Below are 72089 nucleotides of genomic sequence, written 5' to 3'. Positions count from 1 at the left end.
AGCTTCAGACTAACACACTACATTAGACCAATAATGTCATATAGTAGTTCCAAAGTAACACTGAAGGTTGGTATACAGTTTGGGGAGTTGAAGGCATATACTAGTGAAGTAACCCTAAAACTACACAACATCGTGGTCTTTTTTTTTCTTTCTTTTCAATCATCATTGTAAATGCTAAAATAAGAATGTATCACTCAACCTTGGTCCCATTGACTTCTATGTGGAAAAGGTTAGCCTTCTTCATTTCAGTCAAAAGTGTATGACTTTGGAGGCTGATCTCTCCAGATTGCAACATCATAAAAAAGGAAAAGATCACATTAAAAAGCACAAGGAACTCTATTAAATGGCTCTATTGGCAAAAAAAGTATGTAAAAAATATATAAGTGCCCAGGACTGCACCTTTTATATTGTGGTTACAATGGAAAATAAGATTCAGTACCTTGGACAGTAAGTAGCTTGCTCTCTGTTATTTTTTAGCCTAGGCTAATTATTATAATTTGCTTTATTTATCAAATGTTTTACCAGGGGAGATCCCTCTTGTGTTCTGTTATGATGACAATACATGGTTACATTAAATGAACAGAGGTTACACGTTATATTTACAGACATTTCACGGACAGTTAGACAATATATGTTATGGACGTATGTAACAGTTCCAGACAAGATTAAAATGTGAGACACACCAAAAATAAAACAATATCACCCAATTAGAAAAAATTGTGCAGTAATGCTGTTTTTATAATTGTAACAACATGTTCTGAATTTGTTAGGAAATCTATTCATAATAATATACCTCAATATATATGTATGCGTGTAAATATATACAGAAAAAAAGAAGGCGTAAACAAGCGCTAAATAGTTAATCCTTAAATAAACAACTCTATAGTGAATAGGCCGCCTGGTAACAAAAAACTGATAGTACAAATCAGAAATGAACAATATACATAAAAAGAAAAAACCGGCGCCTTACAAGTCCATAAGTGAAATGGAAGTCCAAAAGTGAAGGAAAATGTCCCGATATATAGGCCCTTCCGATCCTCAAAGACCAGATGGTCTAATGTCGCTTCCACCGTAGAATTCGTGATATGTGAAAAAAACAAAAAGAACATTAGTGCAATATGCCAACAATGAGTCATTGCCCCCAGCTGTCATCATTTCTTCCTGCCGCATCACGTGGTTCCGCCCGATGCTCCCATCATACAGGGAGCATGCGCACTGTGGCGGTTGCGGCTGCGACCTAACATCACTGAACTTTTGATGACTGTTCTCAGTTGTGGACACTTATTTTTGCTGGACTCATGCTAAGTATTTTCTGCATCTTGCTTTGACTTTGTTGCTATTACTTGTCAACTAGTTAACATCTGTGTGTTCCAAATTACATTCATCTCTATTGCACATTTTTGCTGTTATGCACACACAGCTTCAATACAGGGGTTGCTATTTCAGTAATTACTGACCGGCCGGTCAGAGTTGTAAGAGGCAAACACAGTTTGCTTCTACACTCTTATTACCCCTTGGTGCAGTTATTTTCATGTACTAAGCACTCAGTACCACTTCTTCGTGTCTACATTATGTTTCAGTAGCATGCTCTCCTCTTAGACTGTATTGTAACTCCTTAACAGCTTATTTCAGCTTGTTATGGTTGTCTTTAAGGAGTTTCAGTACTATTCTACAGCTGGGAGGACACCACCGCTCCTTTTTAACCCATGTATGTTTATTTGTATTTGTGATTAATACATTTTGTTACCTTTGTATGCTAGAGTGCTATCAGGGGATTCTTGTTTTCTGTGCAGGTTTATATGTTATTACCATCCCCAGCACCGCCAGTGGTTTTATCACTTACACCTTATTGAACTGGTTTTAGCACAGTATATTGATATAGGTCTGTTGCAGGCTTCTCTGTGTATCATATATATATATATATATATATATATATATATATATATATATATATATATATATATATATATATATATATATATATTCAAACCTTCTACTATATGATTTATATCCAAAACTACAATGATATTTCTTTAAATACTGACAAAGTTTTACTAACCATAATTTGGTTGAGTACAGTAGCTTGTCTTGACCATTCCTTACTAGACGAGAATAATAGTGATATCATTGCCTTTATGGGAACAGGTGTGCCACATTTATTTTCTCTCTCTCTTCTTTACAATGCTGCCAAATTAAGCACCGCGGTATCTGTCTCTGAATAGAATGACATACTGACAGGTGTTGTCAGCAAGGTGCCTAATGACTGAAAGATGTGCTTGTCTTATAATGGAATTCAATAAAGCATAAAGGAGAGACAAAGCTGAGGTATTGTGCAGCTCTTGGCAGTGAATGGCAATTCCTTTTTGGAAGATGTGGATTCAGAGCATATTAGAAAAACTAAATAAAATGCACACAATGGATCATAACAGAAAGGTTTATACAACTTAAATATTCTCCCTTATTTGTGATATTATTTATAATATATAGTACAATAACAGTACCATGATTTTATTTGGACCAAAATAAAATGCAATGGTGGAATCATTAATGAGCATTTGAGGACATGTCTATTGTTACAGAACGACCCATAGAACCCTTATAACTTAGATTTAACCTCCATATAATATTCATGTTTTTCTTTTAAAGAGCCTACATGATACGTGACTTTACATTTTTGTCATGCCTGGTTTAATTTTTTAACTCTTTAATCTTACACGTGTAGTTCGGATTATGTATGGTGCATTTGAAAACTCTCTCTTAGGTTAAATTGCAAAGAGAGAAAAAAATACAAATCTTTGCATACAAAGCAGTTCTAAAAAGGTTGTTATCTCTCATTTTCTTCCGCTGGTAAGATGCTCTGCTCTAAGCATCCTCTCAGCAGTCTATATTCCGAGCATGCTGCGAGTCGTTTCACCAGCAGCATGACTTCCCCTCTCTTTCTCTCATTTCTATTCTGCTCTCCTTAGAAAATAGAGAGTTAAATGTGCATTTGCTCTGGCAATGATCATATGTTTAGCTGAGTGGATACTGACCAATTCTGCTCTTCAATTAATCAAGCTGTCACTTTAAATAAACCAAACTGTTCATTAGGGTTCTTCTACTCATCTACTTACATTTGTTGAAATCTAGATGGTTAAACCAGCCATCCGCTCAGAAGCCTCTGCGAGTGTAACTCATAATGTCAGTGTTTCAGGGCTGGCTTGATCGCGGTGCCATCAGTGCCACTGCTCCGAGCCTCACTGCTACAGAGCCCCCCACACTCTTCTTCACAACAATTAAACAGATTGCCGGGAGAGAGCGCGGGACATCTGTAACTCTATTACCTTCTCCAGAGCCGCAGCGTTGCCTTGTCATGGCGCTGTGATGTCACCTGGTGCCGCGTTGCCATGACAGTATGATGTCATATGAGGCCGCATCGTAGGAGATGGAGATGCCGCTCCGGAGAAGGTAAGAGGCCCAACCAAAAGTCTACTGCACTGAGCACCGCAAAGGTCCCAGCTGGTCCTGGTTTCTCCTGGCACGTCCTGCTCTTTAAAAAAAATAAACATTCTAGTGTTAAAAATAATGATTTTCTTCATCTCTAGCATATAAGGTTAGAAGGGTAACCTTTACACTGCCCTGGGCTCTAGGGAGAGCTGCATCTTTACCTCCCGTACACTTCATATTTCAAATCTCCTGAGTTTCAGATTTAAAAAATAAAAACAGCATTGGAAAATCTTTGAAAGAATGTAAATACAAATGCAATATAAATGGTGAACATACTGCTGCTTTATCGGACCACTATGAACATCATCATTACCACAACAGTCTTATTTACAATTTAAACAGGACCATGTCCCACATCAACAGAGCTTTGTTACTCCATGCTAATAATAAGATGGATGTTATTTTCCCTGAGGTCGACACATATCCACATATCCTAATTATATACAGAAACAACGGCACTGTATATCTCATTAACATAGACTAGGCGCCATAGTAAGTTTGCACTGTCTCACGTTGGCTTCCAATGGCATGACTCGCATTAGGTAGGTCTTAACTACAGTAAATGTGGAGTTTATCCCAGACCCTGAAATATGGGTCTTGCTAGAGAGAGAGAATAACATGCATCACCTCAGCTAATTACACCAACAACACCAACCACCACCATCAGAATGTATCTCATTAGCACAGGTTTCACGTTAAGTTAGCACCTCCCAAAACACTCCATTACACAACACAGGGAGAGATATCTGCACGCACACGTGAGATAGCTGAGATACCCAAGATACCCGGGAAATATGCTTGTTGAAAGAATTTGACTATAATGTTTAAGGTCCACAGTACAAAGTACATGAGTTCACCTAGATGTACTGGATGAGCATACCTGGTTATTAACATTTCAAGTAGTAACACTTCAAGGAGTGTGGCCAAACAATGGTAAACATATATCTCTCCATACATAGTGCCCTGGGACCAACCTCAGGATGCGTAAAGGGGGTTACAGAGGCCATGGTGCCACTTTTAGGGGTCACAGGTGTAATGGGGACCACATGTGATGACGATGGGTAAATGTAGATGGTGTAGGACTGTACTAACTTATGGCGTCCGCCCAGTAGGTCGAAACGGACTCTAAAATTAGCTGTATACCCGGATCCCCCTCCAATGCAGTATATTGATGAGTATATGTCCACCATGGTGATGTTATATTTTAAAGGAAGGATTTGTAAATAAACCCCTCACACCTCCCCTATATTTTGAGCAGCATATCAGGAGGGTTCCACTTAAGAACTAGATTTATTGCTACATACCTATCATTTAACCTCCTGTATACACCCATACCGGAGTTTTAGATGTTTTTACTACCTACTGATTTTGCGTCGTTATAGTCTGATTATATATGTTTAATAATAGTTTATTGTTTTGCCTATTAGGCCTTTTTAGGTAATTGTTCACTCCTAGTACTGGGTGCGGTTACCAGGGTCTCCCCTACAGCCTATTCTGATATATATCAAGGAGCACTATATCCTTGCTACTATTGCTATTAGCCTGTTTGTGCAGTGGTAAAAGGGATCTGTGGGAGACCTCTCTTTTGTCTTCCTATTTACTTGTTATGCCAGTACTATCCCTTTGCACCGGCTACTTTATTTGCTATCTGGTGAGCGGTATACTATCAGTTATTCTTAGAGAAAACCAAAACCCACCTTTCAGAAGAGCTGCCCTGGACAGGACAGAGAGACGCTGTCCATCCCCCTTGATGATGTAGATGACAAAATATGGCCATATAGCCTCTCCTTCATGATGTAGTGTCCCGTATAAGAACATCTACATCATCTAAAGGAAGGGAAACACAGCCCTGAATCTCTTACCTTCAGCGGGGGACATGGATCCAGATGATAGAGGCAACTGCAGAGAGGGACCGGACAGGGCTGTGCAGCTCATCTAAAATATGAGTATTGGTTTTCTCTCCCTGCAGAATGGCCCATCAAATGAAGTATTAAAACTGTGGTGTGCCATTCAAAAGCATGCAATATATTCATTTATATATATATATTTATTTATTTTTTAACAGTTGAGGCATGACATGAAGCCAGACTTGAATTTTCGATGCAGTTCATACTCACTGTTTATAAGTAATTACGGTATGAAGCCATAAATACCAAATACCCGAATAATTTCTGCTAAATAAAGTACTAAAAACAATTGGAAAAGGAATTCTTTTTTTTTAAATCAAATTTAGGAGAATGTATACAAACGAGAACTATAATTGTAGACTCGTCTTTGTGCCACAGGAGAGAGGGCCTTGTGTAAGTGTATGATGCCTTTGGGAGCTGGTCCTTGCTGACTGTGTGTCAACTGAAGAAGAGGACGCCAGTTGAGGGAGACCCACTCATAGACCCAGTAGGTATTCACCTGTGAACCTCTCCATGGGGTAGATCCGCAGAAGTCCATAAAATACTTAACGAGACGTTAACTTCAATTAACATATCGTTAAGTGCGAATGGGGATCTTCAAAGACCATTAACGATGCATTAAGCGCTGTTTTCAGATGTAACACCCTTGTGTTACTATAACGGACGTTAGTGCTAACAATATGCAAAAGAGGCGTTCCCTCTAACAGTGCATATCCACAGAGCTCCGGTATAGTCACCGCAGGGATTTAACGTTACGTTAGTTAGGTCAGAGCTAAAGGTGGTGTTACTTACATCCAGACCCTGAAATAGGTCATTTATAAGGTCTAGATACATGCAAGACGACAGTTAGGTATGATTTAACTATCATATTGTTATTTATTGTGTTCTTTTCCTCTCCTGTTTTCTCTTGTTTTCAATGAATTAAACAACTTAAATCCGATCCTGTTGGGTCTGACACTGGTACCCCCTTCATCACAGGGGCCCTTAAACTGATTTTAAGGATACATTTTAGGATGTGTAACTCATTTAAATATACGTTGTATATACATTAGCATATCTCCAAGGATACCTGAGATATGTTCCTTTTTTCTGCACAAATATCTCTCCCTAATTGGTTTGATGGGGGGTTTGAGAGGACATATATACACAACTGGAGATACTATAAAGTTAGGAAGTTGTCCTCCGCCCCCTGAATTGTTGAAAAGCAATTTAACCTTTTGCACTTTTCGGACTTACAGTGAGTTCGCAAAAAATGTGATTTTGGTCATTCCGCCTGAATGAAAATGCTAATTAAATAGCCTTTTTCGCATGATTTCGATATGTTGAAAGAGCTTACAGAATAGCAAAACATGCAAATTCGCTTCTAAAATTTAGTTAGTCTTAAACTTTATGGCAAATATTTAAGATTGTCAAATACTTTTATGGACTTCTGGATAGGTGATAAAAAATGAAACTATAAAAAAAGACTGTTAAAATGAAGTGTGAGAGATGAGTGCAGAGGTATAACCAGGGAGACATAGATTTTGGGGAAATAAACATTGGCTTTTATTTAGCCCGTAGCTTCAAAACAACAGAGCTTTAAGGCAGCATACAAATAAACAAACAGCTTAACCCTTTGTAAGGGCTAGCTCATACTTCCCAGTCCCTTCCTGCAGGGCTGGGAGGATAGGCCTCTTACCAACCTCTGACCCAAAGTCCAAAGAGGTACCTGTTATCAGGGGCTCTGTACATCAGTCCGGCTATGGGGTGGTGTCCATGGGGTACACCCTCTGGCGGGTTTCAGGGACCGCTGTGTCCTGGAATAGAGGGGCTGGTTCCTTGGGATCTCTCTCTGGCAGCACCCACTTGCTTGTACTAGAGAGATACTAGAGTGCTCCCCTGCTGTTTACGCAGGAGGCTTTTCTACCCGACTAATGAGCCAAGTGAAGACTGGCTAATTGTCTGTAGCTACAATTAACCAGCTGCCTGCTGGAGTCATCAGCCAGATACAGGCTTACTATTTGAAGCCCTTTTTAGACAGGGATCAAGGCCCTGTCACAGGTAGCAACTAGATTTATTTACACAGAGGGTCTCTTTTTCTTTTGAGGAGAAATTATTAAATTAACCATGAAAAGAAAGGCTAAAAGAATAAGTCCTGATTAACTTACCATTCAGACCATGATAGTTAATATAGAGCACTCAGTTCAGTAATTTTGCCCCTTTGTCTGAAGCAATTTAGCTGAATTATTTAGACAGGGAAAGACCTTAACTGTAACTGCCACTCAGCATGAAGAACACCATCAAGTATAATTTGTTCTAAATTATAATTCCTATATAAAAAGTCTGGTTATGTTTTTGCATTAGATTTAAATAAATTGGAGCAACAATGCCTTAATATGGCATATTGTATGAAGGGAAATCCAGATTTAATCTTCAGCTAAAAAGAATATATTTACATAATGTGATTTAGAAGCTGTTTTGAAACACATTTAAGGCAATAAAAAGCTGCAGTACAAGTACCTTGTGGTTATTAGCTGGTATAAAACTTTAAACAAAGCACAAGGACTATCCAAGGATATTCTGTGTAAACATTCCAAAATGACAAAAGAAGATAAAAAAAAATCTGAAAAGAATATATGCCGGGTAACTATACAGTACATGGGACTTCCCTTAATGCTGCCAATTCAGGCAAAAACATGGTCTAGTCTAAAACATGGTATCTACACTGTAGGGGTCCCTTAAAAAAAATCCTCAGTAAATCCAATATTGTTCACATTTTGGCATAGCAGAAGAAAACATTTAAAGCAAAGCAAATGTGGAAAGTGAAGTGTTGTTGAATGTGGTTTACAGGCGCACCCTGATTCTGGGTCACTGTGTAGACATACTTCAGACCCAATGGAAGCAAAAATGCTGACTGCGGGTGGCCAGGACAATTTGACTCATTTTGTCCTTCCAATTACTTTATTTCCTGTGATGTAAGTCTTGAAGTGTATGAGGACTCAGGCTACAATTAAAAGAGCCTAGCATTTGCCTTGGGAAAGGAAAAGGGCTCATAAGAAGAGATGGTCTGTCATATACCGAGGGAGACATCCACCTAACTAAATGAGACAGCTACACTGGCGACACACTTTATTCGAGCTCGGCTAGTCCCACGAATTCGGGTATACCCGGGTGTATTGAGGTTTGTGACTGTTTTCTGCCCGAGTGCATTGAGTTATTTTCCGGCAGGGATTGAAGCATTTTATTCCCGTTGGCTGCAATACTGCACACTACATATATATATACTGCATTATAATTCATGAATTTATGCCATCTGGTAGACACGCGAAGCATTGCAGCCTATTAAATCCTAATCATTATCATTTAACAGATCAGCCGCCCGTCAGCCAGGCATGAACCCAGGCTGGGAAGGCAAATGCAACGGGGCTTGTCAGAGGTGAGGAGCGGCGCATTCCAGGTATCTGCCAGGTACATACCGGGTATTTGCTCGAATAAAGTGTGTCGGTGCAGTATGGTGATACCCATTGCACGCCACCGTGCCCGCCTTGTTATCTTCTGGTTGTGTCAGTTACAGGATGTCTTGAAAGGTTGGTTAGATATACCATGGATTTAAATTTATATCAAATATATAAATTGGGGGCGGGGGAGTGAGGTTATGATCCTAAAGTCTATGAAGCAGTGTCTGTCTTTTTTTGATGATGTGAAGTCTGTCCACACAGACTTAGTGGACAGGCGCATTGAGGATGAAGCAAAATGGGGAGACGTTAGGGGGACACTTTAATTTAACATTATTTAATGTGTGTCTATTCACTAGGCTCTGAGATTATTAATACATCTTTAAGTAACGTAAACTCTTATGTAGAACAAGGGAAGTTGAGGAATAGCTGCACATCTGTCTCCCAGTCTGCAGTCGTCTCTTCGCTGCGCTGAAGGTAAGAGATGCAGGGCTATTTTTCCTTCCCCCCGGATCCCCGAATATGGGTCTCTACATCATGAGGGGGAGGTTATATGACCATAGTTGATCATCTACATCTTCAAGGTTGCTGGACAGTGTTACATGCCCTGCCCAGCACCCTTGATGTAGATGACCAAATATGGTTATATAGCCTTCACCTCATGATGTAGAGATATATATAATAATATAATATATATATAAGGGCATCTACGTCATCCAGTGGGGAGGAAATACAGCCTTGCATCTTACCTGCAGCGCTGCGGGGGAGACGACAGCAGACGGGGACAGAGACGGTGGGGTCTCATTCAAAAGCACGGACCCCCGCAGCGTTAATCCTACCGGGCCGCAAAGCACTGGTTTTTAGGGGACACGGAGTGCAGCATGTTGGTCCACGCCCCTGCAATCAGTAAGTCTGGCCACATACGTATCTGCTGCTGCTCCCTTTGAAGTCCAGTATGGCTGTTTTGACATTATACAAGGCTAACATCATAGCAATTGTTCAAACAGCTACTGTAAGGGTCAATTTGTACAAATAAGTTATCATTAGAATATATCACACATATTTTAAATATTTGCACATAGTTCACAGCTATTCTTTCATTGAAGTATCAATGTGTATGGTCTTGTTAAAGCGTAAGTAAATGTACATTGAAATAGTTTGTCCCTCCTACACACACACATATACATATATATATATTTTTTTTTATTGTTTTTTTGTTTTATTGTTAAAGAGCACTAGGTTAGAGGTTTGAATTTAATAATGAGTCCAAATTTAATATGTATTATGTGTGTTTTGTAGGAATTGCTTAGATGTGTTAATGTTCCTAGGCGTTTCTCATTTAGTGTGTTGCTTTTGTGTCTAATTTTTCATACACTTAAATGCTATGTGTTCAATGAAATTGCAGTCATATTTTACTTTAGTGTGTTTAGAGGGGTTATTTATAATGGTATCTGGGTCACGCAGAAGTAAAAAGAAACATAATAAATTATAGGTATGCGTAAATTACAAAGCAGTAGTCACATACAGAGGTTTAGGGAAATCATAAATCACAATAATTACATTGAGGTTTATCCTTTGTTTTCCCTACTTCTCCATTCCACCACGGTTGAAAAAAATGATTACATTTATATGAAAAAATAAAACACCCTGACCAACAGGGAAAGACAACAAAGTAGTTTTGCAATGTATTTTTAATCAGAGATGGGAGTATATAATTGCAATGTGACGTTAAGTAAGTCAGGGAGCGCATGATTCACTCGGGAGGCTGCAGAATATTTTACAATTGCATAAAGCGTAACTTTGGCAGAGTGGTAAAACTGACTTGAATTAAAGAATAATTGCATTATTTAAATTGGATTGTGAAGAAATAAACACTAAAGGCAGAAGCTGAACAGACAAATATCATTAAGGAAGGAACCTACAGATCTTGCGTCATAAAAAAAGCAAAGGGAGACAGGAGAGGTGTTTAAATTGTGCAGTAATGGAGGGATTTCAAAGGTTTGGGAATAATTATTGATTGGCAAGACTAGTTGTTATAGAATTACTCTTTCACAAAGTGCAGAGAGAGGAGCGAAATGCGTCAGAGTAGTTTTTCCCTCACAACAGGGATTGTGACGTTCAGAGAAAAAAGTACCTATAGTGCATGGGAAATATATAATCTATAGTGCAAAAGCATTTGTTCAAGAAAAAATGGATATAGGTGGAATGGAAAAATATGTAATGACACACAAGATATCTCTGGGACGAGTATCAGATGTTGGAATCATGTCAAGGAACCTTAAAAAGGTCTCCACTCCTCACAAAGAATCAAAGTTCAGAAAGGAGAGAAAAATCGGACATAGCATAATATTGCATTACAATCAAGAAATAGTGGAACAACTCAATTCCATTTCAGTTACATTGAAAAGTTAAAAATAGGCAAGTAGGAAAGGAGCTTGAAGCACAATAGTCCTCACCACACTGCACCACTCTGATGACATCTGGATTTCTCCGTCGCTTCAGCATCACATGATGATCACTCGGTTTCACGATACTCAGATCTCCGAGGGCACTCCGGGGATCTCTGCTCTCATCAGTTGTGCAATCTTTGCCTCCATCTCTATTGCTGTACTTGGCCACCCTATGTGTTTCGTCAAAGCTTCCTCAGGGGTAGGAAGTTTTTACAAGTGTTGCACCTGCGCAAGGTCAACACTGGAAATCACCCAGTCAACACCATCTGTCAAGCATGGATGTGGCAACATCCCCATGTTATGAGGATGCTTCTCTTCAGCAGGGACTGGGGAGCTTGTCAGGATAGAGGGGAGAATGGGTGTTACAAAGTACAGGGGAATCCTTGAAGAAAACTTGTTAGATTCAGCAAAGACTCTGAAACTGGGGAGAAAATTCAAATTTTAGCAGGACAATGACTCGAAGCACAAAGCCAAAGCCACACTTTGATGATCAAGAAGGGAACTTGATCAACACACGTTGATCAAGAAGGGAATTAATGTTGTTGAGTGGCTCACTCAACGTCCTGCGGATCCAGTAAGATCACAGGCGGGATTGCTGCTTTAGAAATTGTGAAGCGGGGGCATCCTGACACTGGTTAAGGGGTTCAGGAAAGTAGTCATTCACATCTGGCTTTTTTTCTAGATTGGTGAGGTAATCCGATATTTTCACACACACTTAGCTATGTAACAAGGAGTAATTGTGGTAAAGTATAAATGTAATACAATAAACTATTATGTCAAAAACAAATGTTATTCGTTCTTATTAAGAATTTATTCCTTTTAAGTGGGGGTGGGGCTAGGTGGCGAGTAGCTTTTTAAAAAAAAAAAAAGCCCTGTATGTATGTATATATACATATATATAGACAAACAAATATATAGACAAACAAAGAGCTACAGACCAAAAAGAATGAATAATATAAACACTGTACTTATCAGAAATCCAGGTGCTTGCAGACAGACGGGGAACACAACCAGTCTAATAGATACACAAAAACATGAAGTCTGCAGCACACTCAATAGAAAAAGGATTATTTAATGTTACTGGACTTCATGTTTTTGTACATATATATATATATATATATATATATATATATATATATATATATATATATATATATATATATATTTATATATACTGTATATACACACACACACATACATACACACATAAGGACGTTCAACACTATCAAATGATAGATCACCTGGGCCTGAACAAAAGGAGGACCTATGTATACAATTAGAGAGCAGAGATTTTTGATAAACGTTTTTGTTACCACTGAGATTTTGTGAAGCACCAAGTTTTGGATTCGATCCTCTACTTTCTCTTGTTATAGAATTACACAATTGTATGAAAAACAATGTTTACTTCTCTTTGCCAAAGTGAAGTAATGTACATGTTGATGCTCTGTTTGTTTGATTATGTTTTAAGGCTCCAAAACCATCGCAACCATTAACATGAAATTATACCTATATTACAATTCACTATAATAAACACAGATGACATTGGAAGAAATCGAATTAATTGTGTCCAGTTAAGTAGCAAATACAAGAGGCGAGCACCAATTAATGACTTGGTTCCATTTTCGAGTAGCTAAAGTGGGTAAAAAGTTTTGTTTTTCTCAATGTTAAAAGATTTTTTCTTTACTCAAATGAATTAGGCCCAGTGTATGGTACATGAACCTTTCGGGGTAATAGCGGGCTGAGATTAGCAGTCAGTAATGTACAGCTCCTGCTGAGAATCAGCAGGTAGTAGTTAATTAAACACCAGTTCATCTCCAATTACCATTCTGCATCATTCAGAACATTCATTTTGAAATGATAATTTCATTATAGTTGTATGCATGGCATCTTAAAGTACTTCTAAAGAGATACAGGATTTTAACTTCCTCATTACAGAGAAATTAGGAATTCCTTTGAGTTGAAACCTAGTGTTATGGCCATGAAAGAGGAATGAGTCATTTCTTGATGGAAAGCAGTAAATAGGTTTTGCTCTGTTACATTGCTTCCTTAATTTGAGGTATCAGATGCTGGCTCGACATTGAAAATAAATTTTCCAAAAATGTGAAAATACAGATTGTTTCCCAGACGGGCTCAGGCCTCGTCACCGAGAGGAACTATGAATGAGACACGAGGGATTTTCTGGACTGCAGCTTCCTCAAGGAAGGAAGAACCGTGGTCACAGGGATAGCTTAAAGGGATCCAGGCCATTTCCAATAACAGAAGAAAGTGGGAAAATAAACTCCCTGCGACGCTAACCAGAAATGTCTATGTATATAGGTAGACAAAGTGTAGCACATAAAACTCTTGATCTCGCTAAATAGACAGCTTGATTAACCCATTGAGGTAATGTCGCACGTAGTCAACCACTTAAAATACACCACTTTGTATGCAGGTTCAATAGCCTTGTATGTCAGGTAGATCTTGAATGAACATGCAGTGGTGTGCTTGTAACTTCTGCCTGATGAAGCACTGCATTGTGTGAAACACGTTGCGGAGTTCTTTCAGTGCACTCATAGGGATCCAGACTGTTAGCTGTATAGTCCCAGCCTCCCCACATAGGCTTGAGCCAATTCCATCCGGCTCGCTCGAAGTAGGATGTGTGCTGGCAATACAGAGTACAGGCGATTGTGGTGGACTACTGAATACGGGTCCTGCGAGAAGCCGCAACCCGGAAGTGACATCTGTGTTTTGCCGAGCCAGTTGGTCCCAGCGCGCGGGACTGATTTGTGAGTCTCAGCACTCACACCCCCTGTGTCTAACATCTAACTGAACTGGAAACCCGTGTACTGGCCTCTACTGGACTTACTATATCTTATATGTAAGTTTTTTTATTGTTATTACTTCATTTGTATAATACATGTACCTTGACCCTTGGTGCTCTTCTGTGTTTATTTTTGCAGTGTGCTTGTAACTTGGTTGCAATATATAGCTAAACACAAGACAAGTGTATAATGATGCAGTGGTTACTCACGTGGGACTCTGGGTGCTGTCGGCATGCTCCTACCAGGAAAGTTCACCATGAAGAGGGGTTGAAGAGGCGGTGCAGCTGCCTTAGAGGGAAAAATAGAGACCAGACTTCTGTCTTCTCGGTACAAAACGATTTACTGTAGGCACATTAAAAAGTAGCAAGAGAGAACTCTTACTTAAGAGTTCTGTCTTGCTACTTTTTAATGTGCCTCCAATAAATCTATTTGTACAGAGGACAGCAGTCCGGTCTCTATTTTTCCCTCTAAGGCAGCTGCACCGCCTCTTCAACCCCTCTTCATTTCCAATAACAATTGTGTTTATTGCACAGTAGTAGATACTGTATGTAGCATTTATATTTCAGAGATCTGGAAAGCAAATATGCAGTGCACAGTGTATTTGGTATCACTGAGCTAGCTAGTACCCACAATTTATTACTAAATTGCTTTGTAGAGCTCTAGAGATTTATTTTGCACCAATATGGATAGAACAAGTCATCAAATCAATGTTTTTGTAAATTGCTTTCATTTCAAATTGCCAAAAAAAGTTACAGCCACATTATGACCTCCTACTTAATGCCTTCTAAACTGATATAGTACATAGTATAGTACAGTATATATATTTGTTATGGTATCAAATAATTTTACAAAGTGGGGAAAATTCATACACAGACGCAGGTGAGGTCAGATTATCCACCTTTAATGTTATATGTACAGAACTATTGGGTTCACAAACGAAAACCTCCTGAACTTATGCCCACAAGTTTGAAGTTCCAAAACGTTTGCCCACATTTTTATGTTTATTCTTGCTTAATTTGAGATCTTTTTTTTTTTTTTTTTTACATAACATTTTACAAAATGAAAACTAATTGAGTTTCGGCAAAAACAGATTTTTTTATTTTTAAAAGAACCAAAACTAAAAGAAAGATACAGTGCTGGTTCTTAATATACACCTTCTGCAAAACATATTGATCATTTCAAATTATTTGGTCCCATTGTACAGCATCCAACATACACAACATAAACATAAGCAACATCTTAACACACAGGGGCCTATGCAGTAAACGGCGCTAATGGCCATTCCAATGGTATTAACCGCTACGGTAATGAAGGGGTTAAGTCCACCCGCAACCTCCCCCTCAAGGCCTAAACACCCACTAAGGGCCAAATATCCCCTTCACCCACCCCCGCTACCCACAATAAGCCTGGCACAGGTGGTTAACCCCTTCATTGCTTTAGCGGTTAGCCGCTAAGGTAATGAAGTGGGCTGTAAATGCATTTTTCCTGCATCGGACACATGCCGGGGTCTCCGGTGCTGGTATTAATGGGTATCAGCTCTGGAGACCCCCGGCATCAATCCGATACAGGAAAAGGGCCTGATTTTTTCTAAGACCCGTCTCGCTGCTCAGTCCCAGCTTCTTGCCAACTTTTTGTGGCGGGGCGATTTTGAGAAAAATTCCCCATTCTAGAGCGGCGAGCAGCGGCGAGATGCTGATCGGGGCTACTAGAGTACAGAGAGTGTGAAAAGCTGGCGATGAGTGGTGAGATAGGGCTTATCGCCGAGCACGCGGTGGATTTTTTTTGCGCCAAAACCCTCTTGAGATTTGCTTATATCGCCAGCTTAACGGAGTTTACTGAATCACGTAGGCATATTTGCCAAAAAACTAGCGAGATAGGCCTTATCGCCATTTACTGCATGAGGCCCACAGTCTTTTACCTGCATAAGGATGTTACCGCAGCTATGTAATCTCAAATGACCACTGTTTATGAAAAATCCTCTGAGTTTCTTAAAATGTAGATAGTGTGTAAGAAATTGAGTTTAACTATAAACAGGCCTGGGATAAATATGCTTTGTGTGCTTTGTTAGAGAGATGGTATCTAGTTACAAATGATATGGGGAGGGTGTGAGATACAATATTATGACAGCGAAGAAAAAAAACAGTGTGGCTACCTGTCTTTCTTTGTGTGCAATATATTACATCTTTACATTTTTATGCAAGTCAAAAAAAGCATTATGTGTATTTATCCTTCAGAAGTACGTAAGCAAAACTCCCAAGTAGATCTCTAGTTTCCACTATTTTTCTAATGTTCTATGGATTTATAATGATACAATATTCCACCATGGTCTTAGAAAACTACCAGTGTTTAGTTCAGTGGTGGGCAACTACAGTCGTTAAGGGCCACCAACAGGTCGGGTTTTAAGGATATCCCTAATTCAGTACCTGTGCTGAAGCAGGGATATCCTTAAAGAAGCAATCCAAGCTGCACTTACAAAAAAAAACAAAAAACCTTTTTTTTAATATATGCAGCCTTTGATTACCTTTATTGAAAACTAATGTATGTATGTCTTTATTTATATAGCGCCATTAATGTACATAGCGCTTCACAGCAGTAATGACCTAAGCTGCCGATCGATTCATTTTCCGTGATCGACCGCCAAAGATCCTGCTTCCCAGGGTTCACTAAATGGCTGCCTTTCAGTTTCAATCAATATCTCAGCAGCTACAAGGTTAAGAGTTGATTCTAATTTAATAAGTAATACTACAGAACTGATCTTTTTTTTTTTAACCACATGTAGAATATTGCATGGATTGCTCCTTTAAACCCTGACCTGTTGATGGCCCATGAGGACTGGAGTTGCACCCCTGGCTTAGATATTTCAACCAAGGTGTGAAGGAAATGCTACAAAAGGAAAATTGCACAAATCAAATAATGATACAGTGCAGCAACACGGTTAGCAGGATCTGATGCTTTCAATAAAGTTTATGGCATTTAAGCTTCGTGACTATACGTAAATGTCATTGGTTGAAACGTAATAATATAAATTAAATGTCAAGGGATAAAAATGTGAATGTATTCTGTGTAAAACAACTAGTATGCAAATATATTGCAAGAATAAGATTTATGAGAAAAGTTTAAAAAGGCAAATTCATACAGTATGTGCTTTATAGTTACATGTGTGCATTGTACTGAATTCTACAGTACAAATTTGAGCAATGATTATAGACTATATACTGTATAGTGGATCCATCTCACATATTCAAGAGGCCAAAGCAGAGATGGCTTTGGAAAAATGTTTTAAATCATATAAAACATGTTTAGGGTGAACTTCCCCCAAAATAGTGTTTCACAATAAATCATATTCTGTAGACTTGGAGGAAGTATTCAATCAAACCATAGTATTATCAAACATCTAACCATGTGCAAAATGCTTGTAATAGTCTCATTTTGCAGCTTAGCACTGCTGTGATATTGATCCCTAATTACTAGTGCTTCTTGACCCAGAAGCCAACCATTCATGTGATAGGGCTCGTATGTTTCATGGCATAGCACTACTTAGAGACGGTGTCTTGTAGGGTCCTCTAAAATGCAAAGGGTTTAAACAAAGGGGCAGATCCACAAAGCCCTGGTAAATTGGGGCCAAATAATGTGATGTCACCTTAATAGGTAACAGATGTAATGTTCTCCGAGTTTAACCGGTATCCACAAAGCTAATCATATGCAAATATAGCGTCCACCACCAAAAGAAGCTTCATAGCGATATTTGCAGTAGCGGTATGCTAATAGCACAGGGATGTGAGAAACAGTACAATGTGCAAAGGGGAAAATATAATGTGCATTTCAATTAACGAACATGCGTTCCAGCCATATTACCTAATCGGAATGCCCATGCCTATCACTGACACCTGATGCTCCAGCTCCTTCAAATGATGCTCTTGCACTGATATCTGCTGCTGCAGCTTCTTCACCTATTTCTCCAGCTCATTTACCTGCTGCTCTTGCACTGATACCTGCTGCTCCAGCTCCTTCATCTGCTGCTCCATCACCTTCACCTGTGACCCAGCACTGATAACTGCTGCTCCAGCACTGATACCTGCTGCTCCAGCACGGTTACATGCTGCTCCAGCACGGATACATGCTGCTCCAGCACGCGTACATGCTGCTCCAGCACCTTGACCTGCTGCCCCAGCACTAATACCTGATGATCCATCACTGATACCCAGGGCCACCAACAGGGAGAGGGTGGGGGGGGGGGGAGAGAGCCGGGAAAAGTGTCTGTAAGTGCAGCAGAAGAGGACCAAAGATGCAAAGTTCTGTGGGGAAGATTATGTGACCAGGCAGTCACTAGATACAATTGGCGCACTGCTAGAGAGGGCAGAGATCAAAATTAGGTGTACCAGAATATGCTTCAAGTATTTGCTCATAGCACAGAACTGATTTATTTAAAAAAAAAAATCTTTTTATGACACTTCTATTTCAATGTTAAGTGCCGTACCCAAACAATGTATTAGGGTACCACTTTAGACCTGCCTTTATTATCATTATAGGCAAGTCACAAAAATAACGCTATGATAATCATGGTGTGGCTGTGATTAACAGTAACTTTTGGTGTGACCTATTTATCGTAATGCTATTTCTCTGCATTAACATTAATGGGGAAACATACGAGAAAGCCTAACATCCATCAAAAGTTATCCATACGCTATTTTACTGGTTAACTCGAGGATTTTCTAACGTTAACCTTCTTAGTGGATAGGTGTTAAGAGTTGTTACAATAATTTTGGGTAACGTTACAATAAATAGCCTATGGGATCTTTGTGGATCTGCCCCTAAATGTGTCTTTAACTCTTACAAATTGGCAAGAACCAATAGGAATTGAGTTGTGTTTTACAACACTTGATAAATGTTATTTAAACTGGCTAAATCATTGAACATATGTTTTTTTTTCCAAGGGATAGTTAAACATTTTCTATATTGTTCCCAGAGAAGATCAATGATCCATAACATGCTCTTTCCAACTACTATTCTTTACTTTATTATGACGAGCTGAATTGATGGAGGGTATCCGTTTACATAACACAATCAGTGTAGCAGAGATGTTCATATGTTCTTGCAAAAGCGTTCCATCTTCTGCTTTGGTTCACGGATATTATGCAATCACTGATCCTCCCAAGAAATGCAAAGATATTGTTTTATGAACTGGAGGTCACGGAATGTCATGTCAATGTATGACTTGTTATTTTCATTACATTGTCCTGTATGCAACACATTAAAAATAACATTACAGGAAAGTCATGTATGTAAAATTGAATAAAGTGTCAAGTTGAACAATAGTTCTCAATACACTTTACTTATCTGGGTTACCACTCATACAAGATAATGTTGCCACTTTAACATTCTTTTTTTTCAACCTAGGTGTCCTTTAATTCATTGTTTTATAGCCTATAAACTTGTGCTTCTGCTATTGAAAATGTCAATGTATTTATTTGAATTGTATTTATTTCTTGTTTGTATATTAAACTTTTCATCAGCTTGGTCATCAAAATCCCATATTTTCCTGCAATGTCTTCATTTATCCTGATAAAGCCATATTAACATTTTTAAGACATCCTTATAATTTTTTACATCAATTTTGTTTGTGGTCAGGATGTTTTTATGGTGTAAATTAAACCTGTGTTCCGATTGCACAGATGATCCATGAAAGGTTTTAGGAATTATTGGCTCCAAGATACTGCACACTCCAGTCTGCTGCAAATGTATTACATGATTTACTTATGAGGGAGGCCAGCCAAGAAACTTAAATACCACTTACATGGGGACAGATTTATGATTTACTATTTTTTTTGTCTCCTATTATATTATAAGACTACGATAATAACAATACAACAACACGCATGTAATATTTGGAATATCATTATATTATTTGAATTACAACAATAATAACAGATCTATTTTAATATACTACCGTGAAAGTCTGTTGTGATGAACAATCTCATGTAATGTTGTGCGTATGTACAGTTGTTACACAGACGTACAGATGTAGCCAAGCTTCGGTGCTGCTGCCACCCGTGGTCATGCAAACGTGGTGGTCATGGTACCAGAGGTTTAACATGGCTGGGAGGCCCATTAGGTAGCGTGGATCCCCCATGGCGTGACCGTTGCAGGAGCCATATCTGGGACCGCAGACTTTTGCTTCTTCGACCGCGGCACCAGACAGCGAGTCTTGTTACATCTTTCTGCACTGTATTTTGCCCTCTCTTACACCCCCTCTCTCCTTTCACTCTCCCCCCCCCCTTCATCAATTATCCTCCTCACTCAATCCCGCTCCCTCAATCCCCCCCCCTCACACTCATTCCCTCCTCCCCCGGCCACACACACAATCCCCCCACAATAATTACCCACCCCCCACACACACAAAATATATATACAATAAGGCACCAATCCCAAATATTTAAAAAAAAAAACACCAAATACATACAAAACCCCCACCCCCCAAATACTTTCAACCCCTCGACTCCCCAAATATATCCAACCCCCCAATACATACAAAAAACACCCAAAATAGATACAACCCCCAAATACATACAACCACCCCCTCTCCCCCTCCACCTCCCAAATACATACAACCTCCACCTCCCAAATACATACAACCCCCTCCACCCCCCAAATACATACAACCCCCCATCCCCCAAGTACATACACCCCCCCACCTACCAAATACATACAAAAAATAGATACAACCCCCAAATACATACAACCACCCCCTCTCCCCCTCCACCTCCCAAATACATACAACCTCCACCTCCCAAATACATACAACCCCCTCCACCCCCAAATACATACAACCCCCCATCCCCCAAGTACATACACCCCCCCACCTACCAAATACATACAAAAAAACTCCACCACCAGATAGATACAACAAAAAATACCCCCAAATATATATTTATATTTAAAACACCCCCCCAAATACATACAAATCCTGAACCCCCAAATACATACAAACACCCACCCTCCAAATACATACAAAACAAAACACCCCCAAATAATACAAAAAAAACACCCCCATATGCATACAACCCCCCATCCCCAAATACGTTTAAAAAAAACATACCCCTAATACATACAAATCCATCCACCCCCCCCCCCCAATACATACAACCCGCCCATCCCACAAATACATGCAAAAAAAGACTCCCCAATTACATACAGTTGCTCTTCCACAGTTGCTGGCCTCCCTCACTGACCCACAACAAGCATCTCACTCAAGCCGGTGTGTGCCGAAAGCTGAGCCCAGGTTCTGGCACTCGTCGACGTTAGAGGCCCTCTCATGGGACAGTGAGGGAGGCCCACAGCCGGGGAGAGCCAGGGCCTAGTGGCAACGAGAGGACCGACAGCGGGCAAAAACGTTGGGCCCAACATCTGGCCGGGCCCAACTTCCAGTGCTAGCCAGCTGGGCATCCCCACAGCCATCGGTCTCGGGACACTTGGCCCGGTGCTCCCCCCTGTTGGCAGCCCTTACTGCTATCAAAAATGTAATAAAACATTAAAACAGACAATTGGAATCGCGCTCGCGAATTCACTAATCTTTTGATCTTGAATTGGGATAAGCGCAGGTCTCGCAGTCAACAGGCCTGAATCAGCTGGAAATCCGTCACGGAGGTGCTGGCGTCTCTCGTGCCCTGAAAGCTGGTAAGGAGTTAGCTTCCTCCGTCGCGTTCTGGAGACACCTCCCACTGCGATGACGTCACGGAAACCAGCTGACCTTCGGGCCAATGTTCCTGTGAACTCCGGTGTACGCCGATATTCCAACTCAGACGCTATAACAGCCCAATTATGTTTTGTTTTACTTTATTATGCAAGTATTATCATTTCATTCATTGCAATCTATAACTTAGAATGAAATTACATTTCTGGGGTTTTTTGTTTGCCTTCCTCTGGATCAAAATACCAATATAATGTAAATAGAAATATAGGATAAGTATCTGTAGTCTAAATGTAACATAGTTTGAACTCGATGGACAGATGTCTTTTTTCAACCTCATCTACTAAACCAACCTAGCTAATCAGTTACTTCTGCATCTGATAACATTATCTCTTAAAAAGGCAATCCAAGCTGGCCGTTTTTATATTATTATTTCTCATAAGGTTGAAGCAGGGGGTCTACGGAGCTGAACTTGCAAGATGTACCGACACCCTCTTCAGGGGTAAGTATCTCGGGAAGCAGGGGATTGCCAGACGGATATTAATGGGTTTTAGCTCTGGAGACCCCCTGCTTCAAGTGTATTTTAAAAAAGGATAAGAAAATAAATACAAAAAAATGGCTTGTATTGCTCCTTTAATTCCCAATCAGTTTTTATGTAAATAGGTTTTTTTCTTCCTAAATAAAGCAGTAATGCTGTTTCCCCTTTTAAATGAGCAAACTGAACTAGCAAATTAGCAGACAATAAATACTGTTCAATGAGGTAATGTAAATAGAACATCTGATGGCCTCAGTGTTCTATGGGTATACACGAGTGTTTTGGGATACATTCTTCGTTAAGTGAAACGCTGATCTGACTTAAATTAAAAATACTTTTAATAAAATGTAGATGGAAACATGGTAAATAGCCCACAAATGCCCTATTTCCACATATTCTTTCGTTATTGTGTTCAGTTTGCTTCAGGGTCCATTAAATTCATGTAATAAAACAAGTTTCTGGTTGCTTTGGTCTGAAACACTACTAATCATGCTTGAGAAAACACAATCTGTAACAAAGTTTACTATAATGATATTTTGGGGAAAAGGTAAAATAGCACAAGCGGCCCCCAGACAAACTATTAGTGCCAGTTTTTAGTGTTGCCTAAAAAGTTTCTGAACTCTTAACACTAAAAATGTTCCAGTAATTATAAAAGATTACAATGAAATTTGGAGATAAAAATCAAATATACTCATACGAGACCATGGGAACTCAGTGAGATAACCGTTTGAGATAATAAGGTATTTTATTGGAAGCAATCATTTATCAGAGCAATATTTATCTGTTCCAAATTAGTATATGAACTAGGGAGGGAGTGGCTCAGTGAGAGTTTGAAGCAGGGGAACCTGGTTAAATTCCCGGTGTCAGCTCCTTGTGACCGTAGGCAAGTCACTTTATCTCCCTGTGCCTCAAGCACCAAAAACATAGATTGTAAGCTCCATGGGGCAGGGACCTGTACCTGCAAAATGTCTCTGTAAAGCGCTACGTAAAGCTAGTAGCGCTATACACGAACATGCTATTATTATTATTATTATATACACAATGTAAAATATGGAAATGAACAAAAATGTAAAAAAAGAGAAAAAGTTACAGCTAGCGTGCATGAGGGAAACATACGTTATTTAAAGGTGGATTTGAGGGGATATATATAGATACTGTATATAGATACTGTATATAGTCCCAAGAACTTTATATAGCACTTGGGACTAAAGTAAACAGTCTCAGTCTCTCTGTGTGCATTACTGGAGAGCAGGGCTATCATATGAAATGTGGCACTCTCTCCCTAAGCAGAATAGCCTCTCCATTGCAGGAGAGGAAGGTTATTTTAGATAACAACCTGTTCCTTATTAGAATGGCATATAATGCTTTAATACCATCAAAGCCTTGGCTGTTTTCAGTGGAAAAAACAGTGTCATTTATTGTAGGTTTATAGTTAAGTAAATATATTTGCACATTTATACTATATTTCCCACTTGCAGCACAGATTGTTTTTATCTGGTAAATACAATTATCGTCGGCAATTGAGCAATCCATGACAATCAAACTATTCTACTTTACTGTACATAAAACCAAGCATCGTGGGAATGTTCAAACAGGGTATTTTAGTGCTTACCAATAAAGGTCTTGTGTGTTAATAATGAATATATCTCTCCTGAAAAGGAGTAAAGCTTTTCAGGCAAAGTCACATTCTCTCTGTGAGGTTAGTGAAAAGACACAAAAACTTTGAACACATTTCAAGGCTGAGATACCTTTAATAGACCAGCATATCAAGTGTACAAGGTTATCTTGTGCATAAGCTTTCAAATCTACATAGGTCTCTACCTTATATGTGATCTCTAAATTGGAGATAGGAGGCTAAATGCCTAGTGCTTGAGGTTCATCACCGCTGGGGTCTTCCTTTGTGGAGGTGTTCAGTTGAGTGGGATACTGTAGTTGGAGTATTGACCTCTGTTGTACTGTATATGTAACCCCTCGTTATTTCCCTCAGATATACAACTACTGGGGTGGGGACCTGAGCCCACTCCTCTGTATGGAATGAAACTGGTCAGACAACACAAAGCGACACGTGTCTTTTGGGTCAACAATACTTTATAGGAATATAGTTGTGAAGTCAATCAGTCCAAATACTGACTCTCGACTCAGAGGACCCCAGGTAACCCGCTAATGATATACTACACACATAGGAGCCTGACATATGTAACTATCACTGCGCTAGTGTCCCACAATGTCACAGATACCATCCCGGTGCCGGCACGGCGGTGGAGCTCATTGATGTAGTATGGAGAGTTATAGTTGCAGGTCTGTACTTCGGAAAGGTATGAGCTATGTGTACAGCATTGTAGTAGGGTGATCCCCTGGACTCTTAATCGTTCAGAGTATTCACTGTACCAGACCCTCCTGCTTGGCGGGATAGCACTACCGAACTCTCTGCTAGGGTACTACTGGTTTTCCTCTCACCCACTGTCTGCCTCGGCTTTGGCTGGGGCAGCAACTTCTTCACAGTTTCCTCTCTGAAGCAGTTCTGACATTTATTGACATTCTGCCGGCACCGGAAGTCAGATGCCAGTCAACTTCCGGTGTTACAATGCGTTCCTCCCCTGCCGTCTCCTGTGCGCTCTGCGCCTGCTCCGATCGCATGTCTTCTCCTGCCGCCGCCAAGCCACCGCTGCCCGCTGTTTGAATTAATACCCTCGGTTGACATGGTCTTCTACTGTTCTACAGCTGTCTGACTCCTGTGCTGTTCCGCTCCCACTGTGCCACTGTTAAGCCTGGTAAATGATGGGGGGGGGGGGCATGTGGGATAAAATGTAGTGTCGGTCAACTGAGACTCTACTGTATTTGATATTGAAAACCTTGGTGGTGTTAGCTACAGTACTCATTGTTTGGTCTTCTCCTTGTGAAACTTTTATATACAGTTGGATTCCTTTGCAGGGTTCCTGATTATCTTGTTTAATTACTGTTGCTGTCTCTTCTGTGCAGCTGTTGCTGTCATTCTTTTGGCTCCCTATTAACATGAAGTCCATAAAGTTCACTTGGGAGAAATGTGAGTTTAAAGCAGCCTCCAAGGAAAAATCCAAGTTGGCTATTAAGGATTCTCTAAGAGAAAATGCAGGTAGAGACCCTGCAGTGCACGAATTACCTTAAATTCAGCATAAGTGTAGATCTCCTGGAGCTTACTACCTTCACTATTTTCTTGCTCTAATTACTGTTTTGCTATTTTATCACTTTGCAATTAGCAGTACAGTAGTTTAATTGCTATGAGAAGTCTTCAACTTCTACCGAAAATTGCTTTTTAAAGTGAATCCCACTCAAAAATATAGTGATTAATAAGGTAAAAATCCTCAGATAATATGTTTGCTACACTTTGGACATATGTGGCAGATTCAACAAATATCCCTGTAATGGGGGCTAGTCTGTTATCAGCAGCTAGAGCTGTCGGATGTTGGCCAGAGAATGGTTAATCCCTGCTGGAGGAAGGCAGAGCTACTAACCAGCCCAGCTGAGTGTAGCAGTGGTTTAAAGGGCAGGACATGGAAGTGTTTGTCTCTCTCCCCTGGTCTCTGTACAGACAACATGTACATGTCCTTGCTACATTGACACCAGGGTATGCAGACCGCATGTGCATGTCCTTGCTACATAGTGACACCAGGGCGTGCAGACAACATGTACATGTCCTTGCTACATTGTAACACCAGGGTGTGCAGACCACATGTACATGTCTTTGCTACACAGGGACACCAAGGCGTGCAGACCTCGTGTACATTTCCTTGCTACATAGTAACACCAGGGCGTGCGGACCTCATGTACATGTCCTTGCTACATAGAGACACCAGGGCATGCAGACCACATGTAAGTGTCCTAGCTGCACAGTGACACCAGGACGTGCAGACAACATGTACAGTATGTGTCCTTGACACAGAGGGACTTTTATCAACGGAAGGTCTGGACTTTATGCTGCTGGATTTGATCACAGAAAAGCCTCTGATTTATCTTGCTGTACTTTGGGGGAGGATAGCTGAGCCATGTAGGCCACCTGTGTGTGTCCTTGATACTGTATGTACAGTAGGGACCCCAAGTATCTACACAGACATCTACAGACTTTAATACGCTGGGGAAGCTGTATTTTTTGTTGCTGCATTTGTGGCTAGGAAAAGACGGTATTTTCTGTTGTTGAAACTTCGGCTGATTAAATAAGTCTCATGTTTCCACCTCTGCACACATCTCCTACAATCCACACATTTACAGGACATATAACCTTTGTTAATGCTAATATCTAACTAATGGAAATGCTGTTTTTACTGGCGAAGTGATCTCCGCAGAGCTATGAAGACATGTTTTTTTTTTAAATAGTTAAATGCAGGAATATTCCTGCACAATAAAAACAGCTGAAGTGCATAGAATTTCACAATGAAGTTGAGGGTTTCCATGGAAAATAAAAAGTTAACAAATGGTCCTAAATGGAACTGCATCTTTTCAATTTAATTGACATTTTAATGTTGATCAGAATTTCAACTGAGATAAGGAGATCCGATATTAATCGGGTTTAGTAAAGACTATATGACCTTATCCAGCTTCATTGTAACTGGTTGCAAATCTGGAACATAATGCAGCAAAAAAAAATAACTTTGATGCCTCTCAACCATGTAATAACAAGATCATTTTCAACTTGACAAACTTTGCAGCAATCGTAGAGCAAATACATAACACTCCACTTTAGACTGGACATGATTAGTATATTAGATCTTTGTAATAATTAAATTACATCAAAATATAATATAGTTTGAGACGGAGAGCATATCAGAAATAACTACATGTTAAAGATTGTATTGCAGATGTCATATGATGAGTAATTTCCCTTCATTGCAACCACACCATGAGTCAGTCATAACAATAATCTGATTGGGATACAACTAGGAAATGGAAATTAATTTGTGTTGAAAACTCCAACATATTTTTTTAAATTATGTTTGCTTTGTAAGTGGGAAAATTAGTTTTTTATATTAACTAATCAAACGTTGCAAGAATGTGGGGCTCCTTATAAATATATTTATTTGCAGTTGCACTGTCTGCTTCCCGTGCCAGGTAATGAATGTAGACATGCAACATAAAATGCATGCAGATCGTACAATAGAGATTTTAATTGTTACCTAAATATTTATGGAAGGAACATGAACGAACACGGAATTCACGTGACCTTTATGACCATCCATAGATCGTATTTGGTCTTGGAGTTCTTGCTTCACAGTTATAGGGAAAAGCATTCACTCATTATCCTTACCTTCTCCTTAAGCTAATGTGGTACATGTATTTTTATATTTAAAAAAAAATTAACTGAACGGAGGGAATGTTTAGCAAAAGATTGTCGGTGAGGTAGAGGAGAGTAGAAACTTCATGGCGTAGAGAGAAAACATGTAATCAACACATCTCTTAATGGAAATCCGTTAAAAAGGAGGAGCAGGGGCTGATCAAAGGGAGAATAAAGTTATTATAGCAGCATTTTTAATAGGGTGCAAGTTTTAGGAACTGTGTGGAAATTAGACCAGATAGTTGAATGTCCCACAAACATAAATTGAATGAAGGCACTGGGCCAAAAAAGCATTATAATTAAACCAGGGGTGCTCAACTCCAGTCCTCTAGACCCCTCAACAGGTCAGGTTTTCAGAATATCCCAGCTTCAGCACAAGTAGCTCAATCAGTCCCTGGTTCAGCAAGGTGACTCAATCAGAAACTCAGTCTTTGACTAAGCCACCTGTGCTGAAGCTGGGATATCCTGAAAACCTGACCTGTTGGGGGGAGGAGAGAGAGGGGGCTTGAGGATTGGAGTTGAGAACCCCTGGTGTACAGTAATTCCTTCCAATTACGGATGAGCCTGTGGACTTGCCAAGTTACAACAGAAATCTAATAATAGACAGGGAGGACCTGTTTTATAACATTGATGCCTGCAGCTACATTCTTACACTTGCACCTGGATTTTTGTTCTAAATGTGCATTGGGCTCCCAGTAGTGTTATCAGTAAAGAAATCATACTGGTATATGAACATGTGATTATATGTGGAAATCAATTATATGTATGGAAAAGGGCCAGTCATTTTCTGAGCTGTGGAAATAACTAACAGGCAAAGTTTGTTTGATTACTTTATCTTACATTTTGTATTCCTGCGATGATACTAGCATATGTTAAGAGATTCCCATGTGGATACAGCTGCCGACAGTGAACTGTTCAATTCTCAGAGGAAAGGCACGAACGGCTTGTGTGTTGAATTTCATCAAAACAATAAGAAAGTGAATAGATTTAGGAAGTCAGCTGTGATATTTCGTGGTAAATTAAACTTCCCCATAGAAAAAAAAAATATGCTTATCCTAAAAACAAATCGGGGAAAAAAAGGGCTTTATAAATAAAAAGGCTATTTCGCCTATATAGACCATCATATCATTTTGATTTTAGTCAGCAAACCTAGAGCTGGATGACCCAGTTCAAATCTGTTTTCCAGATTTTCCCGAATTTGCCACTCAATATCCATTCCGCCGTGTGAAATCCTCAGACGGATTGTTACAGTTTCAATCCGCAACGATTCATCCAAAAACCACCATTGGATGCAATCCGTTGGTGAATTTTAACAATCCATCCGCGGATTCCACAAGGCGGCTGGCGGATTCCGCAGATTGGATTCTTCAAATCCGTCAACAGATCGCGGAATCCGCGGATGGATTGACAATGTTAAAAAAAAAAAAAGGCGGATCTCCATTTTTGAGACTGATCCGCTGAGATACAAATCCGCCCATCTCTTAGCAAGACCAAATATTCTTGCAAAGTAACTGATTACTTTTCGGTAAGCATCAAGTATAGATGTGCTAAACCAGAGGAAGCCAACTGCAGTCCTCAAGGGCTACCAACTGGGTCAGGTTATCAGGATATCCCTGCTTCCAGCACAGGTGGCTCAATCAGTGGGAGACTGAGCAACCTGTGCTGAAGCAGGGATTTCCTAAAAATCTGATCTGTTGGGGGGTCTTGAGGACTGGAGTTGGCTACCCCTGTGCTAAACATTCACCCAGGATCGCGAACTAGATTAGACTTGCCCTTTTTCAGGTGCGAAAAAATGTAAAAAAATTATTTTAAAAGATTACAAATGTAAAAAGTTACCGTTTCCAGAGCGTTTATAACTCTCATATGGCAGCTCGCTCCTATTCGGTGCAAAGTATCTGAATCTGAATCTACAGTCTACAGTCTTCAACTGAGCCTCTGATTGAGTCATCTGTGCTGAAGCAGGGTTATCCTGAAAACATGACCTGTCAACGGCCCTTGAGGAGTTGCCCTATTATAGCAGCAGGGCTTCAAACACACCCAGTTTTTTTTTACATAATTGGAACCACAGGGTCCTGCTGAACCTCACTATTCTTAGTGCTAGTGACCTCAGGTTCTCCAGATAATTACCAGTGTATTCACTGGCGCTGGGACTCCCTCCTACAGAAACAATATGCAGCCAAATGTCATGTGATCCATTGGTTCCATTTGCACTATAAGATAACCTAAAAGCCGAAGTGCAAAGAGAACCTGGTTATCAAAGTTCAATGTTTCAAAGTTTCAATGTTTCGATGAGCCTGTGCATGGAGCATAAGAAATTATAAAAGGGAACATTTTCAGTTGCCCACAAAGTGCAAAATCTTTGAAGATTTAGCTGTTGTCGTATTGTTTCAAAATTGGGATGGGTCAGCAAGGGTTTGGCAGGTGGGCTTAGAAAAGGAAAGTTCCCGCATGTGTACTCTCAACACCCCATTTGGTAGATTTTACAACACCTGGCATTATCCATTGAACAGTATAACGACGTTTCAATGATATGTCAGGAACAGCGGTTTATATAGACAAAGTTTTCATTTGGGGAACAACTCAAGAGGAACATGACAAGACACGTAAAAGGCCACTTACATGACCTATAGTGAAGAGGTTACAACTGAATCGAGAACTGCTAGTTCAGGGTCACCGAAATAATGTATCTGGGAGAAAAATAAACACCAAAAGTGACTGCTATTTTAAATATACCTCTAATAAGGAAGAGGCGTGGATGATATTCTGGGAGGGAGAGGGAGGGGTGGAGAGAAGGGGAAGAGAGAAAGGGGGAGGGAGAGGGTTAGAAGAGCGAGAGAGGGGGGTAGTGAGGTGAGAGCAAGTAGCAAGGAGAAATTAAAACCCTCCCAAGTCTGACATTAAAAAATAAATAATACTCATGGGTTTCAGGTTTGGGTTCAATTTTTTGATCAATTACCCAGGCTAAGCCCCTTAAACATGTCACTAGAATTAGTTCACTTTGAAGGGAAGAAATCCTAGGAGGAACTGCCCCTTTAAAACATATAAAGTCAAACCTGGGTGAGAAACGCCAAAAAGAATGCGAGAAGCTGAAAAGGCTTAATACAGAATACCCAGTTGTGAGCAATATGATCCCGGACAGAGGAAAAGAGATGGACAAAGGTGTCAAAATGCAGTCCGCAAATATTGTTTCTGTTGTTCCTGAAACGTTTTTGTTGAAGTGTGCGCATGTATGCAATTCTGCCAGATAAAAGATAGCCGCAATATGGTGTTAAAAATCAACGTGTCTGCTACCTGCCATGGTATTTTAAAATCGTTTCAGACTTGCAAGTCATGTCTAATAAAATTCCCATCACATCCAAACTTGCATACTTATTTCACAAAATGAATAGAGTCTTTGTGAGGTATGGTACATACTCTTCAGGGTACAGTTAAAGTCTTTCCCCAAATGTGCTCTCATCTGCAGTGATAGTATCTTTATAAATTGTTCTACAGCCGAACAAGCCACATTAAAGTTTTAGAAGTCATATGGGGTATGAATATTCAGAAGTTAATTTCAATAACTTGGCGATTAACCCAGAGGCAGAAGCGTCCGCTTAATCATAAGTACTACCTCATCCAATAACCTTTTTATATGAATTTAAAAAAAAAGAGAATTTGATCTTTTGAGATGGAATTGCAGTTGTTTGTGGTAATCCATTCAAATGAAGTGGGATTATTATTATTCATGCTGTGGAAACAGTAATAATTATCAAAACATTCAAATTAAACTAGACTTGACCGCCATTGTATAAAGAAGGGCCCCTTGTGAACCTCACTGTTTAATTATGAGGCTTCAGCGCTCTCAGCACCCACACTGAAGCTCTGATTACCATATTGTTTCCTGGCATACTTTCGTCACTTCTGTCCACACTGCAGCTACTGTGGCCATCTTGGTTAATGGCATTCTGCCTATAAAAAATGAAGGACTTCCTCCAGGAAGTTGCCAGAGCATGGTTTCAGCTTGTTCCAGTCAGACACCTGTGTTCCAGTTTGCTTGTACTCAGCCTGTGACCCCCGACCTTGAACCACTGCCGCCTGCCTCAACCCCTACCGTTGACCCCAACCTTGCACCTCTGCCACCTGCCTCAATCCCAGCCTGTGACCCCGACCTTGCACGTCTGTCACTTGCCACAACCACTACCTGTGACCCCGACCTTGCACCTCTGCATCAATCCCAGCCTGTGACCCCGAACTTGCATCTCTCCCGCCTGCCTCAATCCCAGCCTTTGACCCCAACCTTGCACGTCTGTCGCCTGCCTCAATCCCAGCCTGTGACCCTGACCTTGCACCTCTGCTGCCTGCCTCAACCACTACCTGTGACCCCGACCTTGCACCTCTGCCTCAATCCCAGCCTGTGACCCCGACCTTGCCCCTCTCCCGCCTGTCTCAATCCCAGCCTGTGACCCCCAACCTTGCAACTCTCCCACCTTCCACAATCCCAGCCTGTGACCCCCGACCTTGCACCCCTCCCGCCTGCCTCGATCCCAGCCTGTGACCCCGACCTTGCACCTCTGCCTCAATCCCAGCCTTTGACACCGACCTTGCACCTCTCTCGCCTTTCTCAATCCCAGCCTGTGATCCCCGACCTTGCACCTCTCCCACCTTCCACAATCCCAGCCTGTGACCCCCGACCTTGCACCCCTCCTGCCTACCTCGATCCCAGCCTGTGACACCAACTACTCTGTTCTCAATTCAGGACTATCTCACGGTTCGGTTCAGGTCAGTGATTATACAGTATATCGTACCTCAGCCTGGCAGGTCGCTTCCTGTCTAGAGACGAGCATCGTTACATTAATCAAATAATTTGAAAGTTAAAACAACATATTTAATTGACCAAGACAGCATAATGTAGAACTATTTTTAAAATTAAACAAATAAAATGCACGAGTTCAGAAAAAAACATGATATTCATAAGGTCATATTAAAATATACAGTATTAATAGAACTGTATTAAAGGATAGATGTGTGCATATATTTGTACTTTAGGTCATATTATTGCAAGATTTTGTGTGTTGATGCTTTCCAAAACATGTTCCAAAATAATTTCCAAATTAGATTTACTATTTCAAATTAGATAAAACTGACGAATGAGAACATATTCCCAACAACAAATTATGAGAAGCCTTTTTGTAAAACTTCAGTATAATTATGGTAACACGTTAACATTTTCAATGTGCTTCTTCCACGATTAAAATAATTAAGCACATTTATATATCTTTTCGCAACATTATCTTCGTGAACCATGTGAAACATAAAAAACAAAGGATTATTATGCATTTAATGGACCAATATTTTATTCCATTTTTATAATTTCCTGAGTATTTAATAGCTGTGCACATTTACTGTAGATCCAAAAGTCAAACTGTGAAAAAGAATAGTGTCAAAAGTAAACAACTTCAAATCCAATTGTTGTTGTGTTTTTTTTTATGGGCTGAAAGAAGATGACTTCACCGCATATAGAATATGGAACTTAGTGAAGAAAGTGAAGCTGTTATCAGGGAGGATTTCAGACTGTTCTTTCGTCATTAGTGGTCATGGAATAGAGAGGCTGACACTGAAAAGAAGGGTGCAAAAAAAGGAAGAAAAGGGTGAAGATAAACAGTAATGCTTTAACCCTTTGCGTGCTGGAGGGGCCGCGGAACCAGAGTTCCACGGACCTTCTGGAACGGCGCTGCCACATTACCCTGTCAGTCCTTAACCCGAAAATGGAAGAGGAGTGTCCCTAGACTTCAGTTTGCGTTCTGCGCTCCGTGGGAATGCAGGACACTATCAAAGCTGGGGGGGGGGAGCACTCTTTGGGCATGAAGTAGCCACGTTGTCATGTAGCCCCAGGCGAGCCAGAGCCCATGGCGTAATGACTATGTCTTGGGGCATCCAAAGGGTTAAAGAGAACAACAATGTACAACATCTTAAAGTGCTCACGTAACGCTACCAAAAAGATAATCCCTTATACAGTAGTTTTTATGGATATTGCTAAAATACTTCTGCATAAGGCCGCACTTATAGTGCCGGCGACGGTGACGCGACGTCGCCCGAACACAAATACATTGCCGCCGCGTGCGCTTATAGTGTGTGAGACGGCGATGGAGCGACGGCGCCGTCGCAAAACTGGAATCCGGCAACATTTGATTTTTCGGGGGCTGTCGCGTCACGTGGACGGCCCTTGAAAAAATCAAATTGCCGGAATCCCACGACCCCGCCGCCCGGCGAAACATAACTTTCGGCGACGGGTGATGTCACCCGCCGTGTCGCCGTCGCCATTGACGGCACTATAGGCACGGCCTTAAGCTGAAGCAAATACACTGCGCCAGCTGTCTTTTCAACCACGCACAAGCAAACATACTGAAATATACATATCATTTTGAGTTATGGACTTTCTACATTGTAATAAAATGTTTTTTTGTATCTTACATTTGTTTGCTCTTAATCCCCCCTAAATAAGCAAAAGTTAAGGCCACAAACACCAAAAGATAACTTTGTGCCGTGGATAAACAATGACAAATGGTGTGTTCATACAAGCAGATGGCAAAGTCATTTCTGAACAAGATATAGTTTATCACAAAGAGCTTGAAGATGTCTTGCCGATACGATGAACCAGAACTAGAAATGTGTCACTTTAACATTACCTTATTTTCTTCTAACTGATAATTGTTTTCATGGTACATAAGGCAGCAGTTCTCAACTCCAGTCCTCACAACCACCTCCCCCCCGGCCAGGTTTTCAGGCTATCCCAGCTTAAGCACAGGTGACTCAATCAGAGGCTCAGTCAACGACTGAGCTCTGATTGAACCAGATATCATCAAAACCTAAACTGTTGGAGGGTCTTGAGGACTGGAGTTGGGAGCCTCTGACATAAGGTACTGTATTAGTTAAAATACCACTGGGGTGTTGTAGCGGGGGGGGGGCACAATAAGCTAAATGGAGCAGACACCATTTAGGTTGAATTAGGCACTTGAGGAAAAGGGGTGGGGGTGGGGGGGGGGTAACATGCCTGCTACATCTGTATATGTAGATATGGGTTTATTCAAACATAACATGGGTAACAGTTACACATATTGTAACCTATACATTACTGACTAGCGCTGGCTGTGGATTCATTCAAAGTTTTTTCTCTTTTTGTTGGCCTAAAATGCATTAACATAGGCACAGGTAATGAAATTGCAGATAAATGTGTAACATGTTGGCACCACCTTCTGGAATGAGATTAGTTGAACAGAGTAGACCCAAACAGTGTTAGCATCATTTAGTAAACCTGGACCTATGTCTTAAAGCTGCCGTTCAAGCAATATCCTACGTATGTTTTTTTAAATAAATCAGTTCGGTACTATGAGAAAAAAAAGTAAACCATTTTTAAAGACATTTTTCATGTATTCTAATGTAGCAAGCATTTCTGTTTCTATAGAAACCATTTAAAAAGTCACACCCCCTTCCTCTTCTGAGACTGGCTCTGGCGCATTGCCCTCTCTTTAGCAGTGCACCAATTGTATCTAGTGCCCGCTTGGTCACATGATCTTCCACACAGAACTTTGCATCCTGGGTACTATTGTGAATGAAATACCCCCGATTTGGCAATCGATTACAGGAGAACGGATTCATCGGCAATTTAACTAATCACTTGTCAGTGTGCAGATTGTATTGATGAACATATTGAATGGGGGGGAATTTGTATTTATTTTTTGTTCCCGGAGCATTGGCAGTGAATTACACAGAGGAAAATCTCGCGAGAGCCGTACAAGATCTGATCACCTGATGCGGAAGCACTTGCCGGTGTGAGGAGGTCTGGAAGTCGGCGTTCTATACCACGAGTGTGAGAGACTCGCTAAACACTCTCTACTGCCCGTTTTTAACTCATAGAATGTGAGTTAAATACCTTTGTTTTTATCCTTAGATGTTTTATTAAAAGGTTTTACACATATGTTTCTCCTTTTATTCCCTACCCATCCCTTTATTTGAGATCCACATCAAGGTACAGTCTGCTAAAACAGACTCAACGTGATTGCTGCAAGGAGCCTTCAGGACAAGCCCCTCCAAAGATCCAGGAGCCCGCTTGGTCACATGATCTTCCACACAGAACTTTGCATCCTGGGTACTATTGTGAATGAAATACCCCCGATTTGGCAATCGATTACAGGAGAACGGATTCATCGGCAATTTAACTAATCACTTGTCAGTGTGCAGATTGTATTGATGAACATATTGAATGGGGGGGAATTTGTATTTATTTTTTTTAAACGGCAGCTTGAACTGCAGCTTTAAATGTGCAGTTTCATAATTGAGCTAAGCTGTTCCTGTCTGTTAACATTAGACAAGTATAACTATTTATTTTAAGTTTATCTTGACAATGCTTGTAAACATTGTAATTTGGGGTTAAAGGTGGGTTTTATTTATTGCTCCCAATTTGTAACATTTTAGCACAAAGACATTGCTCACATTAGGAGTTTATTTTTCATCTGACTTGTCAACAAAAAAAAAAGCTTCTTTTGCATTTAGTTTATGCTCACAACGCCTAAATCTTGCCAAATGAAATTGTATTTAAAACCAGAGACAGAACATGAAACACAGACAGAGCTCAGTGCACATCCAGTGAAGAATGATTTATAATAAATCTGTCAAAATTAGTTGCATAGTTCTAAGTCTGATTGAAGCTCTTATTAACCTGTACATTACCAGGAAAAGCACTCTGTATTAGAGTTGTCGCAATCAACCTGTAAGCATGTTCCCCTGAGAGTGGGAAATGCAATGGAGTGAGCTTTTAACCATTTAAAAGTGGGAGGGGTGAGCTTCAAACTAGGGAGGAGGAGCCACCCTCCAAATCAGCCATGACCAGCTGAACAAGAATTGTAAAACATACAGGACACCTACAAGTTCATATTGAATCCCCAAAATAATGACAACATATATATAAGCATATAAGTGTCACAGAGGAGTGCTACTGAGCATGGCAATATATATTTAAAACCAGAGACAGAACATGAAACACAGACAGAGCTCAGTGCACATCCAATGACACATATACACGGTACAGTGCCTAAATATATATATATATATATATATATATATATATATATATATATATATATATATATAGATATATAGATATATATATATATATATAGATATCTTTCGAATAAAATGGTCTTTTAGTTTAACTCTTTGGCCAAAGTGTTGTAACATCCAATATGACAAAAATACACAGTGAAATACCTATATATCTCTTGAAAAAGGGTCATTTAGATAACCCTTTGGCCAAAGCGTATAAGCCTGCGAGCCACTTCAAGGCATGACCAATTTGCAGGTCCTAACACTAGCTAATTAAAATTCTTATTTACCCCTATAATTAGAGGAAGAATGGTCCTAGCATTGAACCTCCAAAACAGCTGAGACCAGCTGGACAAAGTTAACAAACACACAGATACCCAGCAAGCTCTTAGAAACCCACCAAAATTACCACAATATATATATATATATATATATATATATATATATATATATATATATATATATATATATATATATATATATATATATAATGTATTTGTGTCCAAAGGAATGCTACTGGGCGTGGCTAAATCTATACAACAAGAAACAAAGAAGTCCAGAGCAACATCCAATGTGACAAAAAATACACAGTGAAATACCTATATATCTCTTGAAAAAGGGTAATTTAGTTAAGCCTTTGGCCAAAGCGTATAAGCCTGCGAGCCACATCAAATATGCAAATCAGTACAAATATCTTTATTATAGTAGAGGAATTACTAAAAAAAACTCCCCCATATTGCTACCAGAAGAAAATCTAAGCACAAGCAAAAAAAAAGACGAAGACACAATGTTTGTTGATACATTGCAAGTATTTATTCTCACCTATGCTTTGTTACTTCTGTAGCCATACGGTTGTATTCCTTGTTATGTAACATGTACTGTTTTATGTGTGGTTCTTTGAAAACAATAAAAAAATTGAAACAAAAAAAAACTCCCCCATTTTAAACCACTCTTTCTGTGTCAGATTATTGGTTGGATGGGGTTCATGTCCTAGGCAAGAGGTGCTCATCATCAGTCCTCAAGCCACCCCTCCCGCCCATCCCAATAGGTGAGGTTTTCATGATATCCCTGCTTCAGTACAGGTGGCTTAATCAGTCCCCGCTTCAGCACTGGTGGCGCAGAGGCTTGGTCTTTGCATGAGCCTCTAATTGAGCTGAAGCTGGGATATTCTGAAAACCTGACCTGTTGGGGGAGCTTGAGGACAGGTGTTGAGCGCCCCTAGGATAGGTGAGATTATACAGGCAAACGGTTATGCAAAAGAGGCAGAACTGGTGAAAAAGCGCTAAAAGGCTCATTTCCCTATAAGGAGTCACACTGTACCAAATTTGAAAACTTTCACCATAACTTTCATGCACAAAATGAATTCTTAACACGGGCACTGAGACCACAAATAGGAGCAAGTTGATAACCAATAAGGGAAGTAGTGAGAAATAGGGGCTTGTAGTTGTAACTAAATGTACAGAAGAAGCCATCATTTGGAAGATTCTTTGGGCACCTAGAAATGTGTGTTAAGATTATTATGCAAAACATGAAACCAGTTTCCAAAGGCCCTGAAGTAGTAAACTGGCTACAATTTCATTTGTAAAACATACAGGACACATACAAGCTCATATTGAACCCCCATAATAACCACAACATATATAAGCATATAGGTGTCACAGAGGAGTGCTACTGAGCATGGCAATATATATTTAAAACCAGAGACAGAACACATGAAACACAGAAAGAGCTCAGTGCACATCCAGTGAAACTTATACACGGTACAGTGCCTAAATATATATGTATAGATAACTATTAAATAAAATGGTCTTTTAGTTTAACATTTTGGCCAAAGTGATGTAAGCTCTTGAGCCCCTACACGGCAGACCACATCTCAAGGGTACCTAACACTAATATAAATTCTTAATAACCCGTACATTATCAGGATGAATGATTTATAATAAATCTGTCAAAATTAGTTGCAACTGTGCTCTGGACGTCTTTGTTTCTTCTTGTATACATTTAGCCACACCCAGTAGCACTCTTTTTGACACATATACATATATATATATATGTTGTGGTAATTTTTGGGGGTTTCTGAGAGCTTTTAATGGAGCTTCCCTTCAACATTGCGTCCTTGATTTCCTGACAAAATGTGTTAGCAGGCACAATAACGGTTGCTACATCTGTATTTAAAATGTATTCTATGGTAATAATAACTTTATTTGAAATACTGTAGCTCTATGAGGACTCAAATAGCTTCACAATTACGGTATAGTGCGCAGTACGCAGCACATAAGAATGTTACAGACACAGTCCCTTCCCGGATGAGTTTACAATCTGTTTATGGTGCGTGAGGCAGAGGGAGATAAAGTGACTTGCCTAAGGTCACAAGGAGCCGAGACCGGAAATTGAACCATGGTCCCCTAATTCAAACTCTGTGTCAGTGTTTTTACTCACAGAGCCTTTCCTTCCCCCTTTTGTACATGCATTATGTGTGCAACATCAGTACATTCAGATTCGATTACCATTGTATTTAATTAGCATATACCTTTGAAATAAATAACGCCACAAAACTGGCATTTAGCATTAATTATGAACATAGACAATGTTTGAAAAAAAACCTGAAAATAATACCAGCTGTTAAAAAGTCTCTAATAGCTTGCGCTTTAGTCAATTGAGCTGACAACAATTTTTAATTGGGTATTGATTTAATTTAAGTACTGCATATACCAACCTTTCTACTAGTGCAGCTCTACTGGCTGGAAATTGAGAGAAACAAGTAGAACAGAGACAATAAAAAATGTCAATATATTTTAGCAATAAATTATCTTTTTAACTAACAACTGTAATTATTTTCAAGTTAATCAATCACGCTATTATGACTCAAAACGTTATGCATGGTTTGAAAATCTGAATGATTTGTGCTACTACATTGAAAATTATTACCCTGCAGACAAATACTTGGTCCCCAATCTGGTTAAAATAAAATATTTCTCCATTATCTTATGTTACCATGCCTGGCTCGGGTACTAATCTACCCTGCCTGAAATGTAAATCCTGGTATCAGTGCAGGCAGTGTTAGGCCCAATCCAGGGTTTCCCCCACAAGCAAACAGCTCCCTTGAGTGACAAGGGGAGAGGCAGGCTAAGGCCTGTGTTCTGCCCAATAAGGGGCTCAGACCTTGGACCCTCCCCCTCGGTACTTAAGGGGCGGCATCATCAAATTGAGTCAGTCTGTCTCTCCCTTGAGAGAGCATATCATAAAGCATGGGTACAGGGCTCTGGCCACCTTCCATCACCTCCCCTAGGGGAGTGGAACTGATACCTCTGACTCCACAAGGGAGTCAGGGAAGAGCTAGGGCCGCCCTTGGTGCACATGGCCAGGGGTGTGAGTCCAGGGACCTTCCTGAGTCTGGAGGCCGATTGCAGTGTACGCTGTGTGTAGTTGCAGTGTGCTGTTGTGAAGAATAAAGACCGTTTCTGTTAAAATATACTTCTGCCTGGGCATGCAGTCTGCCTAGGGAAGTAGGAGAGAGTTCTTCCACTATTCTGGCATTTCCTACAATATAATGTTAGCAGGTATGTAGGCGGACACTCACAGAGGTATGCAAGGGAGACTGATTAGGGTGAAATTAAATAAGCCTTTTATTGCGCCTTTTCCTTAACATCAGGAAACCATCCAAACAAGGGGTAAACAAAGCTTCTATTCACTTGGGAGTATTTCTAGTGAAATACTATGCGGTTCACAATTCCCTTAGATAAGCATGTCTCCCAGCCCCAAACATATAGCATGAAATGAACAGATATAAAAAGTCTTGTAAATAAAAGTCTTATCTGTTCCTTGTGGTTTGGAGGGGAAATCTTCTCTGTCCCTGGTTCAGCTCCCTTTTCCTCAGGGTGTGTCAGCATTCAGGTTTAGAAGTTTCCCCTGTGTCTTGAAAGCAGCTCTGCTATTTCTTCTGGCAGAGCTCAAGACAAGTGTCCCTTCCCTGGTTCAGCCCAGTTGTGGACTAAGGAATCTCTGCTCTGTCTCCAAAGTTCAGCTCAGGTGTGAGCAAAGGAGTCTATCTTCCTGTCTCAAAAGACAGGCTTTTCTAAGCAATCTTAATTAGGCAGGTGGTGTTTGTTAATTGACTACCAGCAGTTAACCACCACACTGCTAAATTAGAGGCACATTACTTGAACAGGGATAACTCCCCTGTTACATACCTCCCCTGTTCTTGGGACGCTCGGGCTTGCCACGGCCAAAGCCAATCCTTCCACTCTCATTCTAGATATCTCTGTGACTTGAATGAGAGTGGATGGAGGAAAAGAACCCTCAGTCCTGCTGGGATTGGGGCCCTTTCTCCAGTTTATTCGTGTCTCCTCCCGAAGGTGCTTGAGATCAGCACCCCTCAGTCGCTCAAGGAGGTCTTTTTCTAAGTATAGTCTTTTTGCTACGTGCGCGGTCATGAGATTTCCCTCGCGTCGGGTGCTCGTCTTATTGTAGGCATACTGTATGGCAGCAGTTGCAGAGCGTTTAAAAACAGCCCTTTGAGTTTTCCACTCTTGAAGCTGTCTCTCTGCCCTTTTCCCACTCAATGGGGTTGCTAGTTCAGCCTCTTTGGGGTTAAGTTGCAATTCCACACCCACTTCCAGAGAATGTCCCATCTTTTCAGCTTCATCAGCTAAGGATTCTTCTGGTTTTGATTCAGCACGTGTACCTTCTTTTGTTGCTCGTTGGGTGGCTGAAGGTTTTGCTAGTGCTTGTTTAGGTGTTTCAAATTTTGCAACCTTGTCTTTCAGACGAGCGGTATTCCCAGCTCTCACTGTACCCTTGTCTTCATGGGTTTTTGTGGCCGTGGGATACTAAAGCTTAGTCAGGGTCAATACTTGTCCTTGTAGGACTGTAATCTCATCCGCGAGAGATCCCTGTTTTTTGAGTGCGTCTTGCAAGTCTCTTCTCAGGGAATTTATCTGCACGCTTTGCTTTCTCTGAGTTTGCTTCCACATTTTTATTGCATTGTGAAGCACTATGAATTTCTTTGCTCGGGCCACAGTTACTTGTTTTAGTTTCTGGACCTTCTTGTGCTCCCTTTTGTGCCGGGTCACCTGGGTTCTAAGCTTGGCCTCTAGCGATGCTTTGGTGACACTCAGGGTAGCCTTCAGTTTCTCATGCTGCTTTGCGGGGACATACTGGGTCATCAGACGTTCCTGCAGCACTTGAATTTATTTAACAGCCTGCAGATTTTCTTCCTGCAGAGTTCGCTGCTTTTCATCGGCCTTCTCGAGGTGCGTACGCAGACCTTGCAGTTGGTTCTGCAGTCGGTGCTCTGCTTCAAACTTCTCACCTTCCAAAAGTCTATTTATTTCTTTAAGCTCGTGCAGCTTTTCATTTTTTTCCTTGACATCGTTTGTCAAATTAAAATTTTCTTCTTTGAGTTTGACGTTTTTTCTTTGTAATCTTAAATTTTCTCCTTTTTCAGTCTCTGTACTATTCAGGGCCTCTTTGCAGTCCTCCTTCCATTTACGCACATCTGCTTTGAGAATGACAGTCTCCTGGCGTGAGACTTCCTTCTCTAGGTTGAGGGTCTGAAGCTCCTTCTGGGAGACTTGGAGATCTGTATTAAGATTTACAATTGTTTCTTTAGAAATGTCCAGCTCCTCAGTGAGACGGTGGAGTTCCTTTCTGGAAACTTGCAGGTCTGTGCGGAAGCTGTTGGTCTCATGATGTGAGGCATCCAGTGCTCTGCGGAGTGTCTGAACCTCTTTCTGAGATACGTCCACCTCTGTCCGGACACTGTTGATCTCCTGTTGTGAGGCATTCAGCTCTATGCGAAGAGTGTGAACCTCTTGCTGGAAGACTGTCATCTGCTTCAGTGCCTCCTCATACTTCCGCTTGAGCTTAGTCATCATTTTATCAGATTGGCTTTGCTTTTCATCAATGCCGGAAATAGTAGCATTTGCAGTATCTAGCTAAGTCTTGAGATCGTCCAATTCTGTTCCAGATTCAAAGTACATTGCGAGCACCGTCTTCTGTAACTCAGCATTATCTTCTCTCTCAAGTTTCAATTGTTCTCGAAGTAGATCACAGTCACGCCTGGCAATTTTCAGGGTGTCTTCAGGGCTGGTCAAGGGATCGTCACTCACTGGTTCTGGCTCCGCTTCCCTGGGATGACTGGTTGAGGGTTCCTCACTGTTGGCACCGGACAGACACTTCTTTGGGGTACATGACTTCTGCCTTGGGCCCTCTGGATATTCGGTTATCCGCGGGACAAATTCTCCATTTTCTCTAGGCTGCAGGGCATCTCGGTCCCCCTTTTTCTCCACAGGATCTGCGGACGTGTCTGTTCCTTCCACGGTACATGAAGAACCGCTTTTCTTTTTCTTTTTTCGCCTTTTTGTTTTGGATGACACCGTCCCTTCAGGGATACTGGGGTCTCCATCTTCATTTGAAATTTTAGCAGCGTCACTGGATCCCCCCGGCTTTTCTTGCAACTGTAATAGCTGACGGAAATATTTGGTGATCCACTGCTCCCGCTCTTTCTCCTGCTGATCATATTCGTCAAAGGGAGCGGTCTTTTCGGTTCGTGCCGAGTTCAGGCACCCCCACCATTCTTGGGGTGTTTTGTGGGTGTGACTCGGTTCGAGTTCAGCGTAAGAGATGTCTTCCTCTTTATTGGACTGGAAGGGCCACTCTTCCGTGGGGTAGGGTTCATTACAGGAACGCTGCATCTTGTCCTCCATTTTTAGGCTATCAGGTGTAATTTTCTTCCTGACCTCAGGAGGCGCTATTGCAGCTGTTGCCACTGTATTTGCTAGAACCCCCAATTGTGGTAGTCCTACAGGTGGGCATATGTTGCTTGTAGAGGTCATAGCTCTCACAGGCATCTCTGTAGACTTTTTCTTTCATGGGTAAGTTTTATAATATCAGCAGAACTGTGCATGCATTTTCTCTCATCAGATATACAAGATGTACAGTTGCTAGGTAAAAACGTCTATTTGCTTTAAACCATTTACTTGCTAGGTATAATCTCTCATTAGGTATGCTGAATGTGTAGATGCTAGGTAAAAACGTATTTTTGCTTTACACCATTTACTTGCTAGGTGCAATCCCTCCGCTTCAGCAACAGAATTTGGTTTTCTGCTTGAGTTCAATAATTTTCAGTCTCATCTTTGGGTATTATGGCATTCACACTTCACACTTTGGTGTCTGTTTTGCTCCCAAGATATATAGGCAGACTTTTTTTACTTGCAGAAAAAAAAAACATTCTTTGCAGTGGAATATTTCTTTCACTCCCGGCAGGGTGACTCAACACTCAGCAATTGGCTTTGGAATACCTTTTACACAGTTCAGCAATCCCTTTTTCCCCTGTAGGGCAATTTTACACTCAGCATTTGTTTGCGAAAAATTCCCCTGCTTCAGCACAGTCTTACATCAATTTTCACACTTTTCTGCATATACTCCATTCACAGCTGGTAGTCCTATGTGGTGTGGCAACCTTTATTTGCAAAATCAGTACCGCTCGTGGGTCACCATCTGTATTCACTGCTTCAGCGAAACTTTTGAAAACAACAAACACCTATCCCTTTTTAAGGGCTGACTCACTTCTTGAACCCTGACTATGGCTGGAAGGCAAAACCCCTATTTCAATGACCATATTACACTTTGTGATAGGCAAATAAGGCTTAGCTGCTTCAGCAGTCTCTCTCCTCTTGGGATTGGGGAAAAGAGTCCATCTGTGGTTTTGTAAGTTTCAGTGCAGTGGTGTGTATCACTTTAACTCTGATCTCTGCTGCATGAGATTTTTTTTTTTAAGTTGCTCAGACTGTTTGTAGGCAAAAAGCATAAAAAAATATTTTCACATAAAAAATCTCCGGTCCTTTTTAACTTCAAAGACACCTCTCGTCCCACTTCGGACACCATATGTACACGGACGCTCACAGAGGTATGCAAGGGAGACTGATTAGGGTGAAATTAAATAAGCCTTTTATCTAGTGAAATACTATGCGGTTCACAACTCCCTTAGTTGTTCACAACTCCCATGTCTGCCAGCCCCAAACATATAGCATGAAATGAACAGATATAAAAAGTCTTGTAAATAAAAGTCTTATCTGTTCCTTGTGGTTTGGAGGGGAAATCTTCTCTGTCCCTGGTTCAGCTCCCTTTTCCTCAGGGTGTGTCAGCATTCAGGTTTAGAAGTTTCCCCTGTGTCTTGAAAGCAGCTCTGCTGTTTCTTCTAGCAGGGCTCAAGACAAGTGTCCCTTCCTTGGTTCAGCCCAGTTGTGGACTAAGGAATCTCTGCTCTGTCTCCAAAGTTCAGCTCAGGTGTGAGCAAAGGAGTCTCTATTCCTGTCTCAAAAGACAGGCTTTTCTAAGCAATCTTAATTAGGCAGGTGGTGTTTGTTAATTGACTACCAGCAGTTAACCACAACACTGCTGGATTAGAGGCACATTACTTGAACAGGGATAACTCCCCTGTTACAAGGTGCATTTCAGAAATTGCTTTATCAGCGAACCCCAAAAATATATAAGGCCACACTTACATAAGCTTACAAAGGGAAAAGTGGGGAGACAAATTAAATTCCAATAAAGAACTGATGATTGAAAACTGGAGACAAAGATTTGGGGCCTTATCTTATTCATTAAATTGTGATAGTGCCGATCGGGGCACTGTTGCACGTAAACTACCATTAACGTCATTGGGATTTCCATGTGATAGCGTTCCCACTTTCGTTATTATTTAGAAAATCATTGTCTAGTTTGGCGAGTCGGACTCTTGGCTTAAATGACATGAACCAGTTATATACGAGGGCAGCTTGTAAACAGAGCGTTATACCTATTGTAAATAAGTATTAAGTAATTAGATTGTAAGCTCCTCTGGGCAGGGACTCCTCTTCCTTAATGTTATGTTTATGTGTAAAGCACTTATTCCCATGATCTGTTATTTATATTATCTGTTATTTATTCAATTACCACATGTATTACTACTGTGAAGCGTTATGTACATTAATGGCGCTATATAAATAAAGACATACAATACAATACAAGTATGAACCTGAAAATAAATAATTGTAACATCTTTACCCAAGGGAAATATTTAGGCTCGATTTAATTTATTAAAGTGTTGTGGTTGCAAAATAGGTGTGAAAAATGCTTTTATTGGGATGCTTTATTTCTGATAAATCTAGTGATGTTGGAACCCAGTTTGAAAGCTATGAGACCTGGATACATAATGCCCTAAGTTTTCCATAATGCCCTAAGTTTTCCATAACTCAAACTGGTACCTTTCCAACTGGCTAAGATTAAACAAATGACCTTCCGTTCATATCTGTGTGTTTTTGTTAACCCACAAAAATGTTAGTTGAATATCTGCTTTCCCATTGAGGTTTGTACTTTTCCTTTCCAGCCGCATAACTTCCAATACTGTGCAATTCAGTCAACTTCAGTCAACTTCAGATACCGTGCAATTCAGTCAAGCAAATATTTAGTAAGATGATTCATACATTAAATTTTTGTTGTTTACTTACATTTTTTTTATGTTTTTCCCTCTGGAAATAAGCTAACCACTATCTTTAATTATATTACTAACTATGTTCCTCTTCTCTACCTGTATATGTGTATTCTGTAAAATTATATTTTTAATATTGTGAGATTTTAATATAAATGCCTATTGTCCATAAGTATCAAACCGTAATGTTTTGTCCTTAACTATTATATTTGCCCCAAACTACCACAAAGTGCCAACTAATATTTAATTTATTTTGATTTCAGTGTATTATCTCATGTATATTTTTATTTATATAGAGTCCCCTAAAGCTCCCTACAGACCACCGATCGTGGATTTAAACTGTGCACACGCCGCCAGGATGCCAGGCGCGCGTGCAGCTGTGAGGACTGGGGCCGTAGCCTAAGTTATATGGAACTTGATGGGAAGCCCATGGCGAGATTTGAGGAGGAGATAATACATTGATCTGTGAGAAAGTGTAATGTCACATTTATAATTGTATGTACTAATAATTCTTAATCACCATATTAATAAGAAGGTAACAAAGTTTTTTTTTTACGCAAGGTACAGTGTAAATCTCCTACTGTAATTAGATCAAAATGCTGCATTAAGTATTAAATATTGGAGTATAATGTTCATTTTGAATATTTCATCCTGTATTTTAAGTGACATGTTTGAAGCAGAGAATGGACAGGGAGAGAGCTCCCCTCGTGGGTTGTCTATGGCAATTTATAATTTGGTCCTAATTAATTTAGGATAAAAATATTTTGCATCAAGCTACAGAAATAGGAATCACATTGGAAACAATATCATGATTTATCTGGATAAGTAGTACTGTATCACCAATATTTCTAGAGAAGTTGAACCATTTGCTGGTTCTTAAGGAATTACAATTATTTCTGATCATTTTAACAAAGGAAAAAGTTAGAATTTGAACTTTGAATTAATTGTGTGGTCACATTTGTGGCACAAAAAAATGTACAAATACACAAGGTTGAATGGCTTTTAACATAATTATTTTTCTGGTGAATTCTCATAGTTTGGCATATGGTTTCTATGGCAAAATACTAAAATGCTGTTGTTGTTTTTTATCAGCAAATAACTCCCACTTCTACCAACAACAAACTCAATCATCTTTGATAGAACTTCTGCTCTGCAGAGATTATGCGAATAATTATCTATAAAAAGGAACTGAAATTGAATTCAAGTCTCTGGATGTTAATTTGTAAACACAGTCACCCTGCAGATACATAAATAAGGTTTTATTTTTGTGTGGGCTCTCTTCTCTTCTTACTTGGACAAGAAAGAAAATGAGAAGTGAGATATGCAAGAGGGTTTTCTGAAGGTTAATGACCCGTATCCATCATGCAAGTGGACATGCACATTGTGTCTAACCAGTCCATGTCCTCCAAATACAAGATGCCTGCACTCCTAATTTGCCATTCGTGCTCAATGAAATAAGAAAAAAAGTGTCTGTTGAGCTATATCAAACACATTTAATTAAATTGAGCCAGTCCATTGAAATTATATATATATATATATATATATATATATATATATATATATATATATATATATATATATATATAGATAGATATATAATATATGGGGGGCAGTTTTATTAATGCCTGTGACGGTGACTTTGTAACAGGCTATTAATAATACACACCAAATATAACTGGGTTGAACTGAACGAGGCTTAGATATGATAAAATATAATTTATTCCTTGAAAAAGGTGAACACAACAAGATATACAAATAACAAACAAAATATGACACTTACTGAAAGGTTAGGACAGGAAAGCCATCAGGATACAGGATGGGCCATTTCTTCCATAGTTCAAGTTCAGATGTAGACATCACGACAATACATGAAGATCATGAAGACCATGCGTGAAGACATTTGAGTAAGGGTTGACTCTGGTTTAAATACCATTTCAACCCCCTCTCTTACAACCAAGGCGCCGAGCTGGCTAGAAAAATCTCTTTGAAGGAGATTTTGGCTTCCCTTGTAAATGTGAAAACCGACACATAAAACACTCAGTCCCTTTGTTCCTGCCCTTAGCATAAACAATCAGGACAGTTAGCTTTTGATCACCGGGCTAAGCTAATTCCTCAGGATGCCCTTCCTGCCCTTTTTAGCATAGCAGATGGAGCCTCCATTTTTCAGAGCAGATCCAAAATCCCAGATACACTTTAATACCTACACATAATAAAATACCCAGTTCTGGTAGGTCCAGCGGGTCCAAACTTTCCAGACCTTAATGCCGGAAGTGGTACACTATAGGGTCCAAGTTTCAGCCCGCTGCGACCTTCAGAACCAGAGTTATACAAATACCACATAAACCGTTTCATATTTTATTATAAAAATCTCCGCTAAAAAGAAATCTCAGCTTTTCACTAAATCCCCATTGAAAACAATGGGCTCCGCCGACATGGATTTCAATGGAGCAACTCCGCCGTTGTAGTCAATGAAGTTTCCCACCATAGACTTTCAATGGAGAAACCGCCGCCATTGAAGTCTATGAGAAAATCCACAAATCTTTACATTCGTCCACACTCCGTCTGGTTGGTCTGAGAGGGCTGGGAAGGGGCATGCATTAAAGCCGGAACCTTGGCTACATGCCACCCAAATCCCATACCTCTGGTCATTCCAGAACCGGAGATATGGACTTACATTTTTCAGCATTTTACACTTAGTCGTTTTCATGCCACATGGCTTTTCCCCATTGGAATCAATGGCCGGCACTGCCATAGACAATGCATGGCACACGCCGCCATTAGATTCAATGGTGCAACCCTCCTTCTCCCCTTGACCCTTTACGGGGGTCCCTCATTCCCGGACCCGGTGGGGGTCGTGTGTGGGGGTCCCTAGGGGCTAGGGGCAAAAAGAATTTTATTCCCAGGGGCCCTAGAACTTAAGATTCCCACGCCAATTATCTTTGAACTTGACCGAAGTGATTAAACTCTTTTCAAAGACATTGTATCCGCTTTTGCGGTCTGCGGTTTGGATGGCTGCCAACCTGTTCTTCGAGGCCGGCATTGAGGAATCTCCATTGAAGTCAATGAGCCCATATACCTGGGGCAGGTGGCGAAACGTGCACGTCGGGGCTTGTTTGTCTCCCCTGGATCGGTGGTGCCCCCTGCTGTCATCATTTCTTCCTGCCGCATCACGTGGTTCCGCCCGACGCTCCCATCATACAGGGAGCATGCGCACTGTGGCGGTTGCGGCTGCGACTCACCATCACTGAACTTTTGATTACTCTTCTTATTTGTGGACACTCTTTACTGCTGGACTCATGCTAAGTATTTCTTGCATCTTGCTTTGACTTTGTTGCTTATTACCTGTCAACTAGTTAACCTCTGTGTGTGCCAAATTATATTCATCTTTATTGCATATTTTTGCTGTTATGCACACACGGATTCAATACAGGGGTTGTTATTTCAGTAATTACTGACCAGCCGGTCAGAGTTGTAAGAGGCAAACATTGTTTGCTTCTACACTCTAATTACCCCTTGGTGCAGTTATTTTCATGTGCTAAGCATTCAGTACCACTATTTTGTGTCTACATTATAGTTCAGTAATATGCTCTCCTCCTAGACTAATTTAAATTCAGTAACAGCTTATTCCGGCTTGTTATGTTTGTCTTTAAGGAGTTTCAGTACTATCCTACAGACGGTAGGACACCACCGCTCCCTTTTAACCCATGTATGTTTATTTGTATTTGTGATCAATAAATTTTGTTACTTTTGTATGCTAGAGTGCTATCTTTTTTTCTGTGTTGGTTTTCATGTTATTCCGATCCCCAGCACCGCCAGTGGTGGTATTACTTAGACCTCATTGAACTGGTTTTAGCACAGTTTATTGATATAGGTCTGTTGCAGGCTTCTTTGTGTATCATATATATATATATATATATATACATATATATATATATATATATATACACACACACACACACACACACACACATATACGCACACATATATATACAGTATATACACGCACATATATATATTTATATATACACACATATATATATATACATCTACTATATATTTGTCTTCAATAATGTTTATAAAGATGGGGATTTTTAATCCTACATTTTGATTTTTTGTTTAAATGGGGGCTTGTTATATAGAAGAGAGGCCAATTTATATTTTGTACTGAAATGCTTACACTTGGATATACTTAGAACGTGTAGTTTTAACACTTTAACACATTGGAAAGTCTAATTATACCAACTCTAGTACAGCTACAGTGTGTGAAAACTTGTTATGTATTTATATATGTGTAAAAGAATGTGTGACTACAATTAAGGTACTTGTTACACAGATTGCGATTTTTGCTCTAATTGTTTTACACATTCCATGTAAGTTTATGTACAGTAATTAGGCATACAACAGTTTATAATTAGTAGAAATAGGGTAAAACGAGCTAAAAAAACAAACAAAAACACCTTAATACACGGGAGCAATACATTTTAACTCCAACCTCGTAGAAGAGTTTAAAACAAGACCCAAAATGAACAATTCTTATAATAATCTAAACTCGGACATCAAACATTTTTTTTTGTGAAGAAAAGGAATTTCTTTATAAATTCAAACTCTATTTCATTTTAAATATAGCAGGAGCTCCGTTTTAGTTCAAACCTGTGGCATTTTAACGTTATATTAATTTTGAGAGGTGCATCAGATTAATAGTAAAGAAAGCACCCTGATCTTTTTGCAGTAAGGATACAATTTGTCCCATGTTATCAGCTGTCTGTCTGCCTAGTCTCCATGCTAGATAGACATACAGCTGATAACATGGGACAAATTGCGCTTTCCAAAGCGCTACCCAACGTCCATTAATATACAAAAATAAAATAAAATATGCAAAGACTTACGTCGTCTAAATAATAATTAAAAAAAAAGAAAAAAAAACAAATACACATCAAATAATAAACTCGCACAGAACGCATGCATAAATTATAAAACAATGTAATTAGCATACCTTGTGTATACTGCACCGACACACTTTATTCGAGCAAATACCCGGTTTGTACCTGGCAGATACCTGGAATGCGCCGCTCCTCACCTCTGACAAGCCCCGTTGCGTTTGCCTTCCCAGCCTGGGTTCATGCCTGGCTGATGGGCGGCTGATCTGTTAAATGATAATGATTAGGATTTAATAGGCTGCAATGCTTCGCGTGTCTACCAGATGGCATAAATTCATGAATTGTAATGCAGTATATATATATGTACTGTGCAGTATTGCAGCCAACGGGAATAAAATGCTTCAATCCCTGCCGGAAAATAACTCAATGCACTCGGGCAGAAAACAGTCACAAACCTCAATACACCCGGGTATACCCGAATTCGTGGGACTAGCCGAGCTCGAATAAAGTGTGTCGCCAGTGTACGTGACAAAACACCTTTTAACAATCTTTTACCCCAGTGTTGTCTAGGTAAACTGGATACCTTCAAGATGAAAATTCTCAGATCATAATATATGGCATATTGTAATATCAGAATGGTACAAAAGCCCCCCTGTAAGAGACAGCTGTATCCCTATCCAAGAAAAAAACACTCAAATTACAAACTAGATAAATCTCTGCAGAGAATTGCAAAAATTAAACAGCAAAATAAACAACCACATTTCTTGATGAAAGAATGTAAATCTGTGCAGATGAAAAGTGTAAGGCACACAAATCAGAGAGTTTTCAATGTAATTACTGCTGTACTCAGCAGTTTGAGCATATCAGAGGATATCTGACTCATCACTCATGTTAGTGCCATACGCACTGGTTTCCCGGTATTTGCAGGTTTTATAAAGCTGTAACGCCCATGGATGCGATGCAGGTATTGGCGTTTAGTCTCTGCTAGAGCCCAGGCTTGTTGTCAGCACAATCCAACGATTTAAGTGACAAAGGTGCTCCAACGCTGAATCCCTTCAGTATAGAAATGTATGCAATAAGCAAATGGACAGGATAGGACAAGGGGGTATATATATATGAGATAATGCTTGTAGTAAAGTCCCCAGATGGACCAATGATCCCTAAAGGGCAAGGTATAAGGTTGAACACCCCAATGAAACCCTCATTGTGATGGTTCCTGGACTCACAATAAATATTCAAAGAGAATGAAGAATAGTACTCATAAATGCCCCTTTACAGTGTCCTGTTAGGCGTGCAGCCAGATGAAGAGATGCTGGTCTCAGAGAACAAAAAAGGAAGAAACTAGCGCACCACCAAGAGTGGGTCCCAAACAAATGTGTTTAAAAATTTCTTGATAAAGTGTATCTTTACATGAAACGCGTAGGAGGGTGTTAAACTCCACTTTTAGATGGACTGAATAAAGAAGACATTTTTAAACACATTTGTTTGGGACCCACTCCTGGTGGTGCGCTAGTTTCTTCAGTTTTTGTTGTCAGCACAGTACAGTGTGATGCTATATTGCCCATTAGTCGCTCCTTTTTGCCGTCATTGCAGTGACTTGCGGCCCAACGCACATTTTGCCTGTGTAGCTGCATCAGGTTACGTTGATGGGAGTGTTGTGGTCCATTATACCCGTTTCTAGAGTCATGTGACCCAAAATAAATAATAAAACTATTCATTGAAAATAACTTCAAACAAAACTATAGAAGCAGTGCTCCTTATTTAGTTCCAGAAGTTGAACAGAGTCTAAATAAAAAAAATTTGACAGCACAGCCAGAGTTAAGCCAGTTTTGTACCTTCGGTGCACTAGCACCCGGCCAGATCAAAATCCACATGGCGTGTTATGCGCCAACCTGTTCTCTCTCCCCCGCTCCCCCCAAATAATGACAGACACATTGTGTTTGGGGATAAACAAGGCCATAGCTTTATTAATATTTTAACATGAGTTTTATCAACTCTTTTTTACCACCTGCCAGGCAACTGTAGTACAGAGCCCCCCAACGGCATTGCCGTGGTTTGTGACTCCCACCTGTAATACGAGCCCCCAACGCCATTGCCGTGGTTCGTGACTACTAAACATAGTACAGAGCCCCCAGCGCCATCGCTGTAGCTCGTGACTTCCACTGCTCACCATACCAGATGTAGCGTATGTTACAGGGATCCCCCTTCTTACCTCCTGCAGGGAGATCAGCTCCGTTGCTCAGGAAAAGCAGCAAAATTGCGTCGGCCAGGTTGTGGTTGGCGCAGCCACTCAACCAATTGCGATGTGTGGTGTGGCAGCCATCTTGGAGTTGGCGATACCGGAAGGAGAGGTTCTAAGAAGCAGGAGTCCTCCGCGGGACAGAGGAGTGTTAGTGGAAGTTGATCCGGAGCCTTCAGAAGTGAGGTAGTGTCCGGGGTGATGGCAAGCTCCTGAACTAGGCCAAAGACATATCCCTCTAGGCCCCAGGCATTCCCCTCACTGTAGTGGAGTGTGCAGGGCTGGCCATATCATTAGGGACCTCCCTGTAGCAAGGTATCACAGAGGAGCAGGATCCAAGCAGCAGAGGAGTTCTTCAGCATCAGCAGTCTCGTGCAGCATCCGGGTGTGAGGGGCTGCTGTCGGAGACCCTGCTCCGTGGGACCCAGTCGCTGACCACAGCTTGTCTGGAGTACTCCCTGGTTAGGCCGCAACCAGGAAGGTACCTGTGCACCAGCGCAAGGAGGAGGGTAGAGCTGCCCTCATACACAGATTGGGAAGGGTTGTTCGCTGGACACCAGGGTATAGGTGCCCAAGCACCCTATGTATTACTTGGGCTAGCTACCCCAGGGCATTTCTATTGTTATTATTGTTGTTATTGTATATTGTGACTGTGAGTAATATTCGGGCCTACTGTGGGACCACAGAAGTAAAGGAGTTATTATATAATCCTGTTGTGTTGTATTATTGGGGTATACCATAAATGTATACGTGTTCCTATGAGGAGCCACCCCGCTATCTGGGATCCTCATAGGGGGAGGCGCTGCACCAGAGAGAGAGAGAACACTCTGTCACCCCAGGCTCCCCATGAGTGGAGGCTCAGGCCTTCTGTAGGTCAAACAGGTATCACCAGTACTGTAATTACAACTATTTCCCATAGGGATAGGGAAAGGCTGTTACACGTAATTATTCCAACTGCCCCAATGCGGGAGCCATTATATGAGGTATCCTTATACCTCTTAGTGTCTCTGAGCCTGACAGGCCCACCACCTGCCTACTGCTAACAAAATACAAATTAGTATCAACCCCTTTTTTCTTTTATTATCATCATTATTATAATTTAATTCTTTTTTTTTTTTTGTCTAAAGGTACAGAAATAAAGAACATCAAAAGAGTTATATCATAATATGAAATACAAACTTAGGGAGGGTGGGCTGGAATCTTCACTCTCTCCTAGTTTTTTTTCCCCATACATATAACCCCCCTTCCTTAGTATATCACTAGCTCCTCCCCCCAGGATTAAATCGATAGCTGCCAGCAGGGAGAAGAGGAGCAAAGGGAGGCAATGCGGAAGTCCCGCAGAGTGGGGGAATGGGGTGGGGGGGCTCGCACCCACCATGAGTCCCCTAAGAGCTCTGAGGGAGTGAGCTGTGCACAGAATTAAGAAGGTAGCATGTACACCCTATGTTGTGACAGAGACAAAAAGCTGAAGTGCTAAGATTAGCTGTGACTTCACCTGATGTAAGCAAAGGGATCTGTGGAACAGGCTGAATGTTTGGGGACCGTACCCAGGTCTGTGTCCAGTTTAGCCACCTCTGGATATTTCTGACTGTTCTGCTGATGTAAAAGTTATTTTAAGCAAAGAAAAGGAAATAGGTTGGGGAGGCTGAACACAAGTGGAATGACAGCAATAAGTGTACCTATGCCTAGCAGCACCGCCTCGCTCCTTTTACACTGACTTTACCTGGCATAACAATATTATAGAGAGGACAGCACTATGACTGATGATCCAAATATGTCTCACACAGGCTATAATTTAGCATGATCAGTGCACACTGGAACTGTGTTTGAAAGGTGGATAGATTGAAGTAATATTGATGTAACTTTGAAGGCGGTCACACTGTACAATTAGATCATATATTTTGATCTTTCTGACCTTTGACTAAGGATTTAGTCATCATTGTATTCTGATCCATGCATGTTATTGCATATTATCTCGAGATTATACATTTATTAACTTGGGAACTGACCATGTGGTTGTTTTTTTATTACTATATGAATGTTATAGTTTGGGTTAAATTGTGTGTTCAATAAATGCTTATTTCTTTATATTTGAGCCCATATCACATGCTGATATTTTTGTATGATTGTTTTTGGGATAGAAGGTTTTTATTAACCCTATAACCTTCTTCTTTCCTTCTTTTTAGCAGAGGGGATCCCTATATGTCTTGTTGTATTCTGGTTTCTTTCTCCCCCTTTTTCATGTTGGGATGTCTGGGTAATAGCACCACCAACATATTTTTTTTTATGTGTACCTCTCAGCATTGACCTTGAGCACGTTTATGGTGTGGTTATATTGTTTTACACTCCTTCCTTGTTTTGATTTCTGTTCTTGATGTTCTCTAAATAAAATATCCAGTGACTCTATCTACAAAGTAATGCCTATTCATTATTGCAAGAGACCTCTCATTCCCAGGTTCTCTCTATATATACCACAGACCTGTCAACTTTATATTTCAAAAGATAATGTCCACTGATAGAAGATGCTTTCCTTTCTTTAGATCACTTTCTGCATTTTTACATTGTTTAAAGGTTCCATTATTCTATTCTTTAGTGGTCTCATCATAATGCATACTTATATTAGTCTATATGGACATCTAAAAGAGTAGAAGACAATAGTAGTATTGCGTTCAATGTACTTTAATATTGTGTAGTGTTTATAGTCAGAACTATCCTGAAACACGCTGGTAGATTTAATATTAAAACAAGCTTTACAGCCTCCACATGGGTATGATCGCAAAATACCCTCATTGCATCAATCATATAATAAATAATGGCTAGTTACCAGTCATAGGTTGGTGGGGCTCCTAGATGTCATCTGGATTTGAATCTCTATGGAATGTATCAGGTCATTATTAGTTCCTATGTGCCAACACTTATTCAAGATAGTTCAAATGGCATTCCAGTTAGGGTTGTGTGCTCCTATACTGTATCTATACCTTGTTCTTTATCTATTTTCTTTTTGAGTATTATAAGGCTAACTCTACAAAAGTTAAACAAAAAATAGAAAAACAGTGCACAACTCATAGTGTATTAAATGTAATTGTATTAAATATTTGCAGGTAGGTAAGTATCGCACGTACACTTAAATTGAATAAATCAGGCAGTACATGTTAGGGACATGTTACCACTATGAAGTACATCAGGGATCCAAGATCTCAGAATACACCGGTACACAATAGAGGCAATTCCTGATTTCTCCTTCTCTCCACGAGCCAGGCAGCGGATCCCGTCCTTCTCCACCTCTATCCCGCACTCCTCCGCTCGTTCGGGGGGGGAGGGGTACTTCACTATACAAATTTAGGGGAACTCCAAACACCCTACCAAACTCAAACCGCTCTAGAATGACTTACACTTCGACCCTTGTGGCAAACACTGACGTCACGAACGAGCGCCGTCAGGCAGCTGCCAAATGATCAGGACGTCTAAGTGTTCAGTAAATACCACGGTCTAGGTAGTCTGGCAGATAGTTGGAGGGTATAATCAGAGCATATAAACCAACTGCAGCTATCCTACACGTTTCGTAAGTGTCAGACTTACTTCTTCTACAAAAGCCTTTATTTATAGAATGTTCACTATAGCCACATTTCTTAGGTCTTCTTGTGTCATCAAAAGCGATTATGGTGGACTCTAAGGAACTCACTAACTGGTATTTCCCTAATCTAATGTTTGGAGTGGTCACTTGTAAAGTGCAACAATTTATTTGTTTCTATCTTATTTTAATATAAATATGTGTTTAATTCACCCTAAAACTTATAGATATAGTTAAATCCATAACATTATTTGAAGTAGCCAATATTTCGACGATAGACGAATGCTAAGGATATTATTATTGAGAATCCTAATAAATTGTTCATATTTTTCCTGAGTGCCACCCCAGAGTAGTAACACATTGTTTATGAATCTCAGCCATAGGAGTAGAGAAGTTTTTGCGAATTTGGATCCGTATTGGATCGTTTTGACTGGTTGGTTGCTTTGGTTCTTAGATTTCTGCGGATCAATCTCAAAAAGGGCGATTCGTCTTTTCCGGATTTTTTTTTTTTCTTTAATCATTGACAATCTTTATGGTGGATTAATAATCCATGTTAGGATTTTTAACAATCCAACAATGGGTTTTGGAATCCACGAATTGGATTCTTAAAAATCCATCCGGATTGTAGACAATGGTGGTTTTGGATTCATCCGTACGGATTGAAACTGGAACAATCCATCAATGGATTTTACACCACGGAACGGATTTTGCAGGGAAAGTTTGGGGGAGACGGATTTTGACAGTTCTGCTCATCCCTACATAAAAGAGTATGTGTTTGGAGTATTCACTCAGGTCATTTGTAATTACCTCCTCATTCTGCTACCATCCTAGAAATACATTTGTGTAAATGGTCCACATTATGTAGTCTAAATGTAAGAAATATTCTATAGTGCCATTCCAAATTTGCAATGTATTCTAGCATATAGGGATTCTACAACATATGTGACAAGTAGAGTCCCCGAGTCTATAGGTGAGTCGTTTATTTTAAAAAGAACGTTGTCCATGTCCAGTACTTGCAGGTACAGAGTTTCCACATTCGGCTTTAATACCGAATCAATGAGTTGGCACAGCGGTTCACATAGGCCTTGTACAAGAACCTGGGGGGGCCCTACTGTTCTTAGGGATCTTCAAAACTACATAGATATATTGTGATTAAGTGATATTTTGATTCTGATGTACTTTTATTAATCATTGTCCACCACTTCCTCAAATCGTCCCATCGGTTTCCCCCAGATGCGGTTGGAACACTCCTTGTTGGATAGTTTAGTCATATGTCAATAATTCCTCCTTTGTCAGAGGGTTTGAATATTACATCATCACATTGTTCTAATTCCTTAAGGGCCTTTCATTCTATTGTACGGTTAGATAAATTACAATATTTACAGATAGAGCATACGTTATTACCCCCGTTAACGCACCAAATATCACATTAAAAACAAGTGTGTTCTCTTTGCGAAATGTTTTCAAAAGCACTACTGTTAAATAGTGGCGAGGTGCTCAATTCCAGTCCTCAAGATCACCCCAACAGGTCAGGTTTTAAGGATATCTCTGCTTCAGCCCAGGTGGCTTAATCAGTCCCTGCTTCAGCACAGGTGGCTCAATCGGCGGCTCAGTCACACGTACTGAAACTTGAATATCCTTAAAACTTGACCTGTTGGGGAGGCTTGAGGACTGGAGTTGAGCACCATGAAATAGCGCACCAGCGTTATCGCAACACGTCACGTTTACGGAAGCAATAACATCTGCAGGTCATTTTTTTATCTGCTTAGAGACAGCCTTCTATTGTAATTACTATCCTAATTATTCCTAATTATTAATTTCTTACCATGTGCTGTTTGTACCTACAATTATCTTACTGAATATAACATTGAATCATGTAGAAATCAGGTCGGTGTTGTAAAATTGTGACACCCTACGACTACCATTAAGGGAATGAGGCTTCAAACCGTCAATGTCAAAACTCCATTAAAAAGGCAAGTTATCATGCAGTGTGTTTTCAGTCATCCTTAAATCGAAAAGTCCATAATCTCCTTTCCCAATCCATCGCCGCCTTCATCCTCTCCAGAGAGACTTTCTTCTGTCTGAAAAGACTGAACAGACAATAACACAGACTCTGCAATAGGTACGGAAATATTCATTTCTATGATAATCACCATTCCTTTCCAGCCAGGCAATCAGTCACACTCACCCAATTAAACATCAACCTAAACTTGGCTATCCTAGAGAAGGAGCTGTGCTGTCATTTCACAGCCCAGCGAGCAAGGTCTTGTTACATACATGGCTGTCTCACACTCTTCACTTCTCTCTTTATATTCATGCAGAGGTTGGACTTTGTAATTCCTCCTATCACAAATTCTAAATTCAGAGTACTTGCCATCAGAAATCTGACATGCAATGGCTTATCTCTTTTTTTTAAATATCTATTTCAGTTTAATGAACTGGCTCTTCTTCATCGAGGGGGAAAATGTCATCTTTACTAAATGGTGCTATGCCACAATATACCTTCCAGTGACAGAAGAAACCTTACTGACCGTTCAAATAAATGGGCCCCATGGTGTCTTCCGCAGACCAGAAAGTGTCATGAGATAGCACTACTTAGTAAGAATGGGCCATTGTGTGGTATTCACTAATTGTCAATAGCTGTCCACAGTTCACAACAGTGAGTCACTTGGATATCACCATGAGGTCTCTATGTAAAATGATAGGAAGTTGTTAATGCACAGTTAGCAATAAGCTAACGTTGATCTATGCTTTGCAAATTGTAGCATATTGACCAAGGGAGTAGTGAGCAAACAATTGCTTATAAATCAAGTGAATATAAAAAGGGGGTGGGTGACTCCTACATGGCAGCAAATAAATACAATATAACTGTCCCCAACAGTGTCAACTAATAATAATAATTGTTTGTTCTTGTATAGCACTGCTATTTTTACATAGCGCTTTATAGAGACATTTTGTAGGCACAGTCCCTGCCCCGTGGAGCTTACAATCTATGTTTTTGGTGCCTGAGGCACAGGGAGATAAAGTGACTTGCCCAAGGTCACAAAGAGCCGACACCGGGAATTGAACCAGGTTCCCCTGCTTCAAGTTCAGTGCCAGTCAGTGTCTGTACTCACTGAGCCGCTCCTTCCCATCTACATAAAGTACCATAAACAAATGTGGTTTGCTTTTCTTTCAAATCCGATAACTTCCCCTCATATAAAAATGTGTAAGATTTAGGTTTTATGAAATAAAAATCGAATTGCACAATTTCAATGCCATTTCCATTCACTGACATCTGGTGTTTAAACCTGTTTGTAAATGATATATGTGAATGGCAACTTGACAACCGTTACAATGCAGTCAAAAGATGTTATCATTTGTATATGTATTCCAATGTAACCAAAAATATAATTTTTGCTGAGATACACGATAATTAAAGAGAGGATCCTTCCGTGCTTCTTCAAAAAAAAAAAGTGGTTTAGCTACCAGATCGGTACATTTAATGTAACCCAAATTAGTTTAGCTGTAGCTCAGAAAACACTCGATTGTTTCAGGTTGTTAACCACAAATGTCTTCTAAAATGAAGCATGTTTACTGTCATTTTGCAGAAGTCATTTCTTCCCTTATGAATTTGGCAATGCAGAATTTTAAAGATACCAGTGTGGGATTGTTATCGTGCACAAGCCAAAGCTGTCAGGCCTCATTACTTCCAAGACAAAAATTACAGAAAGAATGTATTAAATGCTTCAATAGAAACACACGGTGTACCAATTCTGTATCATGGTGACAGAATGACACCAGCAGACTCCACACTGAACTGCACCTTCTCACCATTATAATACATTGAGATGAGAAAAAAAATTAGACACATTGAAGCACAAACTGCACAACACTAGTTAAATACAGTATGTAGCAAAATAGCAATAAACCTGGTAGTCTGCAGTTTCTTTAACTGTTGTAATGTGCAACTTAATTACATTTTATGTTCATATTGCCAAATGGATACAACACTGAAAACAAAAATCAGATTTGTATCAAACACTTTAATAAATATGTTACATCTATTATTGGTGCTTTATTTTCCTCTGGCACCCTGGAATGAGATGGCAAATATGAAAAGAGGTTTGGCCTACATCAAAATGGCATACGTTTTTTTTTCATAGTTCCATAAAAGGCAGAAATAGGGAAATAAATTGGGTTAATGTAGTGAAGAAGAATAAAGACAAAATGTAGCTTGGTAATGAATCCTGCAACGTTTATTAGAGGATGTTACAGTACCTCTCAGAAAATAATCTCTAGTGATATTACCAATTACAAGCCATTTTCAAAAGTACTCATCTTAACAATTGGGAAACAAGCCCAAATTAAGACTTTTATACCTACTGTATATCAGGTCTCTTGGGTACAATTTAATATCCTCCTGGCCGTCTTCTATAGCCCATAGAAACCTATGACAATGTGTTCTGACAATCCAGGCAGTGTTACTCACCTGCTATGATCTACTTCCCACTGATAAATGCCAACATGCCTTCTGTTTCTATCTAAAAGTTACTTCCCGTATTCCAGGTACTGTACATACCGCTGATTATAAATTCTCCTATCACAAGCGGTTCCTAATTTGTCCAAGCTGTACAATGCAACCCTGTCTGGTTCATGATTATTTCAATGCGATAAGCTATATTTTCTCTTTAATAACAATGATAATAACAAATATTGTTTCATCATCTATAGCAGGGGTGCAGACTTTTTTTGCAGCGCCCCCTCTGCCTGTTCTGCTCTGGGGGTGCACCCCCCCTTGCCTCGCGCGGTGTCAAATGGCGCCGCAGGGTCATGTGACTTCACATCACGTGACCCGCAACGTCATTTGACGCGCGTGACATCATGGCACATGACCACGTGGCTCATTTGACACCGCATTGCCATGGACACGAGTCCCGACGCCGACAGAGTGAGGGTAAGGTTAGAGTTGCAGGGGCCTTACGCGATCCCCCGGCATTTAATTTAAATGCCTTGGGGGAAGAGCACGGGGCCCCTGCAATGCCGTGCCCCCCCCCGAAAAATCTTGCGCCCCCACTTTGCGCACCGCTGATCTATAGCAGAGGTCCACAACTTCAGTCCTCAAGGATTGTTTCAAAAACTGACAATCTTTTGTTGTTAAGTCTGAATCAAGAGATAAATTGACTTGAACAAGATCACAAGGCGCTTACATTGTATCTCAAACAGGATTTTCCCACTTCAGTAATAGTTATAGTAAGTTGCCATTTCGAATGGAGATAATTGCATAGTGCAGTTTTACATTTTTCAGTTAAAATTTTATTTTGGGAGAACTGTAACATTATCAGCCAACAGGTTGAGCCGTGTGTCTCCACATATCGCAATTGCAGTTAACTATGGCTTATAAATTGATAAACGATGTTAATGTACACGAATGTAATGAGAAAAATATGGTCTCCCACCGGCAGCAATATATTTTACAGTAATTTATATTTCGTTGTAAAAACTATGAAATACACATGAAAGGCCCATGATTGTCATTGTGGGATTTTTTTCATTCTTTAACCCAGGCTGTGCTTTAAAAATGTGTAATGCGGCATGCATAAGTTTAAAGGGCTCCATGTTAAAATGGACCAGACGCAAACGGTGACATTGTGTGCTCATTTGCATATCATTGCCCAGAATCCCCGGCTGCAGTGGAAGCACTGTATGCTAAGAGATAATGGGGAAAGGCAGGGTTGCCGACCCGGCGACGTGAATTTGCTCACAAGCGGTATTTTTATTTGGAACTTTACAAGCATCCATAGTCGGTGGTTATATTCAAGTGGTAGGTTTTGGAAGGACACTAATAGCGAAGATATTGAGAAATGTGTTTCCTGCAAATAAAGCCAGAGGAACATATCCTAAAACCAGCAGGACGTTAGGACTTTAAATTACTTTGTCATTAAAAACCTCAATCATTAGTCGATGGCTGCTCCAAGATATTTTAGACTGCTTTTTTTAATGGAATAGGCTCGTATTGGGGGAGGGGGAGAGGAGAGAGTGTAAGAAAGGTGAGAAATAGAGAGGGGTGAGAGAGCCAGGAGGTGTGTGAGAAGGGGGGGAATGTGATAGACAGAGGGGGCATCTCTCAAGGCTGTCAACACGGAAGAAGCCCCAGTGGAAACTCTAGTCCTGGTCCCACGGGGAAGCTCTGGACAGCCATGCTTATCAGCTAGCTGCCATGACTTTAAATCACGATAACCATGTAAGCATATACAGTTGCATCTAATTGATTCCTGGATTCTGAATAATATCTGTGTTGGGTATTGCAGGATAGTCTGTTCTTATGCCAAAACCTAACACATTCTCTGCTGAAAAGGCCTCCAGCTTAATTGCATGGTGTTGCATGAAAAAGGTTGATGTTATTTGCAGCACTAAAGCTATTTCACCAGCAGCAGATAAAAATGCAAAGCTCAAAAGCAGAAACAGAATCCTCCACACAGCACGCGGAGGGAAAATGTAACAAATATTATCACATGTAATTATCAACCATCAAAAAACTTACCACACAAAAAAATACAAAATAAGATGTAACAAATGTAAAGCATTAAAAACATGCCGGTTGCCGCGTTTTGCAGAAAAAGACTCACCCCAATGTCAGTTAATGCAGTCAGCACTGGGCAGACCAGGAATAGCCATATGAACAGTATATAAAGAGTTCTCCATATTAGCTAGACCAGTAAGCAATGAAACTAATAGATGGGAATCCTCCCTGCTATCACTGTAGGGAAATCAAGTGTTGTTTCGTCACGTGGCTGCCCCATGTCGTATCATTGCTGTGCCAACCAAAAATTCCAGGTTAAGGGACAAAGCATGAATAGAGCTGGATCCTTTATGAACCAGCTTGCTATAACTCAATTAAAGCCTATGAGGCATCAGGGCTGGAACTAGGGGGGTGGGAATGTGGTAGTGTATTACATTATAGTGTAATGTATGGATGTTAGCAATTTTGTATGCACAGTTCCCCCCAACCCCCTCCCCCCACACACACACCTCTCCCCCACCACCCAACCCACCCATCCTGCATATGAGGCACAATACACCATTGTAGTATATATCTAGGAAGATTAATTTATAAACATTGTGCAGGAGAATACAGATATACCAATCAGAGCAGGGCTCATCTGGCTGATGTCAGAGAAAGGAGCATGGCTATCTGCATGGAAGTCTCTGTAGAATCTGACAGAACCCAAATGGCTGTTAGGGCCTTTACCTCTGCCCCTGCTTGCTACCAAATGGCTAAACACCTCCACGTCTGGATTCCCTTTTAGGCCAGATGGATAGGTAGACATCATGTCTCCTATGCAAATGCTTAGGCTGACTGCATGGATTTTATACAAGCAGTATAACACCCTCTGAGCCATACTTTAATAAAGTATACAACTTGGGGAACCTTATATACGTGTGGGAAATTAGTTGGGGATATCTGGGCTTGAAAATCAGGAGTCTGGGAGACACGGTGCAGTCCCAATGTAATTCATTGTATTGTGTGTATATTGGTAGGGAGGTTATTGAGGGGGGAGAAATGTAAGAGGGGGGGGTTGAGAGAGTGAGGAGGTGTGCGAGAAGGGTGAAGTGGTTTCCCACAAGGCCACCGACACGTGGGTGGTGGGGCCCGGTGGAATGTTTTGTCCTGGGCCCCAGAAAAGCGGCCCTGATTGCATATGCAAGGCAACGGGCATGTACAGCATATGGTCAAGGATGACAAATCTATGTAGCTTGTGTATACTGGATAGATACTGTATGGATACTAAGGTTTGATGGCATGTGGACACCAGCACACAAAGCATAAATGGCAACAAACGTAACAACATTCCAATTTAAGGGTTGAAGGAGCGGCTCAGTGACACTGACACTGATAACAGTGACACCGAGTTTGAATCAAGGGAGTCTGGTTCAATTCCTGGTGTCAGCTCCTTGTGACCGTGGGCAAGTCACTTTATCTCCCTGTGCCTCAGGCACCAAAAACATAGATTGTAAACTCTACGGCAGGGACTGTGTCCATAACATTCTATGTACAATGCTGCACACTACAGTATATTGTCATTTTGAGTCCCATTGGGAGAAATGCGCTACATTAAATAAAATGTATTATAATGAATGCATGACACCACCTGCTGGTATGTGCATACCTAGTAAGGTGCTGTATCGTGATATCACAGGAAAACAGGTCCAGATCTGCTAAACACAAGTCAAATAAATGCAAATGTACTCTGCTCAGTGCTGCAGTGCCCTCTGCCCATTACACAAACCAGTTCCATTTCACACGTTCATTCATTGGAACTACATAGTTTAAAATATGTCCATTTAGCTTCTTTCTGTAAAAGAAAGCGTTCTCTATCCCCCTCTCTCCTCTTACCAAGGGGTGGATTAGAACTCTTTGATATGACACCACACAAGGCTCCCCCTTCACTGCTCCTCCTAAGCCAGCGTGGACAGTGTTTCGTTTCATTAAGCAAGGACAGACACAGCTTGTAAAACCTGGAATTCATCACCTTCTCCTCCGGCATTTTTGCTGGGTGGGTCTACCCTAATTTCTACCAAAAAATCTCTGGGACATAACACCAGAGTCGCCCTAGAGGCAGCCAAAGGGTGCTGCTGTTTATTTATGTTACAGCTGCTCTATTGCAATCTGAAACTCACCAGCCCTCTCATTCCCTGTACCCAATGTTTCAATTTACCGTGCCTATAGATTGCAAACTCCTTGAGGCAGGGGCACTTCTAACACATTGCAGGCTTATCCTACCTCTTCTAACACAATTTTAATCTTGTCTGTAATTGTTACTTATGCCCATAATCATAATATCTGTTTGCTATCATATTTATTTAAATACTTTAAACATCAACACATGATAATACAGATAGCAACGAGTATCCGAACACTTGCCTTTAAAAATCTGGGGTAATCTCCCAGTAATTCTGCAACATTTCTGTGACATTTCTGCAAACAGACTAATGGCCCATCGGATTAACACAGCAGGGGTCCCTGGCAGTCTCATTCAATTAGAATAGATACACTAGATACAATTGGTGCACTGCTAGAGAGAGGGCAGGGCTCAAAAAAGGGCTGTGCCACACCGCCTGTTTCACAAGAGGACGGGGGACGATTTTGTAAATGGTTGCTATAGCAACAAAAATGCTTGTCACATTATAATACATTAAAATGTCATTCAGAGTGTTTTTTAAATGCTACAAGTATTTTCTCATAGTACAGAACCAATTTATTTTAAACAAAAAAAACACATGTAGGGTATTGCTTGGTCTGCAGCTTTAAATATCCATGGGTTTACATTCACTCTATGTGGTTTAGGAAATTTTACATCAACCTACTGTAGTTTGTCCATAGCACCCATTTCAAGAAGGCAGTTTGGAAGACAGCTTCCGAAATGCACCTTACAGAGCAGGCACTGCTAGCAGACGCCTCCCAGCTAGTTCAATGTTTATCCGTAAGATGCTGGCCAATTTCCATAAAACAGCTTAGTAAACATGGCGAAGTTGCAGCATCTTCCTCTGCTGCATATTCCAGACTACTCCTCAGTAAATCTCCCCCATAATGCATGTATTCCATTATAAAAGCAGGACAAACATGCAACATTGAATGCTTGCATGTGTAACCCAAGGTGTTGTGGTGTATCAAGCATATGCACATTTCCATTGGCATTACTTGGTTGTATTATGATTCTGATTATTTCAAGAACAATTTATCAACCATTTTAGCCTAAGGGGGGGGGGGGGGGAATACTTGTTTGGTTGATGGTTAAAAAGCAAACAGCAAAACTATAATAGATTCATGAATATGATAATAATTCTCTAGCAGCGGAGTGGTTTAGGCAAAGTTCCATCTTAATCATAGTCATTCTCTTGTTGGGAAATAGGTGAATAAAGATACAATGATTATTCTCTAATTTCACTTCATTTGTCACAAATGTTTGCAATTTTCTAAAACAAGGACCTCAACTCGTCCTTCACAAATGTTAGTGCCCATAATAGGACAATCTTCAAGGTTATTTATGTTCATTTGACAACAATATTGGATCCCTTGCATTTATATGTACGGTGGCACTATACTGCAGTTGATGCATGCTTCCAAAGTTAGATAATTTGCACATTAATAAGCAGATGCGCTGCATGCTTCATTAACCAGAAAAAAACCTTGTTTTATTCAGTGCTATTGATGAAAGGATACATTTAGGCTGCGGTTATACAGCCGAACTGCAGGGCGCGCGCATCTGTGACATAACAATAGCGACGTCGCAGAGAGAGATGTGCACATGCTACTGCGTGCCCGGCTTGAGGCTGATCTCTGTTTTTTGATTGGACGGCCGTGTCACATGACACGGCAGTCGCAACCAGAAAACACATTTTGTAAACGCTACAGCTGTTGCCCGCATTGCAATAGCAAGCGGGTAGACTGTCGCATTTTCTATATGTAGTTTTCACGGAGCTAACAAACTTGTTTTTGCACCGCGCGGTGTCGCTACGGGCGACGCCACTGGCGTTTTTCTGTATAATCGCAGCCATACACATCACAAATAGATATTCCCGTACCTCAGTGAAGGAAAAGATTGCGGCGTTCTCCGTTCAGGTGACTTTGCACCGGAATTTCTCCTTTGAGCTTGCGGTGTAGTGGAACCACGCTGGGTACGTGTGTTTACCATAATCATACTTTGGGAGCCTTCTTTTTTTTGAGGAGCGATAGGGAATACCACTGGCATTTGTCCTATGGGAATGGGCCTGAAGACGGGGTTCATCCCCCGAAATGTTGCCTCCCTTATTTAACCGCTTTTCATTTTGCTCTTGTACCTTATTTCTCCTCATTTTTGTGCACCTTTTTGGCATTTGCGGCCATTTTTTCCTCCCACTTTCTCCATGTGCCTTTGTAGCGTCCCCTTTATTTTGACTTTTTCTGCATCCCATGTGCTGTGTACTCCCCTTCATAATTTCTCTGGATAAGTATTATTTTGTTTCTTGATTTATACTCTATTTTTGCCCAGTTTAAAACGGTCTGCTATATGTATATCATGTTTTCTGCACTAGCCCTAGTCTATAGATATTATTCATCTGTCTTTTCAGTTAAAACTTCATTTTTTTCGGACTCTATTTCATCCATTAGAGTGCTGGGAATTCCCTTTCTGCTTTATTATTTCCTGCTACATACCATTTAACTCCCCCCCCCCCCCCCAAACCTTGAGCATAAGGTCTCCTCCTTATAATAACTAATAAATTGCTCAATCATTCTCTTAAAATAACTGTCATTGCCAGCTTGATTTATTTCGGTAGCCCACATCTGTAATTAACAAGTAGACATCATGAGAAGAGGAGTTTATCTTCTTTCTTTTTTGCAGTGGAGTGCTTGAGTAGTGACAGTGAGGGGGAAATTGTTTGAATCTTTTGATGGGGAACTGCTACTTTCTCAGCAGAACCCCCTTTAATTAAATTTGATTGTACTTCTTTTGGGCCATACGTACAATAGCATAGATTTTCAAAATACGCAGAAAAATATAGTACTACTGTTTTATGCTAGATGACATCATTAAGCAATAAAAAAGAGCAACAATAAGATCATTAATACAACTAATAAGAAGACGAAGAACTCCTGCTTACACCGATACTCGATTTAATTTGACTGCTCCTTCTCACATGCTCGCCTCCTCACCTGCTTAACCCCTCATGCTCCCTCCTCACCTGCTACACCCCACATACTCCCCTCCTCACCTGCTTAACCCCTCATGCTCCCTCCTCACCTGCTTCACCCCACATGCTCCCCTCCTCACCTGCTTAACCCCTCATGCTCCCTCCTCACCTGCTCCCCCCCCACACATGCTCCCCTCCTCACCTACTTTTTACCAATGCTCCTCTCGTCACCCGATTTCCCCCCCCCCCATGCTTCCCTCCTGCATGCCACACATGTTCCCCTCCTCACCTGGTTACCTTCCCCCCCCCTTCCCACACACACATGCTCCCCTTACCTACTTCCCCCACCCCACGTTCCCATGTACAGGCCTGCTACCTAAATACACCAATTTAGAGCTCCAACAGTGTGTTGGCACTTTCACCCAGGCCCTTACCCCTGGGGTCGAGTGGTATTAGCGAGAGTGACATGGACACACACATGCGTAGCGGTTTGGGGGCATTGTATGTGTATTGTATGATCCTGTAGTTGATGATCTTATGGTTTATCTGGGTACATGAATACAATTACCTTATAAATACCTTTGTGCTATAAACATCACTGTACTCTGCCTCCCTTTTTCTGAGCTACGGCCACATGTGGGGTAACGTATATAGAAGGACTCAGACCCCCGCCTCAGTAGTAGGTGTTAGTCTGAGGATAATTAGAGTGGTTACACAGCTGCGCCCCACACTCTTACAATGCTGAATACTGGACCGGTTGAGGCGGGATGGATACGGGGACAGCCTCAGCAGGTGATGGACACGCTACAGCAGGATACCAGACAAAGGCTAACCAGACACTACTATTGGCCTGGCAAGCCTCGTAAAAGTTCCTGCTACAGTCAAGTGCGGGAATAGCATGGAAGGGACAGCACAGTCCCCTCGTCCACACCATCTCTCCTGTTCTAGCACCACCGGTCCAGATCTGTGGGCCGGACCCCCAGAACTTAAGTTTGACAGCCCTACCATACACAGGGTTGGGTTGATAGCGGTTCCATCGGTGCCACAGCATAGAGCCCTGTGCTCTTCTCCACAACAATAAAACTGATTGCCAGGGGAGCGCGCAGGGCCTCTGTAACCGTTTCTTACTTTGTCCAGCGGTATCTCTTTCTACAGCGTCCCATTATCATGGCGTCGCATTGCCATGACAACGTGATGCCACGTGTCATAACAATATCACATGGTGTCGCTATGACAACGCAACGCCGCAACACACTGAGCCCCGCAAAATTCCCAGCCCTGGCCATACACTATATGACCTGATTCTTTTAAGAAGTGCACAGCGGTCTTTCAGCATTTATGTACCTGTATGTGGGGTGGACGAAAATATAAAATACCTAGGAGCCAGCCCGAATTTTTAGTAGCCAGCATTTTGTTAGGAGCGGAGGACATTCCAGCTATCCTGTAGAGCTTACCATCTATTTTTTAGTGCTTGAAGCACAGGGAGATAAAGTGACTTACCCAAGGTCACAAGCAGCTGACACCAGGATTTGAACCAGGTTAGGTGCCTTTACTCACTGAGCCGCTCCTATAGAAAAAGAATTACTGTAATCATAGATGCAGTCTTCTTATTCTCTTTGGCTGTATGTAGAGGAGCCAGGATCACCTCTCCAGTCCAAGGCAGTATAAACAGACAATGAAAATATTCACAGCATTTGCCAAGTCTTCAGTAAAAAAAAATGATGTATTTATTCCATCAAATATAATAAAACATCTAAAATATGGGCGAGGTTTCAGACCTAGATGGCCTTTTGTATATACATATATACAAATACAATGCATTACATAGATACACATACAATGCATTACTGATTTAAAAGGAAATGTATGAAAATAGCAGCTGCAGTTTTCATTTGGAATTTGACTGTGTGGTTACAGGGTCATTCTTGTAATATTGAACAAATGTCAGAGTGAGCTTTTTACGAGAATGCTTGCAGGCAATACCCATTTGAAATGGTCCAAGGTATATAAAGTCGGCATAATTGCTTTCCAAAATTTCACAGTAGCGCGAATAATCCTAACCCCATAAGAAGTTAAATCAGACATCCTTATAAAAATCGCCTGACCTTTAAGCACTTACCTACAGGCAACTGCATCTAATCATGGACTTACATATGATGTATTTATCAATCAGTTCATGGCAAAAGCAGATGGTCCTGTAGACAGAGAGGAATCTTACCTAGTTGCAGTCAGCAGAATGATAATGCGGAGGCTGCTATCATTGTTAAAAGGTTTTTCCAATGAATTCTGTTTAGAATCAGCGGTGTAATTGCAACAGAAAGCCACAATGGAATACAGTGATTACCTTTTCAGATTAGAGGTGTTTATGCATAATCATTTTTTTTTTCTCTGAAAGCACCGTGCTGGACAGAACCCCAGCTATAGGATGCCAATATTTTAATAGATGGAGAAAAAAAATGTGTTTTGTGATAGGAAAAATAAAAATAAATCAGGATAGAGTTTAGTGGCTAAATCGCGCAAACTGGAAACGCTTTCCATGCAATGCTTATTGAACTGATTTGAAAGGTTTAGGGCTGTAAGGTGTCTTTCAGGGCTCGGAAGGTGACAGGTGTCTGCAGACTGTTTAGTATATATGTTTAGAATATATGCTGTGCTTAAAAGCTGTGTGAACAGCGAGCATTAGCGTATAAGGGTTTCTGTCAAAATGGATTTCAGGCAAAAGGTGACACGGTGTGCTCATTTGCATGTCATTTCCCAGAATCCCTTGCCGCAGTGGAAGCACTGTATGCTAGGTGATAATGGTGAAAGGTAGGGTTGCAGGCCTGTCTAAGTCATGTGAATGTGCTCACAAGTGATCTTTTTATTTGTAGTATATAAGTATATATGGGCCTTTGTCCCTTCTACAACCAAAGTGAACTAACGCCAGTGACATACTTAACCATTTCAACGCCAAAGGAGCCTGCGATGCATTGTTTTGAAGAGGTGAATGGATTGTTTCTAAACTATTAATGTTTCTATGGTAACCGAATAATTTCAAGGGTTTTCACCATCTTTAGAAGATCTCTTTTGTGATGACGGTTTGTGGCTATAGGACAAATTACTAATCCCCACTTTGTTGCTTTGTGTGAAGCCATTCTGATGCACCGGTTAGCCAAACAGATAATAGTGCAGCACAATAAGAATCTGATAAGAAAATATTTCAAAGAATATGATGACTATAAACGTCAAAAAAGATGCAATTACGTAAAATGTCACTTTACGAGTGATTGACCCTAGGAAAGTCAAGTACACAGATAATAGGATTTATTGTTATGTTTTTTGCTGGCTGGGAGACTGCCCTGAAAAAAAAGTACTGATCCTGTACTTGTATAAAGGAAACAGAATCCTAATAAACAAAAGGGTAACATTCTCTACTCCCCGTTTCAAAGGATTATGTTAAATATACTCATGGTTTTAAATTAAACTCTAAGAAAGGGAGGGCTTTGCAATCAGGGATAGTCAATACCCTGCCAACCCAGCGTAAAGCATCATCACGTGAGTAATCTGTTTCAAAGGGTATGCGCCTTCTAATATCGTGTTCTCTGTTCAGTCACAG

General features: G+C 40.5%; 1 long non-coding RNA gene across 1 annotated transcript; it reads left to right on the top strand.

Annotated features, from left to right (window-relative positions):
* Positions 1-24920: 24920 nt before the first annotated feature.
* Positions 24921-47334, top strand: LOC142465418 (uncharacterized). Its single transcript, XR_012787880.1, has 3 exons — positions 24921-25071; positions 46054-46134; positions 46452-47334. It is a non-coding gene; the product is annotated as an uncharacterized LOC142465418 (long non-coding RNA).
* Positions 47335-72089: the final 24755 nt, after the last annotated feature.

The sequence above is a fragment of the Ascaphus truei genome, chromosome 14 (genome assembly GCF_040206685.1).
Source record: "Ascaphus truei isolate aAscTru1 chromosome 14, aAscTru1.hap1, whole genome shotgun sequence".
NCBI lineage: Eukaryota > Metazoa > Chordata > Amphibia > Anura > Ascaphidae > Ascaphus > Ascaphus truei.
The sequence above is the reverse complement of the archived record's forward strand: the minus strand, read 5'-3'. Positions and strand labels throughout refer to the sequence as shown.